This window comes from Marmota monax, unplaced genomic scaffold, assembly GCF_021218885.2.
Source record: "Marmota monax isolate L192 unplaced genomic scaffold, Marmota_monax_Labrador192_F-V1.1 WCK01_AAM20220418_F8-fsc00035, whole genome shotgun sequence".
Classification (NCBI taxonomy): Eukaryota; Metazoa; Chordata; class Mammalia; order Rodentia; family Sciuridae; genus Marmota; species Marmota monax.
The window spans coordinates 1,045,662-1,106,609 of NW_026691961.1; the positions used below are offsets into that span (position 1 = coordinate 1,045,662).

The following is a 60,948-nucleotide window of genomic DNA, read 5'->3' on the forward strand; positions in this document are numbered from 1 at the left end:
ACATATTTAAGCCAGTTAAGATAATTGTGATGTTTGATCAGGTGAATGACTCTATGATAATGAACAGTTTCCCAATTAAATTAATAGAAGGGGGAAGAGCTAGATTAGTCAGTGTAGCTAGAACTCATCATGTTGCTATGAGGGGAAGAATAGATTGTAAGCCTTGGACTAGTGTTATAGTTCGACTATGAATTCGTTCGTAATTAGTATTTGCTAGACAGAATAGTATAGAAGATGTTAGTACATGGGCAATTATTAGTGCTGTGGCTCCTATAAAGCTTCAGGGGGTTTGATTACTAGTACTATATGGCTTACTGATGAGTAAGCGATGAGGGATTTTAGGTCTGTTTGTTGTAAGCAGATTGAGCTTTTTATGATTATGCCTCATAATGATAGTATAATAAAGGGATATGCTATATTACCTGTGACGGGGTGTAGTAGAGTTGAAATTCGAATTATCCCATATCCACCAAGTTTTAATAGGATAGCAGCTAGAACTATAGAGCCGGCAATGGGAGCTTCAACGTGAGCTTTTGGTAATCAAATGTGGAGGCCATATAAAGGCATTTTAACTATAAAAGCTATAATACACGTTAGTCATAGAATATCATTTGTTCAGGAAAGAGGAAGTGCGGATGACTGATATATTGAGATAATGAAATTTAAAGATCCAGTGATTTTTGGATATAGATTAAGGCCACTAGTAGGGGTAGTGAACCTACCAGAGTATAAAATAGAAAATACAATCCTGCATTTAATCGCTCAGTTTGATTTCCTCATCGAGTAATAATAATTAGTGTGGTGATTAGGGTGGCTTCAAATAGGATATAAAACATGATTAACTCAGTGGCAGAGAATTATATAATTTCAAATTACTCATATAAGCATATATTATATTAATACATCTGAATAAATGAAGCATGTGAGATCACAAAACAAAAACATGGACCTAAAACTCCTCACACAGCTATGAAAAGTGCTGTAATTACAAAGCAAAATAATTGTCTTTTAGGTCCAAAGCATGAGGTTTCGAAGTCCTGTAGCTAATAAATGTCTATACTTTCTTTATTTCAAATTTATTGCTGTGCTTGCATTATTATATTTTGTTTGAAGGATCATGTGTTGATCTAGTGTTTCATTTCAAACTACTCTCTTAAAAGTACTAAGAATTTTTCTTGTAACATCCATCACTAATAGTATTAGTACCATAGTTATATGGTGAATTTTGTGCCTAAAGGAGAACTTTACTTAAAATTTAAAAATTATGCGTCACTGAAAAAGTAGAAGATATATTATATTAAAGCTGACCTTATTGTCTCAAAAATAGAAATATGCCAAAGGAATTATTTCCAGGTATTTGGTCATTTTTGATGTACTGATCTGTGTATAATAAATAAAATTTAATTGTATTTGTAGACTTATGGAACTATGCTTCAAAATAAATGTGCCTTGAGAAAGAATGTTGGTGTATTTAGCTTCTACATCTATGTCTAGAAAATTTACATAATATCACAAAAATTACATGATTTGTGAAGAAATGCTATTCACTGTATCTTTATAGTATTTTGAGGAGGTTCATGGATTTTGAATTTTTGCTTCAAATATATTTTGTCAAAAATAAACAGAACTTGGTCATAAAGCTTTTTGTTTTATATTATATCATCAATTTATGGTGACATTATTATTCTCTTTCAAGCACAACTAAATATAAAAAATAGTGATTCTTTTTCTTGGTGCCATGTTATCTTCCAAAATTCTTATCCTTTGTAAAAACAATGATAACTTTGTAGTGCAGAATTACATCCTTATAAAGCAGTTTATTTCCTCCAATTTTAATCATGGATCTAAATTCATATTAAAATGCATTGAACATTTTTGATTGTGTAGTATAAGCCCATAAACTCAGCTAACTATTTTACCTAGAGATCAGGATCTTCAAATATACAAGTCTATTTTACCCACAATGAATTAAAGTAACAGTCAAAGAGAAACATAAAATGAGATAAACATCCACATGAAAAGAGGAGGTGATCTCCAGTGACAAAACACTTCAAATAACTTTTGGAAAACAGAAAGTCTGGAAGCAGATGAAGGATGCATTTGAGTTCTAATTAGGGCTCCCCAGGAGGTAGATTAAGACCATGACTAGGCATCTTGGAAGTCCATAAGTGAGTGTGCTTCAGATCAGCACAATGGAAATAAAGGGAAGGAAGCATCACAGAATCTGTGGTTGCAGTCTAATCTCAAAGGAGCCTTCTGCTTACTCAAAGTGAAATTTTGGAGCTGTCTTGCACTCTTATATTTATTTCTACATGAGACATGGAGTGTGATTTACATGAGTCTCAAACAGTCTTGAGTGTAGGAAGCCTTGAATAGTCATAGCCAGAAAAACTCTCTTCTACTGATGAAAGTATTTTGAAAAGACCACTTTCAGCAATTGTCTGGGAAATGAATCCTTCCGTCCTAATGGTGCCATAAAACACAGTTCCCTATAGTGACACCACAAAAATTCACTTTTCAGTCTAAGTTCTGTACTTAGTTTATGGTACTGGTGAGACTCTATTCCTGAAGAAAACCTATAAGAAGGGAAAACAGTGCAATTAATTACAGTTTTGACAGCTGTGTAAACAGAATATCAAATTAATGGTCATCTTATGTTTCTTATGATGTTCATTTTAAACCCCTTAAAAATACTTCTTTTGATCTTTATAACTTAGCTGAGTGAGTGAAACTCATACTCTTTCCCAAATCATTTGAGCCTGCTCACCATAATTTTCTCAAGAAACAACTACAACACTGTTTTTTTTGTTTTGTTTTGTTTTGTTTTTTATTTTTTACCATTCCTGTAGGGCAAGTGAGTACTAAAAAGTAGAAAATAGGATCATCTCTTTTCGGATTGAATCATCTGATTTTTGTCTCATTGCAACATGGAATAAATGTCCTTCTGGTAAGGAGAGTGAAGTGACCTAGCTAGAATTGTAATTTCTTCTCTTCCTTTGTGTTTTCTTAGTACCTAGAATTTAGAGTTCTCAGGTGCAGTTTAAGTTTTATTTGGAATCTTGTTAGACATCCTGTTGGAAAAGTGTCCTCTTAAATAATTAGAATTTCTAAAACTGGAGGGTGCAGAGGAATGGTGTAAGAAAATATAATTGCCAATTAATCGAAGTGATCGTGAGTGAAGACTCTTCAACTTTGACACACTGGTTCCTGGATCTATGTAGTCTATCTCTTGGTAGCACAACCTGATATAATGATGTGAAATTTAACAAGTGTTAGCAACACCATCACCTGTTCCAGTATCCTACCATGCCAGTAGCTTTTTGTTTCTTTGGTAGATGATAATACAGTGGATACCATGGTCATAGACCAATAGTAATATCTTTATTTTTGTTAAATGTGGTCTGATTCAATTTTAGGCAAGATCTATTGACACTTTATTAGTGGTGTTTGCTTAGCATTTATTGTCTGTAAAAGCAAAATGTAAATAAAAAAATGTTTGGGTTTTTCTGATTAAAATTATTTCTGGGTTAAAAGAGGTCCACTTGTTAATTTATTATGAGAGAATGATGAAAAGAATTATGCTGTAACAAGAACCGAGAGATAGACCTCTCCTCCTAGCTGGCTGGATATAAAAAAAATTGGAAGAAGAATTTGATAGATAAAATGTGGTGATGGAAACCATTATGGTACTCAGTCCTCATTCATCCTGTGCAGCATCTGAGGCTGGATAAAAACAACTAGCCAAGTACAGTTGTCAACTTGGTTGTCTTGTACAATGTCCATGATGTATGTGCTTTGGTATGTGATAGCATGAAATCCCATGATATTTACACTGCATTGTCTCTCTCAGAGATGCATCCTTATTACTGTACCCCCAAATTTTAGAGTCATCAAAAGTTCCTTCTAGACCCTTCACCAAGTCTTGATTTCTTCCTATTAGTTTATGTACCTTCTTACCTGAGGTAACTTCTTTTTCCACGTGTAATTAAGGATTAAGTGTGCTGCCAAGTATTCTGCTCTTTGGAAAGAGATTTTTTATTTTTATTTATTTATTTTTTTTTATTTTTCAAGGCTAACCGTGAAAGATACTGTACAATGGTGTTATTTTATTTCAGTTTACTTCTAAATGAAGATAACTCACATTTATTTCTAGTAATATTTTGATAGAGGTTGGCCAATTTCCTCTTCTATCTGATTCACAAAAGGGACCTTTTCCCAAAGAAGGAAATGAATAGGTGTTGTATCACACCTTTGCTCTGAAATTGATTGGGGTTTTCTGAGAAAGAGTGTAACTTCAGTGACCATCTTCTTGGTTAGCTCTTTGCTTAGTAATTGGTCACCCTCTACAAGTGTGACCTCAGGTGAAATGCCAAGGAAGATAGAGAATAAAATAAGTAGAAGCTATCAATTCATTATACTTTTGTAACTTAAGTAAGGTTTTTGAAGTACTATATGGCTTACATATCTCTCTGCCTTCCGTTTAAAATGAAAATATAAAATTCATCTTTATTTTTTATGTATCACCAATAAATTTCTAAAAATATAATTTACACCTATTTTTTCTAATCCTGTTCATGATTTCTAGAATTTCTTGAGTATATGATTTTTTTATAACTGATACTAACTTGATAATCTGTATAAATTCCTGGTTTACAAGCACTTATTGATTTTTGTCTCTTTTTATTTATACTTGGCCTCCAGTAACTAAGGGAAAGACCCCTTTCTGTCTGCTCCTCCCAGTCCTGCTCCAGCCTGTCAGCTTCCCAGACCCGTATGCAGTTGGTTGTAAATTCTACCAGAATTTTTCACTATTTTTCAAGATTAGAAAAAATCAAAAACTTTAAAAAAAGAGTTTAAAAAGAAAAATGTGCAGGGAGAAAGCAGCAATATATTTTTTCGTAATTAGGCGTTTAAAATTTTTTTTTAACATTTGTCTGTATTTAATGTGGGTCAGTCACTGATACTTCATCAAAATAACAGTGTCTTTGCTGAGTTCAGGTGACCAAGGAATAGCCACACCCTCAGAACAAAACAAAACACACACACACACATATACACACACACACAAAAAAAAAAACAGAATCATCTTTAACCTAACTTTTTATATGATGTTTCAGATCCCCATGACTTTGCACACAAGATTCTGTGTAAAGTTGAATTTTGACTTCTTTTTGTATTTGTAGAGTGTGACTATTGAATTGAAACATTTTATTCTAAGCATCTTTGTGGTTTTGGGTGAGGTTAAGTGGGTGAGAGGGTGAAGAGAAAGTGGGGGGATTCTTTTGTATCATAACATGAAGTTTCCCACACAGTCTGCTCTCAGGTGCCAGACTTCAAATTTTTCTTACACTGGTATACTTTGATTATTCTTACTTCCCCTTTACCCATAAGTTTTAACAGCACTTTATCAAACTACAGTTATTAAGAACAATTTTAAAAATACAGTTATAATTCACTTCACCAGTCTGCACTTATTGCTTATGGTTTCACTCATATGCTATGCCTGTTTTTGGTGTCTACAAAACAGACATAGTATTTTCCATATTTTACCCAGTTTCCTACAAGTATATACTGGAAAGAAAATCAGGTCTGGAAATATTCCATTTTGACTGAATGCTATAATCAAGAAAATAAAATTTAAATATGCTAAATATATCTCCAGAATTTCTCAAGTAGCTATGCTTAAAACAAAGTGAATATCCTGAAGAGAAAAACCATGGTCAGCTTCAAGAAAGCAAGAATAGACCCCAAGTATTTGTCACTAATGATGGATTATAGATGATAAATACAGAATAACCTCAGGATTTAAAGGAAAACTAGTATTCAACCTGGTATTCTTAATTGAAGCAGACTGTCCTTTAATGATGAATAAAAATAGATTTTCATAAATGATAAAATTCTAAAAAGCTGTTTTCTGTGCCTCATTTCAAAGAGAGTTACTCAATATAGAAGAAAAATCAAACAAAGGGAACAGAGTTTGTGGACAAAACAGTGGCTCTAACTACAGAGCTGAAGAAAGTTATGCTGATTCTGCAGTAGACCTTGAAAACAGTTTTGTTAGCATACCTCAGTCCTACCTTTCAAATGATGGTTTAATAGAAATATTAGCTAGTGAGTAGTCAAGTGATTAAATGTAGCAAAAGTTAGAAGATTCTAGTGATCTATTTTCCTCAACACACACACAAAAAATTGAATATTAGAAATACAGAAAAAAACAAAGTGATGAAAAAGAAAGTGAAAACCCACTAAACACAAATAATGGAAAGTCAAGTTCTTCATATGAAACACAGTACAATGTGCACTTTTTGTAACATTTGATGGGATAGAAGAAAGTAGTATTGATTGTTCTTGATGGTAAGAACATCCCTCCATGAGCAGCATTCATGTCCTGATATTGGATGTCAGAAAGGCTAATAAATTAGAGAAAGAAATCATTCTTACTTCTGGTGTGTGTTTTGCGATGAAAACTATTTTAAAGTCAAATTTGTGAAAATGCTTACTAGTTTTTAACCTTCATAAATTTTCTGTAGACAACAAATGCAACACATAATTATTTTTAAAAGAGAATAACTAACTGATGAAGCATGAACACAGGGACTTGTAACTATTAAATAATAGACTGGGGTGTAGTGGTCTGTAAAGATGCTGATACTCAGAAATAATAAAGTATCCAATGTATATTAAGCAGGAAATCACAGAACAATGATTACATAAATGATAATCAATTAAACGCTAAAGCCTTTTTATATTTGACTCATTGGCCTTAAGAAAAAGAAGTGGCCACATAAGCCAAATTGGTTTTCTTCCCTCTCTCATTGCCATTCGAAAAAATAATGGGAACCCCTAATACTTTGTGAAGGATCTTCTATGTATATATTTCAAAATTATGGTCAATATCAGACAACTAATAGTAGGTATGGCTAAATTTAGTTGCCATTTAGAACTTTACATAGTTGCAGATAGAGTGGAGGCTGCTGATTTGGGTGTACATTTTGGAAACTACGGTTTTTATATAGTCCTGAACTATAGTTCATATAGTTATATGAACCCAGGGATGCTTTATTACTCATATATATTCACAATTCTTCAATATTTTATTTTGAGACCTGGTCTCAGTTACCAAGCCTGGCCTTGAAGTTGTGATCCTTCAGCCTCAGATTCTATGATTTTTGAGATTACAGGTATGTACCACCACATCAAGCCTGGACACTACCTTTTATTTTTTTTACACGAATCTAATAATCAAAAGTATTTAAAATATTTCTGCTTTTTCTTTGATATAAAATATACAATACTAACTTTCCAAATTGGTTTTCACCATCACATTCTTTTTTTCAAAAGGCCAATCTTCACGTTGTGTAGTTATACATTTTTTTTTACCATAAAACGATATACTCAATTGATTTTATTCTGAGTTAGCAAGTCAATTTTATATATGTTTCAGAAAAAAAAATTGCCTTAAATTGTTCTGGTCATGCTCTTACTAGAAGTACCTTCCTCTTAGTCATCATAAAAAAGAAAAAAAAGAAAAAAAGGAGGGGATTTAGTAAAGTCAAAAGCTAAGATCCAACAGTTGGTTAGTTGTTTCAACCAGATGTATATGATTTGATTGTTTCCCTTTTAAATTTCTTATTCTGATTGCTCTGATGGCTTTTCCTAGGATATTTAGTAGTCAGCTCAATTTAAAAGAACTAGTTTATGTGAAAAGTGGATAATAAGGGAAATAAATATCTGGAACAAATTAATAGTACTCAATATGTTTCTCATGATTATATACAGCTTCCTTCTACCATTCTGAGATTGCAATTCATAGAGCTTCAAATGACTTCCATTTCTCACTATATTTCACTAATCAGCAAATGCAGAAATAATTTCTCAACAAATTTATGTTAAATAAGTAGCAATTTAAAGAAAATCAGATATAATTCACACCTGTAAAATTAAAACAATATATGTGGCATTTTGCCAAAGAATACTTGGCATATTCAAAGAATAAAATGAAGAATTGTTGCTTTCCTTTATGTGATAGGGCACAGTTTATTGTCATGTTGTTTCAAAAAAAAAAAAAAAACATTGACAGTTTCCTTATGAAAAAAATTGTTGTTATTGTTTAACATGGATTTTACTTGAATTTTTTTTTTAATTTTTACCCATTTGAACACTGAGAAGGTATTTGCTGCAGTCAAACACAGTGAGATACTGTTGTAAGATGTATCTCTGAAACATTTGCAATTGTTTTCATTTTATATAATAGCATCATGCACACTCAGCATGAGAAGAGGTTGCTCATTAATTTTGGTATCAATACTGGGTTAGGTACATTGAAAAAAATGTTGAGAAAATTACATATATAATGTTGGAATCTCCCAATTCTTTGTTTTCATTTTTCCTGTGGTGCTTCTGCTCTTGATATTAGTATGTTAACTTTAATTTGAATTGTCCATACAGTTTCTTAAAACATAAGACACTTAGAATTGAGGAAATCACTTATAGCATGTTTATTTCACAAATTGATATAACATTCAATGAAAGACTTCAGCATTATTACTGCACATTTTATCAAAATTCCATTAAGTCACAATGTGAGATACAGTATTAAAATCTTATATAGCTAAGGGTTTTTAACAATGAATTATAGGCACCCTAAGCAAGTATGTAGTTCCAATTATTCATTTACTTAACTTCATTCATTCATACTATCATAGTTGATAAATACAACACATCAGAGTGTCTGTTTTTGAAAAAAATTGTTTGGTGAATTACTAACAATGCAGCATGCAATTTTTATTTATTATTGGTTCATCATACCCATATCTTACCCACATAGTAAGATTGTTATAATATTCCATAAGTTGTAGCTAAAAACATGAAATACCACATACCATATTGTACAGATTATATGAATGCTCTTATTATTTCTTCATCCTTTTCACAAATATTTATCAAGCATTTACTATATGCTAATGAGAATAAAGTTCATCCTAATTATTTCAGATATTTGAAAAAAAATGCAAGACCTCATTTGAAAAGGGCAATATAGATTTCAGAAGTGACTACTGTTTCTCTAATGAATAATGTGTTTAGAAATCTGCTAAGGTCTTGGGATATGCAAATATATTTGGGGTGCATCAGAGAGTGCATATGAAAAAAAAACATACTATTTATCATGTTATATAAATGAAGTGAAATATCATACCAAAAGGTTAAAAAAATTAACTTTTGGGAAAAAAAGCAAAAGTGTGCACTAGTATTTGAAATAAGGTAATAATAATTTTTACTATAATTAGTTGTTTCTGGGTGTCATTTCACTCTTTAATTATCTATGCATTTTGTTAAGTACCCCTATAGGTGTTATTGGAAAATATTGGCATTCAGTGAATAATGCCACCAATTTTCTGTTCTGCAATATTAAAGAACTATTTCAGATTTATTGCAATGAATAGTTTTGCTTAAAGGTAACGGTAGTTTTTCAATGTAGAAATTACTAAGATAAATTTGGGTGTTCTCAAAGTCTATAACAACCATATTTGATGAACTTTGTGTCATAGTGTATAAGAAAAGTTGCTTCCCTGCCGCAAACCAGACATCACTGAAATAACCTTGTGTAGTATCAGCATATACAAGTTTAGATGAGGACTTTTGCATGTTTTCTCCTTTTACTTCCCACCTACAACATGGCTTATTTTTTATAAGCAAATTTCTATACTTGTTCAACCTCTCACACATCACAGAATTCACTAGGAGGGATCCATGACAATCTAGAAATAAACATATGTGAGATAGTGTATAGATTAATATATGAAAATGTTCAAGAAAATATTGATCTGGTCAAGGGATGGTGCAGCAACTATATAGAAAGCTAAAAATTGAAATTGAAAGAAAGATAATACTCCCAAGAATTACTAAGAATAATGTAGTCTTTGGAAGCAGATATTTTAATAGGAAGCTCTTGAGACTGATGTCCACTGCATCTTTCTTATGAATATTTGCTCTAGTTTTGAGGGCCACCCCGTTTTAGCCAGTCCACATTTGGCTTGATATAGCATATTCAGAAAGCTCACCATTTTCTTTATATACCTAGGCATGGTTTACTATACATCCATTGAGTTTTTGCACAGGCTTTCCCTTTCTTTTAATATACCTAGCCCATTAGTCTTGTCACATTCAAATTTATTCATTCTTCAAGAAGTAGTTTAATTGAATTCCCTATTGTCTTTAAAATAAAATCTCCACCTAAAATAATTTCTATATTCTAAAGCATTTTATTGTAGTATCTAGAATCTTTATAAATACTAAGAAATGACATTCTATGTCTCATTTTTACCATTTTCTTTCTCATATTACTTTCATTATTAATTGAGTATGTCCCTCAAATGCTCATGTGTTAGGAACTTAGTTTCCAAAGGGAGAGAGTTGGAAAATAGTAGAATGTGTAAGAACTGAGATCTAGTAGATTCTGTTTAGATCATTGGGGGAGATGCCCTTGGAAAGAGTTAATGAAATTTCATGGGATACAAGATAGTTCCTATTAAAGCAGATTGTTACAAAAAGAGCAAGTCTTCTTACTGAATTTCTCTGACTTTCTGTCTCCTTATGTTCTCTCTACCTCTCAAATGAGCCCTCACCATAATGCCATCTCATGTGTAAAGCAGGTGAAGGGGCTGCCACAAGAGCTGAGAAGATTCTGGTACAATGCACTTAAATCTTCAGAAGTATGTACTCAAAAAAATATTTATTTATTTATTTATTTGTTTGTTGAGTTTACAACAATACCTTTATTTTATTTATTTATTTATACCTTTATTTTATTTATTTATTTATTTTTATGTGGTGCTGAGGATTGAACTCAGATCCTTGCATGTGCTAGGTGAGCACTCTACCACTGAGCCAAAACCCCAGCCCCTCAGAAAATATTTTCATGCATTTATATCTCTTTTTATACATTGGCCTGGTTCTGGTATTTTTCTATAGCATTATAAAACAGACTAAAACCAAAAAAAAAAAAAATGACTTTGAGTCTAAGGCCTCTTACTATGAGAGTGAGTAGAACATCTAAGAATATATTTTAAAAGCCCTGGTATAGTTTAGATGGTAATGGCTTAGCATTTATTATTCTTATTTTTTTTTATATTTCAAAGGTGATATCTTGTATTTCTTATATTACTCATGGTGCTTAGGTTAATATATTGCTATTAATTTGGGACTCAACAATGTGGAATTGATTCTGTTTTACTAAACAAAAGCAAGAGTGGCTCCTTAAAATATAGCAAAGACTCTATGAAAATATTTTGATTTTTAATGGGAAGAATTGCTATTGATCATAGAGGGAATTTGAATACATGGCTCCATCTTTCTGATACCCATTAATCAGAAATGGTCAAAACTGACAAGATCAAAATAATTAGAATACCATGAATAAAGAGGCAGATTGAAAAAAATAGGTTTGTCTAGCACCATTTTGAGTCTTCTATTAGAGTACAAATTATAGTATTTTTTTTTTACCAGTGAAAGGACTCAAACTCATGCAGCTGCATTTTAAGCCTCATGTATTCACCCAAGTCATATAGGTAAAAAAAATGCACTATAAATTGGGCAGGATGGTTCATGCTTGTAATCCAAGAAAATTGGGAAACTGATTAGTTTCAGAAGTTTAAGTTCAGCCTCAGCAACTTAGTGTGGTTTCAAGAAACTTAGCAAGACAGTCTCAAAATTTAAAAAAGTGGGGAGAGGGCTTAGGAATGTGGCTCAGTGTTTAAAAATCCCTAAATATAAACTGAAATACAGTTTAAATAAACTGAAATACAGTTTAAAATGTTACAATTTATTGTTAAACATCAAAAAATAGATTTCATATAATTCTTTTCTCCAGTATTCAAAAATGAAAATAGAATCCTCCAAAAATCAGTAGTGTTTAAGAAACATGTGGTTATGAAATGTTTTGTTTTTTTTTTTTTCCATTTGTATTCTCTCTAACCAGTATGTATCCACAGGTGCTGAGTATTGGTGAATAAATTTTGGAGGCATTGTCACATTGTCAATTTTCACATTTCAAAACTTTGTCTCTTCTATGGTTATTGTGGTGAGGATTAAATGTTGACTCTTTCTTAGAGGAATGGTACGATGGTCTCAGTTGTAAAGCTTCTCTCCAGTGTGTTTTCTCTGATGTCTAATAATATATGATATATAATTTAAAATGTCTCTACATTCTCTACATTTATGTCTTCTTTTCAGAATAAATAGCTTAGTGATGAAAAAGAATTGATTTCTTATTAAAAGCTTTGCTACATTGTTTTCATTTGCAGGGGTTCTTTTCTGTATAAATTCTGTTGTTAATGAGGTTTAGTTTTTCTTTAAAAGTATTATCACTTTATTTACATTTCACATTCACCAGGGTGTCTTCTGCTGTGGTGAATAAAGTTTTATTTTTTATTAAAAGTTTTGCCACTTATTCACATTTTTAGGGCTATTCTCCAGTGTGAATTCTGTTGTGGCAAATAAGGGTTGATATTTGAGTAAAATCTTTGTTACATACTTTGCATTTGTTGGGCTTCACTCCAGTGTGAGTTCAGTTGTGGCAAATAAGGTGTGATTTCTGACTGTAAGCTTTTCCACATTCATTACATTTGTAGGGCTTCTCTCCAGTGTGAGTTCTGCTGTGCCTAAAAAGTTCTGGTTTTTGACTAAAAGCTTTGCCACATTCTTTACATTTGTAGGGCTTCTCTCCAGTGTGAGTTCTCCTGTGGGCAATAAGGTTTGACTTTTGACTGAAAGCTTTGCCACATTCTTTACATTTGTAGGGCTTTTCTCCTGTGTGAGTTATTCTATGGCCAATAAGGTGTGATTTTTCACTGTAAGATTTTCCACATTCTTTACATTTGTAGGGCTTCTCTCCAGTGTGAGTTCTTCTGTGGCTAATAAGGTGTGTTTTTGTACTGAAAGCTTTGCCACATTCTTTACATTTGTAGGGCTTCTCTCCAGTATGAGTTCTCCTGTGGCGAATAAGGTGTGATATTTTACTGAAAGCTTTGCCACATTCTTTACATTTGTAGGGCTTTTCTCCAGTGTGAGTTCTCCTGTGCATAAAAAGGTCTGGTTTTTGACTAAAACCTTTGCCACATTCTTCACATTTGTAGGGCTTCTCTCCAGTGTGAGTTCTGCTGTGCCTAAAAAGGTCTGGTTTTTGACTAAAAGCTTTGCCACATTCTTTACATTCGTAGGGCTTCTCTCCAGTGTGTGTTCTGCTGTGGCGAACAAGGTGTGATTTTTGACTGAAAGCTTTGCCACATTCCTTACATTTGTAGGGCTTTTCTCCAGTGTGAATTCTCCTGTGACAAGTAAGGCCTACTTTTTGAATGAAAACTTTTCCACACTCTTTACATTTGTAGGGCTTCTCTCTAATGTGGGTTCTTCTGTGGTAAATAAGACCTAATTTTTTACTAAAAGCTTTGCCACATTGTTTATATTTGTAGGGGTTCTCTCCAGTATAAATTCTCTGTGAACAAGGTCTGAATTTTTATATGATTTCTGGTGTTCACTCTCACTTGTAGTTTTCCATATTTTCTCTTGTTGTAAACAGTCAAGATTACAACTTCTATATTTTCCACTTATCACATTGTGAAATATATGTTTTATGCCCTTTTCTGTTGAATATTCTTGAGTATCTTGAGGAGTCATGGCTGAAATAAACAAAAGTTAAACATAACAATACCTATTAGAGTAGGATAAATATACTTTGCATACGTAACATGAAATTAAGTTAAAATAAGTACATCAGGAGTGTAGCAGATTAGTACGTTCAAAGACATCATAAATTCTAAAATATATCAGTTCATTAAAAATGTACAGACACAATTACATTGAGAATATTACCCAAATTGTTTTAGAGACCACAGTATCCAAGAGGAGTACATTATTGAGAAGAGTATTATAATAAAGAGAAGGAAAGTATTTTACTTTTATCATCCACAGCCTTTTGTCCTCCATAATATAGAATTACATATTTAGAAAATATCTACCAGCTACCTTTACTCTCAGTAGAATAAGAGAAATGTAAAACATATACAAACATTTGTGTCTTTTTCAAAGAGTGTCCAAAAACTGGTTTTTGTCTACCATGACATAGAGATGTGAAAATAACTGGTAGAATTTGAGTGATAATACCACAAATAGTCAACAAGACTAAAGAGGCTATGGACTCTTAACAAGAAATATGAACAAAAAATTTACTAAGAAATATACACATATATGTCTATAAAATTTTCCATAAAAACATTTTAAAAGACTATAAAACCTTGCATAACCCTTTGCCATAATACTTGCATAAAGTCAACAAAATAAAATAAAAATATGGAGACTTTGACTATAAAAACCTTGCATAGCCTATGCCATAATACTTGGCTGAAGTCAACACTTGACAATCAACTATAATAAATTGATTTTCATATTTTTAAATTCATGTGATATGATGATTTCTTTCACTGACAAATACTACTTTGTTTATTTACTAAATATATCATGGTATTTCATACTATATATAAAAGGTAAAATGACTAAACAGAATGTATTAACACAATTATTATTTAATATAAATACCAGTTTTGTTCTTACAAGGTATTGCATTCCTTCTACTAGTAGTATTAATGAAGAACATAATACACTCACCATTTGATAAAACAAAACTCTTGACCCTCGTATGCTCAATAAAATAAAAATATGGAGACTTTGACTATAATATCAACCATACAAAAAGCCCAGTACCTGGTGAGCACAATTTTAGTCACTTAAATTTTTACTTCCACATGTGAATCAAATGTTTCTGCAACTTAATCCCTGCCTGCCACATTTCACTTAATGCAAAGTCCTGCATGTATTTCTTAAAACACTTTATGAGAAAAAAATATTTTCATAACTAAATAATAATAGTATATAAGTGCAATATTTTTACTCATTTGATAATTGATGGGCACACACTGAGTCCCTAGCTTTAATACTGAGAACAATGTTTGCACTAATCACAAAAGCAGAGGTATCACTTCAATTCGCTAATTTAATTGTTCATAGATACATATTTAGTACTGGCATTTCTGAATCTTTAGGTCATCCAACTTTTAATTTTTCATGTGTGGTGCTTGAGATTAACCCCCAAAATTCTATATCACTGAACTACAACACAAGTTTTTTTAAATTGTTTGAGTCATGCTGCTTCTAAATTTCTTCGACTTCCCTCAAACATGAAGTACTTTTGCATGGCCTCTCAATTAGCACATATTACAAGGATACAGCACTGTTCTTGTGTATTTTTATTTATTTAAATGTTTTTATACTTTTTTCCCCAAAATGGACTATATAATCTACTGTTGGCTCCTTTAATGAACAAATAAAAAATAGTACAGCAAATATAAAGAAAGAGAAGCATGGCTTAATCCAAGTAACAAAAGAAGAAAAAGAAAACATTAAGAACTGAATATTAGGATACTGACAGTTATGAATTACTCAAAGAACTCTAAATAACTATTTAAAGAAAGTTAAGAGAGAAAATTGAGACAAAAAGTATTAATATAATTATGCACAAATTGTGTATGTGAATAATTCCTTAAGAATAAATGACAGGGGGATTCCTAGTGTGCAAAGCTGAAATTCTACCAATATGGGAGAGGCTTATCAAACAGGACCAAGTTAAAGACAAGTCTAAGCAACTTGTGAAATACTGTAAAAATTAAAAGCCTGTAGGATATATAAAGGGAATATATATATATATATGAGACAGAGAGAGAGAGAAGTGTGAAAAGAATCCAAGCATGATCCAGAAATTAAATCATTAAGCAAAATAGAAAAAAATAAGAAATTTAACAACTTACAAAGTAGAAGTATAATAAGCTATTCATTATTGCAAGTCACAAAACAAAAGAAAAAATTGACTAATAGAATTGAATCTAAAAAAACAACAACAAAAAAAAAAACTGCCAAGTCAGTTCCAGCAGAGAGCATGGAGAGAAACCAAGCATGATATGCTCCTAGAAGCCCTATTTGTTTAAAGATGGGTAATCCCCCTGCCTTTACATCTCATCCTTTTGCACAATTTTTAATCAATGAGATATAGTTTTAAATGATGAAATTTCTCATAATTCTTTGGGACAAGCTTTTTTGAGTGAGCAAATTGTATCCTAATACTTACATTTTAATACTGAGACAAACAAACAAAGATCTAGCCTCTCTCATTTTAATATGCATTAAATATTGTTTTATTTACTGTTCATGTGCTCAATAAAGTTAATACTCAAAATTGGTCATCTGCATTGAATAGACATTCTATTCTCAAAAAGTCATTACCAAAAAAGTATGCAATATATAAGATTCCACCTGACCAGAATGACAAGATCCTATGCCTTTGATCACCTGGGGAAAAGCATGGACTGCTACACTTATGCCAACATGTCCTGTTTGGACTCTAGCTTGATGTTTGAAATATAGCAATTATAAATGTACATCAAGGACTTCACAAGCTGATTCATAAGTTTCATTTAACCCTGGAAGAGAAGAGTCCCTTCAAAGAAGAGAATAATCATTCTCCTCAAAAGAGGAGAAATATTAAAAGAGGAACCCACAATACTATAATTAATTCCAGTTACTTGGGGGGATATAAAACCATTAAGAGCCTCAGCTCAAAAGATGTTGGCTCAAATAGGTTAGAATGTACTCTGGATAACTTAGTTACTGCTTTGATTGCTAAACTCACACAAAAATCTGTAAATGTTTTGGTCTTAATAACAATGTTGCTCTGTTTTTGTACACCAGCTATGGGAAATTCCCTACTGTCAGATCCTGGACTTCTACAACCCAGTACAATATCTTGACTCACTTGAATGAAATTGTTATATACCTGCAAAACTGTCTCATGGTATTCTTTGTTGTCTTAGCAGAATAACTGTGTCTTTATCATAGTATTTAATAGGTCACCATCCTGTGCAATTTGTTTATAAAAGAGCTATTCCTCTTGATAAAAACTGTGATAATTCAGTGAACCTTCTCTCTAAGGCAAAATTTGATGTTTTGCATTCTCCTTAGAGGGTTTCCCTGGACTAGCTCTATGGGCTTACAAAACTACTATGAAACTCACCTATGCTATCATAAAAAGTATTAGCCATGCCTCCATGGCCATTAATATGCTTAATGAAGAACAAAAACAACCTTGTCAAGCCATACTTGACATTCATGCTGCAATTGATTGTCTGGTATTGTTACATCATAATGGATATCCAAAGTTTAATAACATGTGTTCCTTCAATTTAAGTGATAATAGTAATTTTATTTGAAAAGAGTTAAATTACCTTAAAGCTATCATTAATAAGGTCCAACAAGATGATTGATGTTTAGACTTGTTGGATTGGATAATTTCATGTTTATTCAATTTCATCTGGGTCAAAAAATATTCATAGGTGGATGTTTACTGATGTTGGCACTTGCTGTTGTCTATAGCTGCCTTATTTTTGCACCCACCAGCATTAAGAAGATAAGAAATATTATTTATTCAAAAGGCCTTTTAAAAGGAGGGGAGGCTGTAGGTATTCTGACCTTGGAAATAGACAGGAAAGTGCGGGGGTGATGATAACTGTCACCCTGAGTTCCACAATTAGTAATGCTAGCAGTTTCTCCCTGAAGCTATTAAGACAACTCTACAGGTGCACTATCTAGTTTCTCTGGTAATGTCCTTAGGGAGAAGGGGCTCTATGTTTGTAGTAACTGTACCTTATCTTGGTTAGCTAGCACTTGGGGTTAAAATAACACTAGGTTAGAATGTAGTCATGGTAACAGAAGCTATGTAATTTTGGGGTATACTATGTGCAGCCGTGAAGAGGAGTGGCCAGGTCTTTTTTTTTTTTCTTTTTTCCTTTTCACTGTGAATGTGTCTCTCTCTTCTGTTAGCTTCTTTACAGGTTTCCTCACAAGATTTGTAACAGATCATGCTGGCCCTCACAACAAAGTGTAAGTTTTAATGGTTAAACTGAATGAACTGGGACATCAGTAAAGAAGAAAACAGAAGACTACAAAGAATTTGAGAATGTAATAAATGTAGGGCAGTATGTGTTCAATGACTAAAATCAAAAGAAATAAAGCTAAGCTTCTGAAAATTTTTTTCTGCTTAATAACTACTCTGCCAACATTTTTTAGTTTTGTTTTCTCCATTTGAACGTCTCAACTCTTCCCCCTGCTATGTGTAGGCTACAGTAGTTTACATCACTAAATTATGCTAGGTACTAATTATCTAAAGTGAAGGATGTATAACACACTGAGAAAGAGAAAGATTAAAGTGCAAAATAATATATATTAAAGAGTAAAATATCTATTCTAAAAATGCCCTTTTTCTTTGAAACACAAATCTGAAACTCATTCTTATTGAGAAGTTCCCAGAAGATACAACAGAAGTAAATTAAATAATAATTATTAATTAAAAATTTTAAAGGGAAATTAAACTTACCAAGGAAGGCAAAGTTTCTATAGTTCTCTAACATTACATCTTTATATAAGTTTTTCTGAGCAGGCTGAAGGCATTCCCACTCCTCTTCAGTAAAATCAATGGCTATATCCCTGAATGTTAACAGTACCTGAAATAAGAATAGGTAAATAAATAACACATTGACCACATGAACATTTGCACAGTCTGTAAGGTAATTGAAGTTGAAATGAGAGTTAGTGGACTATCATGTTGGTGGTTTTGGAACACAATGATACTATTATCTACTTCTGCAGATAAAGTGATTTAAGTTCAAAAATATATATATACTCCGCATTTATGAAACACAATATAAAACTCAGGAATTACTACAAAAATATATATTTTTTAATTTTTTATATTATGATCTAAATTATACATATTGTTCAGATGAGAAAATTATGTTAATTAAAAAGGGAATCCTCAAATTTTAATTGCACAACCACTAATCAGAGATTTACGAAAGTGTAGAATCTTATTGTAATTTCTCTGATGGAGCTGGCTCTTCTAAATATTTAGTGAGATCTCTAGTAATTCCAATACCAATAGTATAAGAGGAATTTTGAAATTTAACAAGGTAGACAGTCCACTTAATGAAAATATTTAACAGTGAATTTAAGTTCAAACATTTTATGGTACTTATTAATATAAAAAATAGCAAAAACAATCCTGTTTAGATTTTCCTTTTTTATAATTTTAACAATTTATAACATACAAAATAATATATACATATATATAAAAACTTTGATGTATATATTGTATGATGTTTATAATAGAACATACATATAGCTTTTCAAACAAATATAATTTGTTTTTTATTTTATTGGTTCTTTCTAATTCTACCTGATAGTAAAATCAATTTTTATGGCATTATGCAAGCATGGGATATATCTTATCCTAATTAAAATCCTGTTCTTGTTGGTGGCTATCATGGTAGGAGATATATATATATATATATCTTTAAATTTTCCATCCCCTTCCTTTATTTGTTTATTTATTGTTTACCATTGTGCAATCTACTGATTTTTTTTCTTACCCTTTTCCGCTTTATGAGCTTTAGATTTTACATATCAGCAAAAACTTTCAATCTTTGGTTTTAAAGAAATGGTTTGTTTTACTTAGCATAAAATCTCCAGATTCATCCATTTACTGACAAATGTCATAAAGTCATTCTTCTTTATGGCTGATTCATAGTTTATTGTGTACATAGGATAAAGCAACAATTTTTTATCCTGTCATCACTGAATGGACCCATTTATCATTGAATGGTTGGCTTTATAGCTTAGCTATTTTGAATTGTGCTGCTATAAATATTAATGTGGCTGTGTCAATGTAGTATGCTGATTTTATGTTATTTGGGTATATACTGTACAGTCAAAAAACTTGGCAAAATTGTGGTTCCATTTATTTAACAATATCCATACAGGTTATTATGTTTCACTTAGACCTCCATACAGCTAAAAAAATGGAATTCATCTAAACCTGAGGTTGAAATAAAACATACAGAAAAAAGTTTTTAAGCCATAAAATGACTAGAATTTATTATCAAATCATCCATCCCAATGAAAAGTAAATTTTATAAACTAAAAGTAAAGAAAATCTTAAGCAAAAGAGCAAAATTAGAAGCTATTAAAGATGAACATAGCACAGAGAGAGTTACCAATATCAATGTTGGTGCTTTTAAAAAGCAAATGAGCCAGGTCTAGTGATAGACAATTGTAGTTCCAGTGACTGAGGAGGATAAAAAAAAAGATCATAAATTGTTAGACAATATTATATATAATATTGTCATATATATATATATATATATATAGATAGATAGATAGATAGATATAGATATAGATATATAGATATAGATATAGATAGATAGATAGATATAGATATAGATATAGACATAGACATAGATATATAGTATTGAGCAACTTGGTGAGCACTTAGCCACTCAGCAAGACTCTGTCTCTAAATAAAATATAAAAAAAGGACTGAGGATGTGGCTTTATGGTTAAGCACCCCTGAGTTCAGTCTTCAGTACAAATAAAAAAATTTAAAAAGATACAATTTAAAAACCACTAGCAAATTTTAACATTCAACAAATAAAAATTATATCAATTATACAGTATATAATTGCAAATATATGCATATATAATAATTTCTCACTTGATGTAAATACACTCTGGAAAATTTTTCCTAAGAATCTTCTGCAATTTTCCAATTCTCTGAGTGTAATGACAAGAATCTGGATGGTATAGACTAGTACATGGCTAAGATATTTGCTATATCCACTGTTGTAGATAAAGTCTACTGCTTACCAAACTACCATGATGCCACATGATTGATGTTATGAAATTAAATCAATCAGAGTAAACCTCATAATAAAATATATGGTGGAACTACAGAAAACAACAACAACAAAACTCTTCATAAGTCTCTTGTTATTTAGGCAGTGATACATAATGAAGATTACAGTGCAGGGAAGAGAAAAAATGGTATTCATTTCAAAGAAAGATGCTAGGATATTGGGAAAACAGTGTGATAATAAAATGCTATTTTATGCCTTCACTCATAAAATATAACAACATATTTTGACACATTAAATGCTGAATATAAGTTATTAATCAATAATACTGAAATATATAAGAAAGTACAAGCTCAAAAGTTTTCATACAAAAGATAGGGTGCATATGGTGGTGCACACCTGAAATATCTTCTATTCTGGAGTCTAAGAAATGAAGTTGAAAATTTAAGGCCAACTGAAGAAATTGAGCAAACCTCATCTGGAAATAAAATTTAAAACACAATTGAGAATATGCTCAGCAATAGGACACTTTGGTTGAACCCCTAATATCACAATAGAAAAACAATAGTTTTTGTTTTCAAAATTGTACAATATAATATGTTTAAACTTATGAATTACAAAATATTAATATAAAAATCTATTCATCAAATTATTACATTAAAGGTGCAAAAGTGACAAGGTAAAAATATCTAATTTCCTCATATAATCAAATACTTATAAGAAGAAACAAAATATAAAACAGATTGCAAAAGCAGAATAAATTCTTGAAGAAACACTTTAAAAAGGATATATCTAAGTGTTCAATAATCATAAAAACTCAAAATCTTTAGAAATTAGGTAACATTGAATAAAATCACATCATATAGATAAATTAAATAGTATTGATGAATATGTGGAATGAATGCATTCACAAAAGTGGGAAATAATAATTTAAGCTTTTATTATCAATTTGTACAAACTGTTTTGTCAAATATATATGATATACCCACACAAGAAACAGAGACTAAAATTACAACAACTGTACATATGAGAATACAGCCATATTCCTCCAGCATTGAAACCAAGGGGAATGGTTACAGAGGAAGAAATAATTATTAAATTTTATAAATAGTAAATTCTAATAGTTAGAATTATTGTTGATGTATTATATTCAGTTTGACAAAACTACAAAATACCATGTATGTTTTATGCCAATGTCACATGAATATTGCATTTAATATGCAAGTATATTTACAAAAGGAATTTGCAATATTTCAGAAAATAAAAAATATTGAAAAGCACATAAAAGACTCAAATATTCAACATATTTACAAAGGATAAATCTATTATAAAAATGACCATTTTCCCAAGTTAACCTATAATATTAACTGGTCAAAATTTTACCATGCTTTACTTTTTGTTAAAGAAGAAATCAAACCAAAAACTTCTAAGATTTTCCTGGAAATTTATTTTTTATTTTTTATTTATTTTTTAGTATTTGGCGGACACATCTTTGTTATGTGGTGCTGAGGATCGAACCCGGGCCGCACGCATGCCAGGCAAGCGCGCTACCGCTTGAGCCACATCCCCAGCCCCCTGGAAATTTAAATGTATAAAAAATTAGCCAAGAACTCTCTCATATATAAGAGCAAATGTACTAGTGATCATTACCTGACACTAATACATGTTATAATATTACAACAGTGTAGTAATTTTAAGATAAAGAAATCACAATACAGAAAACTACATAAGGCAATTCATATGTATGCAAATATCTTTTTATTGTTAAGTATTATAAGTATATAAATCAAAACATATCAATAAAATATTTAATATGAGTGAATGCTACAATCCAACCTCAATGTAGATGTTAGAACCATAGGAACAGATCACAAGTAGGGACTTGTGTGCAGAATGTGTGTGACACTGGAATTATACACAAGCATCCACCAAACCGCAGATATAAAGAGAGATAATTTAAAAAATAAAATAAAAATAAAAGCAGAATATAAGCCTCCCTCCATTTATGAATACACCAAATAAATATTTACTCCTGTTTTGAGTCCTTCTTAAAACTGTAATTAGAGGCACACACATTAGAAAACTGAAAAAAAAAACAAATATATCAACCAAGAGATAAGTAGAATACACTTGAAGATTTTCCTGATTTGAGCAATATGCAAAATTACTGGAACAAAATGCCCAAATACAGTGTTAATATAAATCAAGGAGGATTGATTTGGGTTTGAAATATATTATTTAACTCTAAATTACCTGTAGTTTAAATGCTAATTTATCTGTACACACAGAGGAAGGAATAAGATATACATGAGTATCAACTCCAGGGGGGAAAATAAGTGGTTTTCTATGGCCATGAAAGATCCATGGCTTTATTCCATTAGACTAGAGTGGAAGAGGTGTTAAATCTTAAGGGAACCCCTTAATCCCTTAGAGGGATTTGCCAACATTCTCTAAAAATTCAAAGAGCTGTTGCTGACAGTTCAACTTTTATCTAGACAGTACCAAAAAATTAACAGGGAAATACAGAACACCACTGAAAGCCAAAGTGTCAGTTTAGCACTTCCTGAGCTCTCTCACCCAGCTCACTTTACTAATAACACCAGAACTAACCAATTCTTTCTGTAAGTAATTTTTCCCGATATTAACATTTTCCATTCAATGGACTATATCTGAAACCTCAGAGCATTGAAAGCACTGGTAACTGTGCAGGTGCAAATCTCCCTAGATCAAAAAGGAGTGGTTTCACATTGGTGTGCAAACATTGTAATGGGTAAAATATCAAATATTAGTGAAGAAAAATGGTTACAATCACAGATCCCTTTTTATTTCTAAAATAAGTATATATCAATTTTTTTTTCCAGTGAGCATAAGGCACCCTGGAATCTCAAAACCTTGCATCAGAATTTTAATGCTCCAGCCAACTATAAGATCTTCTGCATGAGCACAGCTGTTAGAATGGCTACTCTCAAAAAGTGGAATAGTAAGTAGTACTCCAATTATATGGGTATGGAAGAAAGAAACACTGTGCTAGACTATAAAATTAGTGGACATTAAAAAAATGGAAGTTGAGAGTTCTCTCAGTTACTTCCTTGAGAAACTAAACTATCTACATTTATACTGCTTTTGAACAAAACAAGCCCCAAGTACTGGTCTGGACTTATGAGAGGCATTAGAATTGCCAGGTGTGGGATCCTCATATTACATAAGTTCTGAAACACAGTTCCAGGAAAATACCAGAGAAGGGAATGAAAATGCTCTCATATACATTTCACAAAAGAAAATCTGAGCATAAAGACACTCTTACAGGTTTTCGGCTCTTGGAGACACAAAGAAAGAACAGAAACACATGATTTTTCCAAGATCAAGAGATTCTTCTTTACTTTTCAATCATGTAAAATGCTCATAAACAACAACAACAAAATTTTTGCTGTTGATTTTTTTCTATGGTACTGGGGATTTGAAACAGGAGCATGTTAACTCTGGGCTACATACCCAGCCATGTTTTAAAATTTTGAGAAAGGTTTTTGTAATTGTCTAATTGGTCTACCTAAGTTCCTCATGTTTACCATGAAATTGCAATCTTTCTGACTTAGCCACTTGATTCTCTGGAATTAATATGCATGTATCATTGCAACCAGAGAGAAAAATAGAATATTTTAAAAGTCTCATCCAGTTTTTGGTATAACAATTGAAAATAACATGTTCATTTGAAATATAATATGGGTAAAGTAACTGATAATACTGCAAAAAAGTAACTGATAATATTGGGAAAGGGAGAAGTTGTCATTTAACAGTAAGCTAAAATTTTATATATAAATACAACTCACAATACTGGCACACAAATTTAAAATCACACTCAGCAACTGTCTGAAGATTAAAAAAAAAAAAGTACCAGGTATGTAGCTAAGTGGTACAGTACCTCTGGCTCAATCCACAATACCACAATCTCCAAAAAGAAGGAGAATGAATTCAGGAGTAAAGAAAAACTGAGATACCTATAGAGTATCTCATCCCCCTCCTGGAGGAAAAAATACATGGGGTTGTGATTGTGATGATCTCCCCACTCCAGAATTCACAACACAATCTGAGAAGATTTGGAAATGTTGCCACAAATGTTCTCAGATATAATTTAAGGTAGGGGCTGAAGATATTCTATAGGATACTATAGGACTTGTCAATATATTCTCCAGTTGACTGGCCAGTGAAGATTCATGGCTTACCTTTCTCAGAAGAAGACACAGGACTGCAGAAACCAAAGATTACACCAGGGATTCTAGCCAACCATTGCCAGTTCCCACCATAATCAGTGCAGCCAGTTTCAACCAGACTCAAAATCCAGTCTCAGGATTTCACTGCACACTCATCATTTACTGTACTTTTATGAACCAAATGTCCTCTCTATAAATCACACAGTACCTATACAGGAGAAAAAATCAGGTTCACTGAACATAAGTGAGGGAGCCTAGAAATGGATACCCACACTGGCAGGCTTCACACCAGATGGTCAAAACTTGCTTCTCTTTACTGAATATGTGTGGATTGGACAATGCTTATATAAGGACTCCTGATTGGACACAACTTATGTCATCATATGCTCAATCTGGGCCTAGTGAGTTTTTTGAGTCACAGGAGATAACCTCAAATCCAAAAATAAATGATGTCACAGTTGTAGGGTCTTGTCTGTACATTTATTTATTTTTTCTTTTGAGGCTGCAGCTAATTAAAGGCAAGGTATCCTTGGAGAAGTAAAATCCAGCCAACCCAGAAAAGCATTTGCATTTAAACTTGCATATGAGTCCTTTTGAATTTGTAGATTATATATGCAAATATATTATTTATGGATGGAAATAATACAGTGATAATCCTGTAAAATTTCAGTTAACTTCTCTTGTATGGAAAGAGATTAAACATTAAAATTATATGAGCTGGAAAGATAATTATTTTTTTAGAATTCATATAAAAATAGTAAAAATTGAATTTTATAGTATAACCCAAAATTTCTACTATGTGAAAATTACCATTATGTATTTAAAATATTACTAATAAAGTATATGTATTTTTGGAACAGCACCCTCAAAACTATGTCAAGACTCCAGAAAAATCTCAGTTCACAGAACCATATTTGAGAGTTATGCTTGTCCTGAGTTCAGGAAGATGAAGGACATGATCACTTCTTTTTATGCTTCAGGTGAAAGATACATTTTTTTTTTTTTTACCAATATTTCTCCTGAGATATAAAGAACTAGAGAGAAACTGCCCTGAGTGAGGGCAGGGAGATTTAACCAGAAATTGTATGGTGTGTGATTGTGTGTGTGTGTGTGTGTGTGTGTGTTTGTTTTTTCCCCAGATCCAAAGATTTGAGTCTATTATTTAAATTTATTAATGGTTTATTCCTTATTTTATGACATGTCCTTAGACCCAATGGACTGTCTATAACATTTTCTTTTAATTCCTAGGATGAAAGCCCCTTAAGAAAGTGGACTTGAAATCAAGATGAATTGTTTTGCTATGCATGATGTCATACACCTGTAATCCCAGGTAGGGAATTTGAAATTTTGCTTCTTTAGGAATACTACTAAAGCACAATAAATAGAAACAAGTGTCACTAAATGGGATGAATTCAAACTGAAAAGATTCTTCTCAGCAAAAGAAACAATCAGTGAGGGGAAAAGTCATACCAGAGAATGGGAGTAAATTTCTACCACATGCACATCAGATAGAACCCCTAATTTTCAGGATAAATAAAGAACTTAAAAAACTTAATGCCAAAAAACAAATTTCCCAATCAATAAATAAGAGACACACTTCTTAGAAGATAAACAATCAATCAATAAAAAATGTTCAACATGTCTAGCAATTAAAGAATTGCAAATCAAAACTACTCTAAAATTTAATCTTACTCCAATCAGAATGGCAGTTATTAAAAATACAAGCAAAAATATATGTTGGTGAGGATGTGGGGGAAAAAGGCCCACTGTTACACTGTTGGTATGACTCTAAATTGGTGACACCAATCTGGAAAAGAATAAGGAGATTCCTTAGAGAACTTGGAAAGGAACCAAAATTGACCCAGCTATCCCACTCCTCAGTTTAGACCAACAAGAGCTAAAAACAGCATAATACAGTGGCATATCTACATCAATGTTCATTGCAAAACAATTCACAATAGGTAAACTATAGAACCAATCTATATGCTCTTCAATAGATGAATGGATAAAGAAAATATGGTCTATATACACAGTGAAATATTACTGAGCATAAAGACAATAAAATTATGGAATTGGGAAGTAAATGGATAGAGTTGGAGAATATCATGTTAAAGCAAGTAAACCAATCCACTAAACCAAAGACCTAATGTTTACTCTGCTAAGTGGATGCTGATCCACAATGAGTGAAGTGGGAGGTAGCATGGAAGAAATGAAGAAACTTTGAATAAGACAAAGAGGAGGGAGATGTTGGGAGATGGTATAGAGGTAAGTAAGATGGTGGAATGAGATGGAAATATTTTGTACACAAAGTACAGTTACATGGGTTTTGTAATTATACTTTCTGTATAAGAGAAAGAAAATTTTGTTCTCCACTTGTGTACTATGAAGTGAAATGCATTCTGCTCTAATAGCAAGTTATAACAAATTAATAAATTAATTGATTTTTAAAAATTCAGGAAAGAGACTTGCCTTCCCCTAGATCTATACATAAATATATATATATTCTATATATAACATGCACATATTTAATATACATAATTTATAAACATTTTTTTCATACTTTTTCATTTTTTTTAAATAAATGATAACAGAAGCATTACAATTCTTATTCCATGTATAGAGCACAATTTTTCATATCCCTGGTTGTATATAAAGTATGGTGATACCAATTTGTGTCTTCACACATGGACTTTTGATGATGAACTCTATTACATTCCACCATCCTTGCTAATCCCCTGCCCCCTTTCTTTTCTTCCCACCTCTCTGCTCTATCTAGAATCCATCTATTTCTCTCATACTCCCCCTCCCTACCACATTATGAGTCAGCCTGTTTATATCAGACAAAATATTTGGCTTTTTTTTTTTTTTTTGAATTGGCTAGCATCACTTAGCATTATCTTCTCCAATGCTATCCATTTACCTGCAAATGCCAGATATGATTATACACCTAGAAAAACTCCAAAAGCTCCACCAGAAAACATCTAGAACTAGTAAATAAATTTAGCAAAGTAGCAGGATATAAAATCAACATCCATAAGTCAAAGGCATTTCTGTATATTAGTGAAAAATCTTCTGAGAAAGAAATGAAGATAACTACCCCATTTAAGATAACTTCAAAAAAATAAGATACTTGGGAATCAACTTAATGAAAGAGGTGAAAGATCTAAACAAGAAAAACTACAGAACCCTAAAGAAAAAAATCAAAAAAGATCTTAGAGGATGGAAAGATCTACCTTGCTCACGAATAGGCAGAATTAATATTATCAAAATGACCATGCTACCAAAGCACTATACAGATTTACTGCAATTCTGATCAAAATCCCAATGGCATTCATCATAGAAATAAAAAAGCAACCATGAAATTTATCTAGAAAAATAAGAGACCAAGAATAGCTAAAGTAATCCTTAGCAGTAAGAGTGAAGCAGGTGGCATCACTATACCAGACCTTAAACTAGACTACAGTGCAATGGTAACAAAACAGCATGGCATTGGCAAAAAACAAACAAACAAACAAAAAAGACTGGAAGATGAATGGCATAGAATAGAGGACACAGAGACTAACCTACAAAATTAAAATTATAATATATTAGACAAAGGTGCCAAAAACATGCACTGGAGAAAAGATAGCCTCTTCAACAAACCACTATCTCTCACTATGCACAAAACTCTACTCAAAGTGTATCAAGAACCTAAGAATTAAACCAGAGACTCTACATCTAATAGAATAAAACCAGACTCTAATCTTCATCATGTGGGATTAGACCCCAAATTTCTTAATAAGACACCTATAGCATAAGAATTAAAGCAAATAATTAATAAATTGGATGGAATCAAACTAAAAAGTTTATTCTCAGCAAAAGCAACAATCTGTGAGGTGAAGAGAGAGCCTACATCCTAGAATGAATTTTTTACCCCTCACATATCAGATAGAGCACTAAAGAACTCAAAAAGCTAAGTAAATAATAATAATAACAACAACAACCCAATCAAGAAATGGGCCAAGAATCTGAACAGAAAATTCTTAGAAGAGAATATACAATCAATCAACATTTTTTCTATATATCTGATTGGTTATGGTGCTCCCTTTAAAGGGCCAAGCATAGTTCTGGTTCAGTTTCTAAGGAAGGGAAATATGAGCAAGAAGTATCCTCAACTCTCCTTTATAAATTATCAAATACAATTTTCTATGTCATTTTCTAAACATAGCTGAACATGGAAAATGTGGGCTTGAAGCAGAGAACATTTTTATTAGAAACACTGTGTAAAAGAAAGACAAAAAAAAAACATAATTATTTGCACCACATTGAACCATAAGAGAAATGGAACCTGGAATTCAGAAAAGAAAGATTCAAACTTTTATACTTGGGAATGTGGATGACATGGATGCCTAAAGTGAAAAGGTTATTTCAAGCTTTTGAAAGAAAATTCATGTGAGTGGCAGATAATGGTTAACCAATTAGAATCTGCAGAGGGTCTTACAGGGGCTTTGTGAGCTGTGCACTACAGAACACACAGGTATTCATAGTCTCCATGAAGAGAATTATTCATCTGTGTCCTCTAAAATTATTCCCATAGTATATGAAAAAAAATGGGTATCTGGATACTAAATGGCAATTCAGCAGCCCACAGAAAACTACCCAGAGACAGAACTGTAGAAATTTCTTCAAAGACCATCAATGTATTGTTAGCTCCTGACACAGGGATGTAAGTCTGGGGAAATATTATTTGTCTCCATTTTGAAGAGAGTGTATTGAGAATACATTTCAGGGGCAACATAAATATTTTTTTTTCTTTCATTTTAAGAAAATCTTCAGAAACAGAGCTCACAAGACAGATTTCTTAGAACGGTAAAAGCCTGGAGATTATAGTGGCCCTGAGTGACTCAGTAAGGAAATAAATCTAAAAGGCTTATTAGAAACTGAAAAGCAAAAAAGTAACTATTTCTAAAAATAAATATTTTCATTAGTTGCTATCTCCACAACATGTCATTAAGTAAACAACAAATTATGTATAAATATTTCTAGGATTGGCCAAATTTTATTACATATGATTTTATATTAAACTCCAAAATCCAGATAATAGAATTCATGATTCACTGCCAAAAATATTACAGAAAAAAATTTTTTAAGGAGTGGATGTTTAGTAAATATGTCATTTAACAATTTTATTACCATATGATTTTAAAGAAATTTATTCACTTTCCTGCAGCCATAGTGTAGAGAAATTTCTTATTTATTTTTCCTGAAGTAATTAACAAAGATAAGCCCTAGAATCCACTTTAAATAACCTACCTTTACAATCATACAAAAAACCTACAATAAATGATGAGGAAAGAAAAAAGTCAATTTTAAAGAATAATTTAAACCTTTTTCTTTTTCTTCAAATTGATCTCTAGCTGCATTTTTAGATTCTTTTCTCATTTTTTAAGCCAAAAAGATATAAAGGACAGAAGTTTGAACTTCAAATTTATACATGAGATATGTTTATTAACTATAAAAATTCAAAATCTTTAGAAATTTAAGAAATGCAAAATAAAAACCCATCATGGGAAAAATTAAATAATATTGATGAACATTTAAAACAAATCAATAATCATTAACTCAAAAGGAGTTTAAATTAGTATCTATTTGTGGAAACTATTTTGCTATTGAATATACATGATACTCCCCATCACAGAGACTTACTGAAATTATAGCATATGTGATCATGATAATATATAAGTACTCAATGGTACTCACCCAAACACTTGAAGCACAAGGGCATGGCTCAATACAATATACATCTTGGAAGAGATAAATAATAATCTGTAGGAAAAATGGTCACTAGGGCCATTCACATTTCATAATATATCCAGTTTAAAAAAGAGCATAAAACACTATGCATAAATTTTACATAGGTGCCTTATGCAAGTGGTATTTCACATGTGTACATTTTTAGAAACAAAATATGTAGAAATTATGAGAAAATAAAAGTCACAAAAAGCACATAAAACACTGAATTATACATCCCATGTACAGAGGATAAAACTCATCATTAAAAGGTGATAATTTTCCTTCAAATTAAACAATATATCTCACCAAAATTGCTATGTACAAATATGAATATATCACATGAAGTCTACTTTTATGTGTATTCTATAAAGCAATAATTAAAAAAAACTATAAATAAATATACGATAGAAGAATGTAAGAGAATAGGGAAAGGGGTACTACTGGATACCTAAGGAGAGCAAATTATATTCCATGTTTTATGGTTATGTCAAAATAAACCTGACTATCAAATACAACAATAATACAATAATAAAAAATAATCAACAAGCTTTACTTTAAATGAAGTAAGAAACAAAAGCATAATTTTTTAAAATTCATCTACAAAGTTATATGTAACTTTAGCCAAAAACCTTTTCAATTATAAGAGCAAAAAAAGAACTTACCATGACCTACTATTCATATATATCATGAAATTATAATATTACAATAATCATCAAAGAATCACAATATAAATAAGATCCCCATATGAACACATTTGTATGTAAAAACAGTATGCTTTATTGCAGTAGCAAATTCTAGATAAATAAAACCATAACAAAAATAATCTTAGCAACTTAGATAGAACCTTTCTCAAAATAAATTTAAACCTGTTAGGGCTGTTTACTGGTGAACAGTCCTTGCTTCCCCAATGCTGAAGTATAACACCAGAGAAATGCACCAAGGCAAGTTTAGAGTGGAAAGTAAAAGCTTTATTAAAGGACAGCAGAAAAGACTTCTCCCCAGAGGAAAAAGGGGACCCAAAATGTAGAATTCATGAAAGGATTTTTTTTTTTTTTTTTAGCTAAGGTCCTCCTTCAGCTATCCAGCATTCCTGTCACATTGCTGTCCTTTGTTCTGTTATCTTGTAGTGATGGAATGTAGGTGGGAAGGCCCAAAGTGTGGAGAACAGGTAGGCTGAAGGAGTAATCTGGGCAGAAAGGGCTTTTGGATTAGCATTTCCATGTTTGCTGTGAGCTGCTTCATTAAAATTTCTTTGGGATGGGCTCAGGGCCTTGGGGACATTTTCAATTCTCTTTTTCCTGGACTCCATTCTCAATATGGTGTTCATTCTTGATTTTACTGGATATTAGACCCAATTTACCTAACTACACTAACTACCTATCTGTAAATCTGGCTTCACTACCAAGGATATGGCTAAGTAGTACAGTATCCCTCAGTTCATCTAACTTTAACAAAATAAAAATAATGAAGAAAGTAAAAATAAAAGAATGTCAAAATGAAAATTAGCTAGCTCAAGAGGAAATTAGGTACCCCAAAATGACAGCTCCTCTCCTGCAGGAAAATGGCCCTTGGAGATTTGATTTTGATAATGATTCCACCTGTTAGTCTCCAGAATCTGAGCTGCAGGAACACACCTGCCACATAGTATTTTATGCAGATGCTGAGGATGCCCTTTGAGCATAAGGAAGGCAGCAAACAGTCTCTGCCACTGACATGTACCCCACCTGGTTGGCCAATAGGACTGAGGACATAGTGGCCCAGTGGACGACTTAAGCCTGCAGACTCCAGAGACTTCCCAGAGGACCAACGTGCTAGCTCCTGTTTTCAACACAGCCTGTCTTGTGGTTCCAATAGTTATTCTCCCCCAGCCTCCCTTGCTAGGCCAATGCACACTCACCATTGCCTGGTTCTCAGGAGTAGGGTTACTTGAGATCCTCAGTTCCTGCACAGAACAACCTGTGACTCTGAAGTGTGAGACTACAGATGGCAAAAATGAAGGGCTTAGGAGATAAGAAGTAAAAGCCCACCCTCCTCCTCCCTGATGACACACAGGATTGGACAGTTCCCACAAAATGCTCTTGATTGGAAGGGGCTTCAGATCATGAACATTGAATCTGAGAGTAGTGACCCCTTTTTTGAGTGACAGGGAATATTATCTACTCCAGGCATGAATAAGGGCTAGAATCTCAGGTCATTGAGTGCTGCTTTATTTTTTTATCAGAGAAATGTACCCCAAAGTCTCAGGCTGCTGTTATTTTAAGAGAAGGTGGTTTTTTTTCCATAAGTGGGAACTAACCCAACCAACAGAACATTTTCATTTAAACTTACATATAAGGTCATTTCAGTTTATGGATTATATATGCTTGTATATTATTCAGGAATTAATATAAAATAATGACAATAACTATCAAATTTTATTTAAATTTTTTGATCTCTGTTCTTTTTAGGTGACAGACTGAACTTTGAACAGGGAAGAAACCCCCTAAAGTAAAAATGCCCAATGAAAACAACACATAAGGGGCTGGGATTATGGCTCAATAGTAGAGTGCTCACCTCCCATGTGCAAGACCCTGGGTTCAATCCTCAGTACCACATAAAAATAAATAAGTGAAATAAAGGTATTGTGTCCAGCTACAGCTAAAAAAAAAACATTAAAAAAAAAAAAACATAAGGTACAAAATGAGAAACCAACCTCTACCTCAGAGCAAAGACTGTCCAAGGAAGGGGGCATGACTCTTGTCCTTGGAAAGACACACAGAGCACTTCTAGGCTCATACCCACTCTGCTGAGTTGTTTATCTACAAATAACAGGAGAGATCTGCTGTGCCTGGTGACCCTGACTCAGTCAGGCTAGGTGGGGACCCACAGCAACCCCCTAGCAGCCACCAATCAGCATGAGACAGAGAAAATTCCTGGGATTCCAAATGACCCTTTCAGTAGTTTATGGTGGTTGATAACATTTAGGGAAACCATATAGTTCAGCACATATTCCCCTTGTGGCCTAAGCCAATCAGTTCAAATAAATCCCCATCTGTACTAACCAATCACCCTTACCCAACTTGTTCCCACCAGTGAATGTGCTAATCATGTTTTAGAGTTGTTTATGATTTTCCCAAGGTGTGTGATGTATTGCTAAGAGATGCTATGATGTATGTGGGGTACGTGCCTTCCCCAAAGAGTTATAAAACTGCTGCAAACCCCGGGCTCAGGGCCTCTAAGCCACCAGTTGCTGTGTGTGTGGAGGACTGAGCTAGCTTGCAATAAACACCTCTTTGGTGCTTACATGGAACTTGGTCTCTGGTGGTCTTTTGGGGGTCCCGCATTTGAGCATAACAGTCTCTCCTGAAACCCATGGGAAAAGAAGACAGCACTCCAGTTCTCTAGGACTGCAGTTTTATAGCACAAAAAGTTGCAAAAGCGGGGTGTCTTGAGAACTTACACGGATAACAGGATTTTGACAAGCATAATACAAAGGCACATAGTAGGTTAATGGTCTAAATGGTTCAGCACTTAGGGAGAAAGTTTAGATCACAACATCAGAATTTATGATGCACCACTAAAGTTTCAGAGTGAGTTGTTATTTGGTCAGGGAAAGCCAGAATTTATGAGTCATCACTAAATTTTCAGGGAGGGTTGTTATCAGGGAAAACCAGACAGGGGTGAGTTCAAGACACTGGTAGGCATTTCAAGCAAGTTTACAAATCACAGTAATTTATAATGAAGCAGAAGTTAACTTTTCATGCCTTTGTGATGAGATGGCTCCCAATCTTCAAAAGAAATTAGGCTGGATTTTTCACTTGCTATAGCCATAGCTTTTAAAGTATATGTTTCATACTTTAACAAGTATGAGAATTAAATTATTAATATTAATTACTACTAATTTTTTAAAAGACTGAGTAAAATAGGAACTAAGATATTTGTTATTAAATGCATAAAAATTTTGATTAATATATTGATAATCTAAACATGGAAAATTTTGACAATGATAAAAAGACATTTAATATAAGGGCTTCAATATTATAAGACCTCATGTTCAGTGGGTCATCCTTCAATGATTTTTTCATTTTTTTAGGTCATTTTGAATTACACTTCTGCAAATGTTTGTTAGGTATACAAATTTAAGATTTTGTATTTTGTAAAGTAGAAATATGGCAGATTTGAGCTCCTGTCAGGATTTTAAACTTCTAAGCCATGTGGGGAATCTTCGCACTTTTTTTTTCATATTTGCACACAGTCCGATTCTAGAGAAGAAAGAGTTGCAGATATTCTACTGTCCTGAGCAAAAGAGAAATTGCCTTAGGCTATTTCTAAAGCTTTCAACTTTTCTAACTTTTCAGAATTTTTGGTAATTTAAAAAAATTATTTATTTTAAGAAATGAATTGTTTTAAATTAATTATTTATCTTTCCTGCATTATTTTTCACTTTCATTTTTTTTTAGAACTAACAGAACAGAATTCCAAAAGTGTTCCATGTAAATTTAAAGGTATGTTTCTAATGATCAAGATAGAAAGCAGAAGCAAAACATCATCTAGTTTGGTGGTTCTGTCTCAAACTAGAGAGTTGCTTATTTATTTCTGCCATTATTCACTAGGTTCCTGAGGTTGCAGAAATCACCAACCAACACAGAGAAAAGTCTTTTTAGTTTGTTTCTCACAACCAATTCAAGCTAAAACACACTAGTTATCACTATAGTTTCAGACCAAAGTGTGTTTCTAAATAATAAAAATATGTATACATAACTATATAAATAAATATAAAATAAAATATAATATTAGATAGATTTTTTTTCTGGATAATCATCTTGTACATATTTCCCTTTAGATACAGTTCTGGGAACAAAGTGTCACAAATAAGACATGGATCCTACATTGCTACACAGAGTAATTAAGGCACATACTAAGAGCTTGGTATAAAACTTGGCACAGAGACATAAATAACTAGAGAACACCATAGAAAATTATACCTAAATGCTAAGCAGCAAATTCATAGTCTTTAAGTACATGAAGAGACAAGTTATCATAGCAAATTTTATAACTCAGTTGCTACTAATATACAGAGATAGAGATATTTATTAAGAGATGGTTTTATGCAGATTTTTGGTTAAAAAAGGGAAAGATCAAATAATGTAGGTGATTTAAACATGAGCAATAATATTTTTCTGCATTCAGTACCTTTTTCACAGATATATGAATTATAATTAATTCCAACCAGTAAAATGCAGAAATAGTGTAAAGATTATTCACTAGGAGTAAAACTACTTAGAAAGAGAACCAAAACTTCCATTCCTGTCCAAATGTTTATTCCTGACAAAAACTGCTTCTTTTGAACCATTTCTGTAGATATGATTTTTTTGTAATAAATATCTTGGTGACTTTTTTTGCATATTACTTAAAATATTTATGCTTCACATTTACACTTTTGTCCTATTTTACTACCTATATTCTGAAAGAAAATATTTATAACTCCTAAACTCCCTTGATATTTGAGATATCTTTTAATTTTTAAGCTTATATCATTTCTATAATGAATACTGTGCTGTCAGTAAAGAATGACTATTATTATGCACCTGGCTCATTTACAGGAGTTTTATTGTGTTCTTTGGTTTTATTTACAGTGAAGTTTAAAAAAAGGTTAATGTTGAACCAAAACACAAAGAAAAGACCACCAACTCAAATTTTAAATCAAATTAAATCAAGATTGTATTGTGTACACAAAAGCTGGCCAGGACTGTCTCTTACCAGATCCCATGCTAGAGATCATCCCCCTGATCTTCAGGAAAAAGTTTTTACAGCACAAAAAGTTACAAAGGAGGTGGGTGTCTAAGGTACTTACAGCTAACAAGATTTTGACAATCATAATACAAAGGCAGATAGCAGGTTAAGGATCTACATGGCTAACATTTCAAGGTAGGGAATAAATTCAGCTCCAGACATTAGAATTTATGAGCTGCCACTGAGATTTACAGAGAATTGTTATTTGGTCATCAGGAGCCAGAATTTTGAGGCACAAGTAAGGTTTTAGAGAGGGTTTTTATCTCATTTGACAGAATCAAATTCATAAGAGGAACAGAGGACAGAGGCAAATCTAAAGGGATTTAACTATATTTTCTTTTTCTAAATTGCTATTAATGTCTCTCACAATTATAGAGTTCTGGATCTCCTCAGTTCCTACTTTATCATTACCTTCAACCTACAATGCATGAGGCACACTGAATTTACCCTACTCATGTACTTATCACTTATTTTTTCTATAGAAATGCATATGAAAATGAATATATTTTTCCCACATTTCCAAGATTCTACCCTGAAAATTTCTGTGATATCACTTCCCTGAAATGCATTTTCATTATTTCATGTCAGTTCATCTAAGTATTCCATATCATGTGTTGGAAAAGATGAGACAACTGTAAGACCCTTCTTATTTGACTATTTATAAACTATAATAAAAGGTCAACCTCAGTACCACCACAGAACAAAAGTCTCATTCACCTTTCTCATTCATAGTGCTTTATTTTTTAAGTAGGTAGCAGACATTTTATTTTGAAGAAGAGTAAGTCATTTTTAGCCATTCAGTGTACTTTAGAGGATCCCAAAAACTTATGGTTGTGATTCCTTAACAACCTTACCACTGAAAGATCTGGATTACACTCCAGGTTGGACACTGATACTATGCTTCCATGGGAAATGGTTTCTTGGTTGTGAATATTGTCTTTCCCTTTCCCCTATAGTCTTGGAAATGTGTGGATTGTGTGAACTTTTAGAATCACTATTTTCAACACACTTAGCATGGACCCATTTGATAATAGAAGACAACTATATTCTGGAAAAAAAAAAAAAAAAAAAAAGGCCCTTCACCAAGCCCTAAAAGAAGTGATAAAATAATCTCTGGAAAAAATAACAGTCATCCATTAGGTTATTTTTTAAAAATACTAAGAATAAGTTTAGTTAGTAATACATTACTGTGCTAGGAAAAGTGATATAAATGCAATTTTAATTTTTAAAGTTGTTTCTGATTACTACAAAGAGTATAAAAAGCTGGGTACATGGGCTGGAGTTGTGTCTCAGTGGTAGACTACTTTACTAGCATGTGCAAAGCACTGAGTTTGATTCTCAGCAATACATATAAACTTTTTTTTTGTTTTATTTTTTAAATACATGACAGCGGAATGCAACGCAATTCTTATTACACATATAGAACAATTTTTCATACCTCTGTTTGTATATAAAGTATGTTCACATCAATTCCTGCTTCATATATGTACTTTATTTTTTTTTAGAGAGAGAGAGAGAGAGAGAGAGACAGAGAGAGACAGAGAGAGAGAGAGAGAGAGAGAGAGAATTTTAATATATATATATATTTTTTTTTAGTGTTCGGCGGACACAACATCTTTGTTTGTATATGGTGCTCAGGATCAAATCCCAGCCGCACGCATGCCAGGCGAGCACACTACCACTTGAGTCACATCCTCAGCCCCATATATGTACTTTAGATAATAATGTCTATTACATTCCACAATCCTTGCTAATCTTTACTCAACACTCCTACACTGCCTCAGGGATTTAATGCATTAATCAAATAGATTTTCTGCAGCCTATGCAGTGCTGTTGGAATGGCTATTATAAAAATCTAAAATTGTCATGTATGGTGGCATATGCTGAAATTCTAGAAGCTATGGAAAATGACACAGGAGAATTGTTAGTTCAAAGACAGCCTCATTAACATAACAAGGCTACAATCAACTTAAGGAGAGCCTGTCTCAAAATATAACATAAAAAAGAATGTGGATGTATCTCAGTGGTATGCACCCCTGGGTTCAATACTCAGCACCAAACCATACAAAACCAAGCAAATATCTCATAATTAATAGGGATTCCAGGGTACACAAATATGTAAAAATGTTGTTGACATATTTAAATAAATTTAATAAATATATTTTAAATAAATTTACTAAATATATTTTATAAAAGGGTTAAGGTTTTTAAAAGGCAAAATAAAAATGCCACATAATCCACTAGTAAAAATTTGGGGTAGCAGTGCAAGTTTGTACATGCCTATACTCCCAGTGGCTTAGGAGGATAAGAGGTAGAAAACTAGGGGTTTATTCTCAAGTTAAAGACCAGCCTCAAGAACTTGGCAAGGTCCTAAGAATCTCAGTAAAACCATCTCACAAAAATACATAAATAAATAAAAGTGTTGGAGACTGGGTATGTAGCACACTGGTAAAGTTCCCTGGGGTTAATCTCCATTATTTAAATAAATAAAAAGATATAAATAATAATTATTGGTAAAAAAAAAATGCCATACAATCCAGTAATAATAACTCCGGGTATATATGTAAAAAAATTGGAATCCTTTTGCTAAATACATTGCCACACGTCTATTTTTATTATATCTTTATTCACAGTATCTAATAAAAGAAAACAAATGAAATACCTTTTAGATGGAAAGTATATCAGAAAATGCCTTCCAGCTGCAAAGCATCCAATTAGTCCATCCCTTCAGATGGACTTAAAATTCAAACTGGTCCCTAGAAGGCAAGACTCAGATAGTGGTGTTTTCTAAATACTCCAAAAAATTTGGAATCTCTGGGAACCTTGTTTCAGATATTCTAAAACTCAGAACTAGGTCATATGGGAGGTCAGAATGAGAACACAGCACAGTAAATTCTTTAATGGGGAATCTTAACTCAGGCACTGTCATAACCAAAAGCAGTGTTGGAGATAAAAAATCGATTCTGTTTCACTGATTTCTGGGTTATGGATTCAAATCAAATATATATTAGAAAAAAAGTTAAGGCTACTGGTTAAAATCTATGTAAAACAGGTATTAAAAATGTACCAGGGGCTGGGTGTGTTGGTGCAAGCCTGTAATCCCAGTTGCTGAAGAGGCTGAGGAAGAATTATCAAAAGTTCAAAGCCAGCCTTAGCAGAAGTGAGGTGCTAAGAAACTTAGTGAGATCCTGTCTCTAAATAAAGAAAAAAAATATCCTGGGGATTTGTCTTAGTAGTCAAATGTTCGTGAGTTCAATCTCCAATATCCCCCATAAAAAATGTACCATGGGGCTGGGGCTGGGGCTCAGTGGAGCTCACTTGTCTGGCACATGTGAGACACTGGAATCAATTCTCAGCTCCACATATAAGTAAATAAAATATTAGGTCTATCAACAACTTTTATATATAGTACCAAGATATTGACATGGACTTTGATCTAATTTGCTATGTACTTTAGCCCTTAAGATTGAAATTGGCCAGGCATGGTGGTGCATACCTGTAATATCAGCTGTTTACAAGACTGAGACATAAGGATCATGAATTCAAATTCAGTCTCATCAATGGTGAGGCACTAAGCAAAACAGTGAAACCCTGTCTCTAAGTAAAATACAAAATAGGGGTAGGGATGTGGCCCAGTGGTAGAGTGCCCCTGACTTCAATCCCTGGTCTCTCCCCCCCCCCAAAAAAATGGGGCTGAGTAAATAGCTCAGCTTGTAGAGTGCTTGCCTTCTAAGCATGAGGCCCTGGGGTCAATCCCCAGTACAGGGAGGGAGGGAGAGAGAGAGAGAGAGAGAGAGAGAGAGAGATTGAACTTGAATGTAATTTAAATTCAAGTTAGTCCCACTTTTATTTTTTCCTGCCACACCAGAATAAAAGAGTTTCCTGAAATGTTTGGAATGTTTCTGTGGGTTATTTATTTATTTATTTATTTATTATTTACTTATTTTTATGTGGTGCTGAGGATTGAACCCAGGTCCTTGCATGTGCTAGGTGAGTGCTCTATCACTGAGCCACAACCCCAGCCCCTTCTGTGGGTTATTTTAATGAAATGGTCTGACCATAAATAAGTAAATAAACAAATTAATTAATAAATAAATAAACCCTCAATTGATGACCCATTACAGTTTTTAAAAATCCTTAATTGGGACACATAAACCTCATTTAGGAGAGATTCATTCTTTTTAATGTCACCTAATTTTATTCTGCTTTCTTCTCATGTGAAAATCTCAGAATGATAAATTAAAATCTTTTAAAAATGCTCTCCAGTTCTTGACGAAAAACATTATAAATGATGCATACATTTGAAATAAAACATTGGAAAATAATGATTAATAATGCTGAAAGCGGAGTTTTGAGATGAACCAAAATTTCTCAGTTTGCCAATTGAATCTGGGTGCTTGTCTCATAAATTTTGAAGAAAAAAATCTATTTAAGCAAGAAGAAATAGAACGACCACCATATGGTATGAGGAATGATACCAGAAAAAAAAATTCATTTTTGTGTGCCATCTTAGAAGTTTACTGATGGTTTTGGGCAGAACACGGAGCATAAAGCATTTAGAATAGGCTTTGGAAAAGGCATCCTGACTACCATATGTGTTCACTTTTATTCTTTCTGTTACCTATCCTTTTTTCTTAAAATTCTATCAGGAATCACCCCTGGGACAAAGGTTTGTAGAAGGTGTTCCCACAAGTGGGCTTCAAGGTCTTTTACATTTGAAATAGGCCTTAATGGTGCTCATTAACATATCTTTCAGTTAGCCACCAGGTGTGTTTGAGTGAGGCCCATTATCCCCATTACATGGTCATTATTATACTTATTCTCTGTGAACAGAGAACCCTAGTTTTGGATATGTGAACAGAGAGCTAGAAAACTAGGGGTTTATTCTGAGACCTATGGAGAGCTAAATTGAAGTTCTGGATTTCAGATTTTGGTTCTGAATTTGAGATACTGCTTCTGCTACATTTAAAAATCTCAGGACTCATGAAGAGAATGAGTTAAAAGCCAGCATCATCAAATTTGTGAGGCCCTAAGAAATTCAAAGGGAACTTATCTCTAAATAAAAATATTTCTAAAAAGAGGGTGGGAATGTGAATCAGTGGATGAACACCTCTGGGTTGAATTTCTGGTACCAAAAAGAAAACAACACACACACACACACACAAAATAAATAAATAAATAAATAAATAAATAAACAAACAAACAAACAAAACCCTCGTGAGTAACAAGCCCTAAAATCAGCAGCCTCTCTCATGCATGAATACAATAAATGGATTTGGGGTTCTCTCCTGGTAATTATCTCAGTCTTCACTATGCAATCTGGAGACATGCTGGACTCATGGGACATGGAAGCCCACAAAGGAAAGAAGCTGAAAACACCTTACAATTATGGAACAAAATGCCCAGGTTTTCAACTGCTGATCTAAGCCTCACTAGACTAGTCAGAGGCAGGTGAAGGCTAAGCTGGCCCACAGAGACCCTCTGGCCACAAGATTCTGGAGAGGACCATGAGGAGTCCCTAGCCATGACTGCCAGTTTCCACCATTGTCACTCCTGTCAGCCTTAAGCCACCTTCCTACGCAGTCTCAATATAACAAGGCACACTTACCATTTCCTGGCTTTCAGGGTTCTCAGCGTTCTCCCTGTGGTTTGTTTTCAGCTTCTGCATAGCACAGACACCTGGGCTCTGGATCCAGGACAGAAGCCTACAAAAAGATTGAAAAAATGGTGGGCTCCAGACACCAAGGAAACAGAAGATTGTGGAAGCCCTCCCCCTCATCACTGGCTGCTTGAGGGTTGGACAGTTCTCACCTAAGAGACTGATTGGTCAAGGCTTCAGGGCCTGCCTCCAACCTGAGCCAAGCGGGCACAGAATCAAAGTCTGAATGACAGGCTGCTCCATTGTCACTGTTAAAAGACTACAGATCAGGGGCTGGGGATGTGGCTCAAGGGGTGGCGCGCTCGCCTGGCATGCGTGCGGCCAGGGTTTGATCCTCACCACCACATACAAGCAAAGGTGCTGTGTCTGCAGAAATTCCCTCTCGCTTTTGTTTCTGTTTTTAAAAAGACTCCAGATCAGGGCTGAGGATATAGCTTAGTCAGTAGAGCGCTTCTTTTGCTTGTATTAAGCCATGGATTCAATCCCCTGCACTACAGGCACACACTCCCGCCAAAAAAAATAAATTAAGTAAAGGACTTTAGGGACTAGGGTTATGGTTCATTGGTAGAGTGCGTGAGGTACTGGGTTGAACACACAGCATCACATTAAAAAGCCAACCAACAAACAAACTACTAATGGTATTGGGTCCATCTACAACAAAAAATATTGAAGAAAAAAAAGATTGTGTATTGGACTTGTGCACCCTGACTACAGAACCCATAAACACTTTTTATAAATAATATTTACATATATATTTCTTCAGACAGTGTATAAAATTCTCCTATGATGGCTTTTCAACTAACTTATATTACAGGTATGCTTTAAAACCCTGAAATCCTCCACACCTCACTTATTATTATTATTATTATTATTATTATTATTATTATTATTATTATTTGATGGCCTGTTAATTGCATTAAATGCCTCTGTATGGGGTTATTTTAAGGCAAAGTTTTCTTCCAATAATAGGACCTAGTCCAGAGAGAAGTGCATTGACACTTATAACTGTTTATAAGGTTAAAGCAATTTGTGAATAAATATGTATATATTTTTATTTATTAAAATGATATCACAATTACTTTAATATTTTTTAACTTTTCTGTTCTTTGTCTCATAAAAAAAAAAAAAACAGTTTGAGCTTTAAACTCATTAGCAATGTTCTTATATCCCTTCCCCCCAAAAAAGTGACTCACAGGTATAATTCAAATTATTGAGACTCATAAATATTAGATCCTTTAATTTTAACTAGTGAAGTCTAAGATTTTCTTTTTATTTTCATCTTTAAATGAAGCCCACTTTTTATAGCTTTCTTGTTGTGTAACTGACCTTTAATATTCTGCAAATTTTACCCCCAATTCTGATCATTTTGGACTATTGACGTTTTGATGGAGGGGATCTCAAAGTAGTCATGCACAAGGTAGGAAATGGATATAGTAAGATATAAGACTGGTGACTGCTTAAAAAACAAATGCCAAATGTCTTCTTTGATATAAAGAGAGCAACTAAGAACAGAACAGGGAGGAAGAGCATGAGGAAAAGATTAACATTAAACAAAGATGAGTGGGGGGAGAGAGAAGGGAAAGCATATGGAAATGGTAGGAGACCCTCAATGTTACACAAAATTACGTAGAAGAGGATGTGAGGGGAAAGCGGGGGGAAACAAGGGAGAGAATTGAACAACAGCAGATGAGGTAGAGAGGGATGATGGCAGGGGAGGGGAGGGGGGATAGTAGGGGAAAGGAAAGGTAGCAGAATACAACAGTCACTAATATGCCATTATGTAAAAATGTGAGTGTGTAACCGGTGTGATTCTGCAATTTGTATTTGGGGTAAAAATGGGAGTTCATAACCCAATTGAGTCAAATGTATGAAAGATGATATATCATGAGCTTTGTAATGTTTTGAACAACCAATAAAAAAAAGAAAATGAAAAAAAGAAAAAGAAAAAAAAAGACTGGTGATTGCTGAGTATGTAGATTTTGCTATACAAAATAAGTATTGGTGGACGATATGGGGGGTAGGGAGAAAAAGAGCAATAAAAAAAAAGAAGAAAAACTTGAACAGTAGAGGGGTTTAGATGCTACAAGTCTACAATGATAGCATGAATATAGAGGGTAGTGTTCTTGGAAGCAGCAATAAAATTTGAGGGGAAAGAAAAAGGTAATTTTTTGCACAGTTCCCAAGTGAAAGAGCCAGGTGAATGAGTTCTGTGTTCAACTCTTCCCACCTAGTAGTGGAATTTATAGTTCATAGGGTATGTCTCGGTAAGTAGTAAAACACCATTTCTATGTACCTTTACACTTTTTCATGGCTACAAGCTGACTTTGACAATTCGAGTCACATTACATCTTTGTACTTGTTAGTTATTCATTCATTAATTAATCCATTACATTATTTATTTATTTATTTTTTATTAATTCACTTTTTCTTTAGTTGTCATTGTTCTTACATTACTCGTGATTACATAATTGCATAAATATTCTGAATGTTAACTTTTTGTTAAATATTGTTTTATGTGTTTATTCATACATTTACTTTTCATTGAAATGTTTTTCCTTAGCCAAGCCTGATGTATATTAGACCTCAACCTTTGTTTATGAAGACTAGATAAAATCACATTATTTCAAATAACTCAAGGATTTATCATCTTGGCAGAACCCTAATCACCCACTAAAGTTGGGTCAACTAAAAGCTGTGTCAAAACTCCTCTTTTTTCTTATACACACCTTAATAAAGAATTCCTCTCTCACTTTTGTATGTTGGAGACCAGACTAACTTTCCAAGGCATCAGTTAATAACCTAGATGTATTTTCCAACTAGCTCACTATTACTTTTAAATTATTTACATCCTTGACACTAAGAGTGTCACTGATTATTTTTTTTTATTTTTGCAAGATCTCTCTCTTTCTCATATTACAAATTGAAATCAGATATGCTTTTTTGCTAAGAAACACTCTCAGTCTTTAATAAAATATTCTATAAAGAAAAAGGGTTTTTGTAGCGACCCCTCGCCGGCAAGGGAAAACACGACACAGGATTCTTCTTTCAGCAGTTTATTCAGGCCTTGATTCAAGTATCATCTTCTAGCGACCCCCCCGCCGAGCGCCCAAGCATAGCCTAATAAAGCCTCCCGCATACCAATCCCAAGCTGCCACGTGGATCTTTCTCATAGGGTGGTAAGGGATTGCGCGCCAACTCTCCATAAAAGGAGTTGTTTATCACAGGCCACAGTGGAAGCAGGCGCCATCTTCTAATGGCGGCCACGGTCTATTGGAACGGCTCACCACAGGTTTTGTTGATTTTCTTACAGCTTCACTAAGTTGCTGAGGCTGGCTGATTTAATGTTTTAGAATATAATGTTATAGAAGTTAGTAATATATATATATATATATATATATATATATATATATATATACATACATACATACATACAATTGTGTGTGTATGTATGTATTATTGAATACTCACCAGGAGTATATACAAAATAACAGTAAAGCAAAAGTGAATGAAAAAAATGGAATGAATGAATGAATAAATAAATAAATAAATAAATAAATAAAATAGATGAAAAAGTACAAAGATTTTATGTGACTGGAATTTTCAAATGTTGATTGTGGCCACACAAATTTGTAAAGCTACTTGGAAATGGCTTTATACTACCTACTAAAACATACTCTGTGAATTATCAATTCTACTCCAAGGTGGGAAGAAATAAACACATAATCCATTCATCTGACTCTTTCTTTTGGGGACTGTGACAGAGTTACCTTCTTCTTTTGCTTCTACCTTATTTCTGCCTCCAAAAAATTATCCCTTACCCTCATGCTACTATTGATCCACCACTAGACTTTTTAGATCTGAACCCTTGAGCTTGTCGTTTTTTCCCTTTCCTTCACAGCACTTTTTTTCTCTTCCCCTATCTACTCCACCAATACTTTTTCATGAATACTCACTACTACATACTCAGCATACACCAATCTCACATCCTGACCCATCCCGATCCTGCCTTTTCCTTGGATCACTTTGAGATCCCCTCCACTCAGATATCAATAGTCCTGAGTAAGGTCAGGTTAGGGTGTTATATATGCAGGTTTTTAGAAGTCATTTACATAACAATAATCCTATAAAAAGTGGGATGTATTTTAGCTGAGGTTAAAAATAAAATCTACAGACTGCACTGTTAAACGGAAGTGCCTAAAATTCACTAATCTCAGTAATTTGGAAAAAGAAATTCTATAAAAAGGAGAGTAAAGAAAAGAACATAATACATAAAGTGACAAATTTGAAGACACACCAAGTGTATATATTCAAAGAGTGTCATATATTGGTGCTTTCAAAAGACAAATTAATTTGAAATCAATGTGGTTAATGTGAGATGTAGTAATAAATCATTAATTATATATAGTGGTAGTATATATGTATATGTACCAAATGCATCTCATATAATTATGAGTATATGTTACAAGTAATGAACTCTACAGTATTTTTTGTAATTTTGCTGAAACACTATAAATACCTAAATCTGGGTTTATGTATTACCAAATATTCAGGATACATTTTATACTTTTATAAAATTTATCACTGACCAATAGACCTTTTTTTCAATTTTTAAAAGGAGTGGTATTTATTTCCAATTAGAACATAATGCCATCTTTTATTTTTTATTTTTAATTCCTTTTTAATTATGACATCAGAATTCATTACAATTCTTATTAAACATATAGAACACAATTTTTCATTTGTCTGGTTTTATACAAAGTATATTTACAGAAATTCACTTCTTTATACATGTACTTTAAATAATAATATACATCATATTCCACCATCATTTATTTTTTTAATAAAGTTTTTTTTAAAGAGAGAGAGAGAGAGAGAGAGAGAGAGAGAGAGAGAGAATCTTTTTTTTTTTTTGTAGATGGACACAACACAATGCCTTTATTTTTATGTGGTGCTGAGAATTAAACCCAAGTCCCACCCATACTAAGTGAGCATTCTACCACTAAGCCACAATCCCAGCCCTCCACTATCATTTCTAACCCCATGAGCCCTTCCCTTCCCTCCCAACCTTCAACAGGTCATTTTGATACACACTGAAGTATGCTATGAAGTTATATAAAAGAGTAAATAATATGAACAGATAAACTTTTGTAACTAATACATAGCATACTACTATTACTACTACTACTACTACTGCTACTACTACTACTAATAATACTACTAATAATAATAATAATAAACTTTGCATTTAGAAAACAATAAAGTGTACATCTGGTACTACTAACATCTTTTCCCAAAAAAATGACATATTTTCCAAAAAAGGGGGGGTTATTTGTGGGAAAAAATGATATTCTATGGTTTCTTAATATCAAAAATAAATTATTATCAGAAGTAATATATATTTCAATATAAAAATAAATAGAACAAAGTTCCATGGCACACACTTCAAATCCCATTGGATTGGGAGGCTAAGGCAAGATAATCCTGAGCTCAAAAACAGCCTCAGAAACTTAGCAAAGCCCTAAGCTTCTATGTGTGACTCTTCTCTGTGTGCCCCTGATTTAAATTTCCATTAAGAAACAACAACAAACAAAAGAATACACAGTATTGATGAGGACACAAAACAAATTCTCATGAAGTAAAGATGGAGTAGAAATTGCTGTTATATTGTCATGAAAAGTGTTTATGTATATATGAAGTACTCCTCACCAAGCAGCACAGACCTGTAGAAATTATAGCATTTGTGTACCATGACAGTGTACAGTTACATGATAGCATAAGGCTAGAGCTATACTTGTCAACACAGTGGAAATCTATGGCCTAGGAGGAAAGAGGAGATGCATTCAAAAAATAAAAATAAAAATAATGACTTTTGAGAAAAATTGGTTTCTAGAGCCCAGAAAGATTTTTGGTTTAATTAGAGTACAAAATACCCCATAAGTTTTATACTGAAGTTACATCTGTTAAATACATTACATGTATAATGGCTTTCAAGGAAAATATATAGAACTTATAAAAATCTAAATAAAAATTTACAAAAACACATAAAATACCATGTGTGTAAATAAAACTAATCATTACAAAGACAACTATTTTAACTAAATTTAATATATAATATTTTTCCATCAACATTTTAGCATGTTTTTCTTTAAATACAAGAAGACACCTAGATGTGCTGGTGCACAATTGTAATCCCAGCACCTTGGGAGGCTGAGAGAGGTGTATTGTGAGCTCAAAGCCAGCATCAGCAAAAGTGAAGCCCTAAGGAACTCAGTGAGACACTATCTCTAAATGTTATACAAAAGAGGTCTGGGGATGTGGCTCAATGGCTATGTTCCCCTGAGTTTAATTCCCAGTACCAAATAAAAGAGAAGAAGGGACCAAAAAATTATATTGGAAATAAAATATTTAAAATACCGCAAAACCTTTAATAAAAAAACAAATAATATAGTTATTGTTATGTGACACATTTAACTATATTGCAATAATACAGAAGAATAAATCATAAGATGAATCAAGTCTGAAACTATATATATGTCAATAGTATTGTTAAGAATAATAGAAAGGCATATGTAAAACCAACCATATGAAAAATAACATTAGATTGAATGAATGAATCTATCCAACCTAAAGTTAGAATTGGGACCTAGTGGCAAAGTCCACTGTTAGAGTGTGTGTGCAGAATGTGCAAGGTAGTCAGTTCCAACATTAGCAACACTATAAAAGGCAAATGTTAAGAGGGAATGATGTTGGAAATAAAGCAGAATATTAAAATGAGACACTCTCTCTCCATCTATAGATATATTTAAGAAAAAACTACTTGAGTGTCTCTTTGGCAAATTTATAATGAATAGAGAGATTTAGATACAGTGGATGTTAGTCCTGTCTTGAGCAATGTACCACATTTGAGACAAAATACCCAATTACCACCATCACCTACAGTAAACAGAAATGTGAGAGAGGGGCTGAGGATGTAGCTCAGTTTTTAGAGTGCTTGCCTTCTATGCACAAGGCCCTGGGTTCAATCTCTATCACCACAAAAAAAAAAAAAAAGTAAATATGGGAGAAGTGATAACAAAAAAAAATTGTGGTGATATCTAGGAGCCAGAAAAGCCTTTTCAAGTGTTTCATCAGCTGTGATCAAGACACATAAATACCCAAATATCAAAGCTGTCAATTTATCTCAAAAAACATTTGTCAGCATAGTTTACCAACTGCTGATGCTGACAGATGAAGTTCACACTAGCTTGTATTTTAGGGGAAATAGGGAGGAATCCAGTAAACTACTCTTAGCTTGAGTGAGATTTTAGCGCTTCCTGAATCCTGCCCCAACCCTGACACACTAGTAATAATACCAGAACTACCAATTGCTCCTAGAAAAATTTGTGTGTGTGTATGTGTGTGTATGTGTGTACTGAATGTCTCAACTTTAACATATTGTTTATGTTACTATGTCCCTGATACACTAGTAATAATTCCAGAATTACCAATTGCTCTTAGAAAATGTTTTTTTTTTTTTTTCTGGTATGTGTGTGTGTGTGTGTGTGTGTGTGTGTGTGTACTGAATGTCTCAGCTTTAACATATTTTGTTTACATTACTATGTCCTGAAGTTCCAAGCTCTGGAACAAAAGGTGACTGAGCTTATGTAAATCTCTGTAGATTTCAAACAAATGAATTTACATCCTTTCCCAGCACTTTTATGAACTATGATACCAAACAGTAGTTCAGAAAGGAGGTTGAAAACCACTGATTTCTGTTTATTCCAACAAATCTTTACAGAATAGTCCTACATTGGCTACTTCATATAAACTTTCCTCAGGGATAAATTGCATCAGTCAAAGAGATTTTCTGTAGCCTGAGCAGTGTTGTTGAAAAGGTAATTATAATAATATGAAAGAGCTAGGTGAGGTGGCAAATATACTAGGAGCTAGAGAGGGGAGTCAGGAGGATTGCAATTTGAAAGACAGCCTTAACAACATAGCAAGGCTATAAGCAACTTAGTGAGATATTAGTTATATATCACCTGTTTCAAAGAAAAAAAAAAGGACTGGGGACATAACTCAGTGGTTAGCACCCCTAGAGTTCAATTCCTAGCATCAAACCACACCAAACCAAACAAATATCTGAAAGATAGTAGGGACTCCAGAGTATATGTGTATATGCATAGATCAAAATTTTGGTTACAATATAAAGTTAATAAAGACACGTTTGAAAAAACTATCATGATTATTAAAAGCTCAAAATAAAAATGCCATATAATCTGATAGACCCAATCTGACCTTTTCTTAAAATTGGGAGCCATCTCGCCACAAAGCCATGAAAAGATAATTTCAGCTTTACTATAAATTACTGCAAATTCTGAACCTGCCCATGCCTGACTCTCTGACAAGATAGCAGCCCTCTCTGAAACTTTAGTGACACCTCATAAATATTGGCTTTCCCTGGCCAGACAATGACCCTCTCTCAGGCTCTAATGGTCCTCATAAATTCTGATGTTGGGGCCAGCAAAAAATGCAAACTACCATTTGTGTTATGCTCGTCGGAGTTGTGTTATCTGTAACACCACTTTGTGTAATGTCCTGGGCTATAAAGCTGGGCTGCAGGAAAGCTGGGGTTGCTGTCTTGTTCCCGTGGTTTTGGGAGGGAGAGTCAGCCTGGCCGGTCGAAATAATAAGCTTGCTTTAATTTGATTTTAATTGGAGTCAGTGGTTTTTTCTTGCATCCTGTTCTAACAAATCCACTAATAGTAATTTTTTTTGAAGCAGAGTATTATTGTGAATGTCTGTACTCCCAGTGGCTTTGGAGGATAAAACAGAAGGAACTTAAGTGCAAGACCAGCCTCAGAAACTTGGCAATGGCTCAAGTGACTCAATGATACATTGTCTCATTAAAAAAATATAGGGATGTAACACAGTGGTAAAGTGCCTAAATAAATAAAAATAAATAACAATTCTTGGTTTAAAAAATGCCCTATAACCAAGTAATTATAATTCTAGATATATATCTAAAGAAATTGGAACACCTTTGTTAGAGAAATTACTTCATTTCCATTTTCATTGTAGGTTTATTCACAGTATCTAATAAAAGGATAAAAATGAAGTGCATTTTAGATACAAGGTATTGATTAAAAGCTTCCTTCCATCTACTTGCCTTAAAGGTGGCACACTTATAATTCAAACTGCTCCCAAAAAGGCAAGACTGAGATACTGATTTTTCTGAATACTCCAAGAGATTTTGGTAGCTCTGGGCAAATTGTGTAAGACTTTTCTAAAAGTAAGGAATAGGTAAATATTGGGTTTAGAATGTGGACAACACACAGTAAATTACTCAAGGAGGAATCTTAGACACTGTGATAATGTGTCTGAGTCAGGGGAAGAAAGAGGAAGTAAAATCAGAGTTTGAGATAAAACTAGACTCTCTGCTTCACTGATTTCTAGATTATTGATTTAATTCGAACAGATATTGAAAAAGGGTTAAGGCTACTAATTAAAATTTATCTAAAACAGGTATTTAAAAAGTACCAGGAAAGAGCTGAAGGTGTGGCTCAGTGGGCCAGTGCTCACCTAGAATATATGAGGCCCTGAGCTTAATTCTCAGCACCACATGTAAATAAATAAAATATAAATAAATATTTTAAAAAAATACCAGGTAAGGGTCCATGGTTGTGGCTCAGTGGTAGAGTGCTTGGCTAGTATGCATGAGGCAGTGTGTTCGATACTGAATCCACATTAAAAAATATATAATAATAATAATAATAATAATAATAATGATAATAATAAAGATATTCTGTTCATCTACAACTAAGAAAAAAATTATTTTAAAAATTACAATAGTGCTATGGCATGTGACCTTCTAATTAACTATGTTCTAATTAAGCCTTTGCAATTGAACTAGCTTATAATTTAAATTAAAGTCCAGTTCCACATTTATTTCCTGCCACACCACCAGGACAAAGGAGTTAGCTTGAATATTAGGAATGCTTCTAAATGTCATTTTAATAAACTTGGCTTACATATTTAAAAACTCACTTGAAAGCCAACTTGGTGGCACAGGCCATAACCTCTGTGGCTCAGGAAAATTATACATGGGTATTATGAATTCAAAGCCACCCTCAGAAAAGCAGGGCACTAAGCAACTAATTGAAACCTTCTCTCTAAATAAATACAAAAAATAAATGGGCTGGGGTTGTGTCTCTGTGCCCCTAAGTTAAATACTTGGTATTAAAAAAAAAGAAAAAAAAAACTCAATTGAGGACAAATACATTAAAGAAACAAACAAACAAACAAAATAAAACAGAACAAAAACCTTAATTTTGAACAAATTCACTACACTATTATGAGGATGGCCTTAGGCCTGGCCTAAACAACTCCATTTTAAAAACTTCAGTTTGACACCTGCAGTCTCACTTCTTTAGGCATGCTTAAAGAAGCCCTGCAGTATTGCCCTCAGACATAAACAAATCAATTCCCCTCAACCTGAGAAACAGAGTGAGGCCTCTTGCAAGTTGTCTTCACCTAGTAAGAGGGAAGGGTGAGAAGGCCAGGGTGCAGACCACCAGACCAGATGTTTCTGGCCCTAGAGTAAATGATGTCATGGAAAAATCTGGTGGTAACTAATAAGGATTGAAAAGGGGGTAAAAAAAAAAGCCTCAAAATTTAGTATAAATAATAGAGCAAATGAACAGATGTTTAGCCAGCTCAATCAAAAATGCACTGGAGCTCCAGAGGCTAATGAGGACTTGCAATGACATCTAATTACTTCTCATCATTTGCATTATCCTCACCACTCTTAAACTCTACAGCCACATAATGACCTTAGTGAGAGGGGGAAGGGTAAAAGATTACATGACATTCTTCTCATTTGATGAAAACTTAATTTCAGTTGGGAGAAACCCAATGGGGGAAAATAAAACCAAGAGCAAGGTCTCTCACACACCCAACATATATATTTTTATGAATAAAAATTTCATCACAATTACTTTAAAATTTCATTTAACTTTGCTGCTGTCTGGTCTTATGAGAAAGCAAATTGTATTTTAAACATCTAAGCAATGCCCTAAGGCAGTAATATTTCTCCAGAGAGAAAAACAATATAATGCACGAGTATAATTTTAAAATTTCTATTAAAAATTAAGGACAGCTTAAATCAATTGCAATAATTTAAACCACAATATCCAAAAGATTATTATTTTTGACAATATAAATTGACTAATAAATAAATGTATTTTTCAAGCTTCATCCTAAACTTCACTCTTGACCTCTCAGAGATATCTATGTTCACCACAGCTATTTTCCGTGTTTGAGATCTATGAATACCCTGACCTCAGCAAGGTGAAAAAACTGGACAACTTAGTTCTGTGTCATAGGTTGTGAAATAAACATACCAAACAACATTCTCTCAGGGCCAAAGAATAGGAGAGACTTTGAACTTTGAGAGAGTTGCCATCTACAACTCAGAAGAAGTGTACAAAAGTGGACCCTGTTTCTCACAGGATTCTGGGCACAGATCCATTTCCATTTTAGATATCATACCATGACCAAAAGAGATGGGCATCACTAGAGAGAAAACTCTAGGTCATCAGATAATCAGTAACCCAGAAACTAGAGTCTAAACATTTTAAAGAAAAACTTATTTTGCACTTTTGTCTTTAGCCTAATGCAGGGTTGTGATTTCAATTTTCTTTTTTGGTATGGGGTAGTGTGAGAATATCATCAAATATTAAAGCATAGAAGTCTACATACATTTCTATATAATTCAATAAAGTCTATCAAGAGATTAAAGTTTAAATTTAAATTAATAAAAATTTAACAACTCCTTATAAGGCACACTGTGTTTTTCACATAACTTCAGTTCCATGTGTGATTGAATCCTGGCACTCAGTTAGTAGATTAGTTATCTATCACTGAATAAGAAGAAACTATATAAAAATTATTGTCTCATGTGTGGAATTATCATCAATTAAGGCTGGTTTCATATGGGAACTTTTTACTGCATGTAATTAGGTGATAGTTGATAAGGTTACTGAACTTCAGAGGGAGATATGGTTGCCAAAAAAAAAAAAATCATCCTTCATCTCAGAATCAAATAAATTAAGGTGGACTCATCCTCATGGAGGTGACGGTGTTGTGAAAGCAAAAACAAAGTATTCAAAATGTTTCTTGACTAATAGACTTTCATAGTCACAGCTTTACATTGTCACACACACAAAAAAAAATAAGAGCTCAGATCCAAAGTTTGGGAAACATACTCTTCACTTTGGCTAGAAGAGGAATAAGAACACATTGTCAACTTTATGTGTATAGATAAGGCTAAAGAATTGCTAATATGTTGACACTCAGTATCATTTTGCATGTTGTAATAGATGAGGTTTACATAGCTGTTAAGTGTGAAAGAATATTTGAAAGGTCTCACAAATATTAAGCAACTTTTCTGGAATTCAGGATCAACTCTATGTGACCCTCTAGATTACATGAATTATTAATCTTTCATTATTGTCTTATAAGTTAGATGGTGCCACAAAAAAAACAGGATTTTTTTGTACCAAGGACTAGACTCAGGGCACTTTATCACAAATCACATCTCCAGCCATTATTTTAAGACAAGCCATGTTCTCACTAAGATGCTTAAGGCCCCACTGAGTTGTTGAGTATAGCTTGAATTTAAAATCTTTCTTCCTCAGCCTCTTGAGTCACAAAAATTACAGACATGCATTAAAATATTGGCTCTTGTTCTCAGGTTTATGAACAGGCAAAATTGAAATGCTAATCAGAGAAACAGTTGTTATATTCACCCCTTTGTTAATTCTGGATTATTTCCTAAGGTTTAAATATTGAAACCAATATTTCAATGTATATTGAAAGTAACATTATCTATTATAGTAAACAATCTGTTGATCTCCATTCTATCCAGACATTTTTTACTGACTAAACTTTGATTTAATTTGAAAATATTACTCAATATGTTTGAGCTTCTGGTTTTTCTGCTGGCATTATTAGGATACTAGGTTCAAACCTTATAGCCTATGGAAAATTATGGTGTGGTTATAGCTAAAGAAAAGACCATATGATAAATAAAATTTTAAACTCATGAGGATGAGGTGTTTTCTTTGTTATTTTTCTATGTATTCTTGGTGAATAAGATACAGAGTACTCAGTCAAATCTTAAATCATACAAAGCAGACTCTATCTCTAGTTAATAAAGAAAAATATCACATACAAAAAGTTGTGTTGCAAAATCATATGTAACTTGGTTTGTTAACAGCAGCACCTGAATAGATTTCTGCCATATTCAGTTGTATGTATATTCTAGATCACCAAAATAATATCAATATTACTTCAATACATATTAAATCTTTATTTGCAGCCACACAGCAGTTGATCAATTATAAGTTGAAAGAATGATGAGCTTGTCAGGATACCATCTGGAGATGGCTTTTAGTAATCCTAGGCAGGGGGATTGTGTTCTAGTCATATCACAATGCAGTGTATTTTTTTGTGGCCTGTGGATGTAGAGCTCTTACTTCCTTGCTAATAGATCATTGCAGAAGACTTCAGGTGTGTAGATATTTTGATGAGGAAATCCTAAAAGGGTGGATCCTTGGAAAGGCCAAACATGGCTATAGCTACTCTCTTGTTGATGCTTCCAACAGGTTATTATTATAATTATAATTCTTATAATTATTATTATTTATTATTATTATTATTATTTATTCAAGTAATAAATACTCTGATTTAGTGTATGCACTCATTGTCATAAACATTTTCTTTTGAGCATGTAAAATGTTCAATATGTAAAATATTGATCATTCACCTTTGTTTTCTGGACTGTATATGAAAAGGCCTATGGAATGATGTAGGAATCTAAGGGTTGAAGGCTCTGGGCTGTCTGGGAGCTATTGTTTTTTGTTGTTGTTGTTGTTGTTGTTTGTTTGTTTGGTTGGTTGTTTTTTTGCATAAACATGACTACACTGCCAACTCTGCCTAACATCTCTCAACTGCTAGAGATCCAAATTTTACATCCTGGGTCTCAACATCCACACAGCAACTGGTGTAGTCTTTAGGATATTTGCATGTGAGAGATATCTCAGTCCTGATAGATTAGTAGAGGTTTTTAGAGGAGTGGTGGCACCTATAGACACCAAGAAGCATACAACACTTAGTTGCCTCAGTCCTATTACAGTGGACTCCTATGGAGAGTTGTGATATAATGGGATTAGTTCCTTGTAAGCATAAATAAGGTTTCTGACTGCACTGTGGGCAAACATAAACCCTGCAAGTTGAAGTGTCAATAAAGTGTTGAAGCCCAGGCCCCAGCCCTTGGACAAAGAAAAAAGTGGCAGCAGTCACATAGATGATTTGGAGAAGTAGTCAAAGGAGTCATTTGCAGCTGCTCTGGCCATGGGATGAATGGTTTCAATAGATCTGACAGCAAAAACTGATGCAAGTGTATGAGAGACTAGCAGAATGAGGAACTGCAAGATAATCAAGAGGTCTAGGAATCCAAAATATATCCAGTAGAGTAAGATCTCTGTATTTTGAAAATACCTATCAACCTTCTCCATTGTGATGTTGAGTCTGTAGAGAAGAAGAAGGACAAAGGCCTTCAAGTCCAGTCAATGGATGATGCATAAAATGAAACAACAGTAGCCAGTGGCTCCAGGGAACAACTGGCATGGCCAGCCCAAGTATCCAAGTTTAACCCATATTACCTGTTAAGCAGAACTGATGTATTTAAAAAAGTAATTTACCCAGGTGTCAAAAGAGCAAGATTATTATTTTTTGTCTGTAAGAATTAGAGATAAAAAGCATTCTGTGTTGCACCCTAAAAATCGAGAGGTTAGCATTGCACCTTGCAGTAGAAGTTGTAAAATGCTCAATACCATGAGGCATTTAGGGCCAAAAAAAGACCAAATAGGCCAAGTGTGTTAGTACATTTTCCAGAAGGGTACTTTTTAGCCAGTAGCCAAGGTCACAAACACTCAGATTCAATGTATGTACTCAAGGTCAAAAACATTTTTTTGTGAGCATGCTCTTACATCAGTAAAAGGTTGTTGATGTGCCTTCTTTGTCTGACTTGCATAAAAAAAAATTCTATTTAATACATTCTATTTATTTTGGGGGCTGAGGGATAGAAGCTAGAGGCTGGTTATGGGCTATTGCTGCCTTCAGAAACAAGCCTACCATCTCAAAAGTTCCTCACATCTGGTGAATAGGGAGCCTATATCCTGGGAACAAATTTTTACCCCTCATACATCAGATAAAGCTCTAATCTCTAGAGTACACAAAGAACTCAAAAAGTTAAACAACAAAAAAGCAAATAACCCAATCAACAAATGGGCCAAGGACTTGAACAGAAACTTCTCAGAAGAGGATATACAATCAGTCAACAAATACATGAAAAAAATGCTCACCATCTCTAGCAATCAGAGAAATGCAAATTAAAACTACTCTAAGATACCATCTGACTCCAATAAGAATGGCAGACATTATGAAGTCAAACAACAATAATTGCTGGTGAGGATGCGGGGGAAAAAGGTACGCTCATACATTGCTGGTGGGACTGCAAATTGGTGCAGCCAATTTGGAAAGCAGTATGGAGATTCCTTGGAAATCTGGGAATGGAACCACCACTTGACCCAGCTATGCCCCTTCTCGGACTATACCCCAAAGACCTAAAAAGAGCATACTACAGGGACACAGCCACATCAATGTTTATAGCAGCACAATTCACAATAGCTAGAATGTGGAACCAACCTAGATGCCTTTCAATAGATGAATGGATTAAAAATGTGGCATTTATACACAATGGAATATTACTCAGCACTAAAAAATAACAAGATCATGGAATTTGCAGGCAAATGGATGGCATTAGAGCAGATTATGCTAAGTGAAGTTAGCCAATCCCTAAAAAACAAATGCTGAATGTCTTCTCTGATATTAGGGGGGTGACTCAAAATGGGATAGGGAGGAAGAGCATGAGAAGAAGACTATCACTAAATAGGAAAGAGAGGTGGGAGGGAAAAGAGGGAGAAGGGGAGTTGCATGGAAGATGGAAGGAGGACCTCATTGTTATACAGAATACATATATGATGTTGTAATGAGTAAAAGAAAAAAAAGTGTGTCACATTAGATTGGATAGAAAGAAAGGATGGGAGAGGAGCGGAGGAGTAGGGAGGATGGGAAGGGCAGCAGAATAGAATAGAAAATATAATTGATGTATGTATATTCCATGTATGTATTATATGTCAAAATACACTCTGCTGTCATGTATGACTAAAAAAAATAATAAGAAGAAATCACATGGTAAAAAAAAAAGTTCCTCACATCTTCTTTCAACTGCTTGAGCCCCAAACATTGCTTTTTTGATATGAGCCCCTACACAGCAGCCACAGATGTGAAACTATTTTTAATTTGAGACTATCACAAATCCTCTGCTTTATGCAAGGAGTATTATGTTGTTTTGTAGACATGCTCCCAGATAATATTTATATAGTGGATATTTAGTGTATTATTTATTTTAGATTACATATATTGCCTTAATGTTGTCTCTCCATCACTTTTTTACGTAGTGTTTCATGTTTCATATTCTCCATTTATAAAACTTTTGTGATACAAATACAGTGTTTTTGTTGCAGTTTCCATACCATGCTGCATTTTTATCATGACTGTAATGAAATATATCTGTTTTTAAGTTTCTCCTGATAAGAAATTTTAAAAATATTGCTTGTCCTTGATTTTTCAATTCAGTTCTCAGCCATTTCCCAAGTTTATTTTAAATCCTTGTTATAAGCTTCAGAAGTTTTTCTCAAACATATTATCCCCATTGAATAAAAAGTTCACCAGATGTAATTTTTTTTTCTTATTCTTTTCTTTTCTTTTTAAGGGGAGAGGAATGAGTACTTAACCCAGGATAGTTCTCCTAAACCCCTGTGTCACCAGCACTTTTAAATTGTATTTTATTTTATTTTTAGTTTTCAGACAAATTTTTGCTTAGTTGCTTAGGGCCCTCTCATATTATTTAGGCTGAAATATAAATTGTGATTCTCCTGATTAAGTCTCCCAAATTATTAAGATTGCTGACATGAGGCACCATATGTGTATAAACCCCCCTTTTTGAAAAAAAGTCACTAGTTAACCTTTAAGAGAATTTAAAAATAATGATGAATCATGGCTCCTAAAGGAGATAAGATTTGCCTTTGGGTCAGGCATATTTGATCTTGCTATGTACTTAAAAATTGTGGGCAAACAAGAAATCATATTTGTAAGATCCTGTCTCAAATTAAAAAAAAGAAAAGAAAAAAATGAAGATATAGCTCAGGAATAATATTCCCTCAGTTTAACCACCAGTACTACACTCAAATAAACACACACACACACACACACACACACAGAGTACTTGTGGGACTTTGAAAATCTTTTTTGATACTGAACAGCTGTATAAACCTCATCTATTACAAAAGGCAGAATTAGTGCCATAATATCAGTAGTCCTTTAGCCTTATCTGTGCACAGAAATTTGGTAATGCAATTTTACTCCTATGCTAGTCAAATGTCGAATGTATTTTCCAAACTTTGGGTCAGGGCTCTTCTTATTTTTTATGGCTTATATAAATGTGTGGCTATGAAAGAGTACTTGTCAGGTGCCTAGTCAGGAAATATTTTTTTAATGATTTTGCTTTTGCTTTTAGAACACTGTCTCCTTTATGAGAACAAGTCCACCTTAATTTATTTGATTCTGAGATATCATGTGAAGAAGATTCACAGTAACCAGGTCCAGAACCAAGGCAGGATTTCCTGGCATGGAATGGATGCCCTGTTGAGGAGAGGGTCATAGGAAGAAGTTGAGGCTCTCACCAAGGTCCAGATGAGGTTATAGAGTTTGAGAGAGATGAGGATCTCACAGAGGGTCAGGAGAATGATAACAAGTAATGAGATGTCAGTCCAGTTCCTCATCAGGCTCTCCACCTCGAGTGCATCCTTGTTTCAGTTGGCTGAATCCCTTTTCATTAGCTCTATTTTTACACTAAATTTTGGGGCTTTATGAACCCCCTTGCAATCCTTATCAGCTACCTCCAGATTTCTCCAGGATATCATTTACCCTTGGGTCAGAAACATCTGGTCTGGTGGTCTCCACCCTTATTTTCTCACTTTATCCTCTTATCAGGAGAGTACAGCCTGCCAGAGGCTTCACTCTGTTTATCAGAGTAAGGGGAAGTAATTGTCTGAGGTCATCTGTGGGTGTGACTGGTGAGACTGCAGGTTTCAAACTGGTGTTTTTAAAATGGAGTTGCTTAGGCTCAGGCCTAAGGCCATTCTCACCATTCACCCACTTGATTCACATTGTACATCCTGGGGAAGGGGTGCCTAAGCTTGGCACTGTGAATCATCCATTCCATTGGCCAAAGGCTGGACTTCACATATGTCCAAAAGTCACTTCTCATTGTGGTTTGTTGCATTGTTCCATAACCACCAATAGTGGCCATAGTTGAATTACATCTGTTTAAGACCAAAGTTTTTGCAAGGTACCCAGGGATTGAAATGATAATATAATCAAAATCAAGTGGTATGATAGGGTTGAGACATTTATAAATTTGTCTTGCATGTAAGTCCCAATGAACTAATTCTGTTACATTGTCCTAGTTGATTCTAATAGTCACTGTAAGGCTCTCAAATGCTCTGAGATATATTGAATCTAAATACTGACTAAAATACAAGAATGAGGGTGGTTCCTCTAATTATATATTCATAGGCATTGC

General features: G+C 33.4%; 1 protein-coding gene across 1 annotated transcript; it reads right to left on the bottom strand.

The window, feature by feature from the left end:
- Positions 1 to 8,504: 8,504 nt before the first annotated feature.
- Positions 8,505 to 60,675, bottom strand: LOC124077056 (zinc finger protein OZF-like). The gene is made up of 4 exons (XM_058579995.1): positions 60,512 to 60,675; positions 42,147 to 42,243; positions 18,508 to 18,602; positions 8,505 to 13,505 (listed from the first exon to the last, which is right to left on the bottom strand). The coding sequence occupies exons 1-4, from the start codon at positions 60,673 to 60,675 to the stop codon at positions 12,566 to 12,568; spliced, it is 1,296 nt and encodes a 431-aa protein (XP_058435978.1). The 3' UTR covers positions 8,505 to 12,565.
- Positions 60,676 to 60,948: the final 273 nt, after the last annotated feature.

Coding starts and splice junctions, on each gene's coding strand:
- LOC124077056 (XM_058579995.1), bottom strand. CDS start 60,675: ATGGCCACTATTGGTGGTTATGGAACAATGCAACAAACCACAATGAGA. Junction 42,244..60,511: donor GTGAATCAAGTGGGTGAATG/GTGAGAATGGCC, acceptor ATCTTTTTGTAG/GCTTCTGTCCTGGATCCAGA. Junction 18,603..42,146: donor ACCCTGAAAGCCAGGAAATG/GTAAGTGTGCCT, acceptor TTCTTATTTCAG/GTACTGTTAACATTCAGGGA.